At 37.4% G+C, this 72,089-nt stretch overlaps 2 pseudogenes; both read left to right on the forward strand.

Annotated features, from left to right (window-relative positions):
* The first annotated feature begins 19,508 nt into the window (after positions 1-19,508).
* On the forward strand, positions 19,509-20,735 carry LOC129053206 (actin, cytoplasmic 2-like; annotated as a pseudogene).
* On the forward strand, positions 22,791-37,875 carry LOC129053300 (PTPN13 like Y-linked pseudogene; annotated as a pseudogene).

Raw genomic sequence — 72,089 nt, forward strand, 5'->3', positions numbered from 1 at the left:
GATTAGTGATCCATATTTACCTTTTTACATTTTCCATGAATAGTGAATTATACGGAATCTTGTTTGCTTCTATTTGGATTTGATACGGAACTATACTGGATTCACTGAAAAGAAGAGTTTGAATTAGCAGCATGCTAAGAATGGACACCGTGTTTGAAGAGACTGATAAAGAAATTACAAGAGGAGTTTCATGTTTGGAAGAAAAAATGGTCCTTGGGCACACACACCATATGAGCTTTACTTTCAGTATTCTCTGCACAACTGTTCGGTGCTATGGTGAGGCACCTATGCATTGTATATATTTGAAATTAATTGAAAAGCCATTGACAGATTCTGATGTCATTTGCCATGAACTTTATTACTGTGTAAGTACTTTTGGATCAAATTACCCTAAAGTTTTTCAAAAAAGACTTTAGAAGAAATAAAGTTGCATTACTTTTTTTGGCACGTTCTTCCTTTAGGATCTACAGTGAGGTAAGGACACAAATCTCTCTCATTCTGTTTCCAACAAGTAAATAGAATACAAATAGTTCACTAACAAGATTAAGGATCAGGTAATCATTGTTCCTCTAAGTGAAATGCATCCCTGTTTAGTTTTATTTAGTTTTCACAATTTTGAAAGTTTTCCTATTCAATTTTTATCAGTCATAAGATAATGATAGTTTTTAAAAAATGAAGATGGGATTTAGTTAGTGGTTTTTTCTGCTCCCTTTAATATTATTCTCATTCAACCTAACGGGCATTCTAAATAGTAATGAGGGATATGAATATAACCTTAAATTAAGGAATGAGGGTAGAGTGAGAGAGAAGAGAGTATGGCTCAAAAATAATCTCACAAGTTTTATTTGTCAACTCCTGTGATTTAACATGTTAGTAGTAGATTTTCTACTCATCCTTAAATTCAGAGCTGTGACGTAGAATATAAAAATGTAGCTAAACAATTCATTTCCATATGACTTCTGTCTGCTACTATACTGATTTTCACGAGTTCTATAAATTTTGTAAGAACTAATTTCATTCAGATCTGCATTTAGGCTTCCAAGATAGTAAAATGTATAAAAAATATATACATTTTATAGAATTAGGATTCATTGGGGATAAGTATTACCTTTCTTTAAAAGGTAAGAGCAGAAGTTTATAAACACATGCAAAAATGTGCAATCTCACAATTTAATCTATTCAAATAAAAATTAGTAATAGCTAGACCATTAGTGACACTAGCAGGGCAATAAACCCTCCTGCAAAGCCAAAGCATTAATACCAGCGATAATACATTAAGTGGTTTTGGGCCATAATCTGGAGAAAATTTAAGTTTAATTGACTGAATCTCCTGAAAGAGAAGGACTTAGGCATAAACAAAAAAAAAATGAACAATACATTAGCCAGAAAACTCAACAAATAAATAAGACACCTGAAAATATTAGAACCAATAAATCTCCATGTAGTAAAAACACACCTAGTTTTGTTGCTGTAGTTGTCATTGTTTAGAGACAGTGTCTGTCACCCAGGCTGGGGGGCAATGGTGTGATCTCACCTCCCTGCAACCTCCAACTCCCAGGTTCAAGGGATTCTCCTGCCTGAGCCTCCCAAATAGCTGGGACTACAGGCACACACCACCAAGCCCAGCTCATTTTTTTGTTTTTAGTAGAGATGGCGTTTCACTATATTGGCCTGGATAGTCTCAAGCTCCTGACCTCGTGTTCCACCGAACTTGGCCTCCCAAAGTGTTGAGATTACAGGCATGTGCAATCATGCCTGGCAAGAGTTTTCTTTGTTACAATGTTTATTTAAGAAACTTTATACATTTCTTAAATTTCTTGCAATAGGCTGAATATGGTGGCTCACACCTCTAGTCCCAGCACATTTAAAGGCCAAGGCATACAGATCATCTGAGGGTGGCAGTTTGAGGCCAGCTTAGATGACATGGTGAAACCACCCCTACTACAAATACAAAAGTAGCTGGGAGTGGTGGTATGCCCCTGTAATCCCAGATAATTAGGAGGTTGAGGCAGTAGAATCACTTGAACCTGGAAGGTAGAGGTTGCAATTCTGTGATGATGAGAAATGTTGAAATATTTATATATATTATGTGTGTGTATATATGTATATACACACAGCCACAGAACACACACACACACTACACCTGTTAGCTGTGTATATGTATTCTTTGGTAAACAGAAGATACATATTTTTAATTGGGTTATTATTTTCTTGTTCTTTTGAATCTGTTTTTATTTCCTTGTACATTTTGATTAACCCCTCATCTAATGGACAGTTTGCAAATATTTGCTCTCATTATATTAGTCTGGTGATTTATTTTATTTTATTATTTTTTCTGTAAAGAATTTTTCTTGTATGATGTAACCTCACTTTTCTGTTTGTGCATTTTTTTTTGTTTGCGTTGTTGAAGTCTTATCCAAAAAATATTCTTGCCCAGACCAAGGTCATTAAATGTGTTTTGTGATTTATTCTACTAGTTTCACAGCTTGGTGTTGTCATTACATCTTTAATTTTAAATATTTTTAAATATATATTCTTATAGGTCAGGTCTCACTATATTACCTAGTGTAGAGCTCAGTGGCGTAAGTGTTTCATGCTATAGCTTTGAAGAGTTAGGCTCAGGTGATCCTCCCTGCTGGGACCCCTGAGTAGCTAAAATTATAGGGACACTCCACTGCACTATGCTTTTTAATCCATTTGAGTTAATTTTTGTATTTGGTGAGAGATAGGGTTCTAATTATGTTCTTCTGCATATAGCTGTCTTGTTTTCCCAGCACCACTTATTGAAGAGACTGACATTTCCTCATTTTCTTTTCTTGGCACCTCTGCAGAATATCAGTTGGCTATACATGTGTAGATTTATTTTTGCTCGGTGTGTTCTATTGTATTGGTTTATAACATTGTGACATCCCCAGTTCTGTGGATTCAATCCTCAACCCCATTGACATCTTCAGGATAGCTCTGGCTATTCACAATTTTTGTGGTTTCATATTTACTTAGGATTTGTTTTCAATTTCTGTGAAAAATGCCATTGGTGTTTTGATAGAGACTGCATTCAACTTGTGCACTTCTTTGCATCATATAAACATTTTAACCACATTATTTTGCCAATCAATGAACATAAATATCTTTCCATTTATGCATGTCATTTTAACATTTTATTAGTGTTTCATAGGTTTCAGAAAGCAGATTTTTTTTTATCTCTTTGGTTAAATTTACCCCCTTTTATCCCCCATACCTATTATGAATGACACTGTGTTCTTAAACTTTTGGGTTTTTTTTGTTGTTGTTGTTATTTTGCTGTTAGTGTATGGAAATGCTGTGCAATTTTATATGTTGATTTTGTAAACTGAAATTTTACTGACCTTCTCTATTAGTTCTGACTACTTTTTACTTGTGTTTTTAAGCATTTCCGTAGTATTTCATTAGTATATATGTACAATTTCACTCCTTTCTTTCTAATTTGGGTAGCTTTTCTTACTTTCTCTTGTCTAATTGTTCTGGCTAAGGACTTTTATTATTACATTAATAGAAGTAGTGAAAATGAACATCCTTGTCTTCCTTCAGATCTTCAGAGAAATGCTTTAAACTTTTAATTCCCTTTGAGTGTGATATTAGCTAAAGGTTTGTATACATGGCGTTATCTGGTTATTTGCATCTATGTCTTTTGTTGTGTTGAGTTACAGTTGTTCCACGCAAAATTTGTTAAGAAATTTTATTGTGAAAATGTTGAATTTTGTCAAAAAGTTTTTTAACTTATTGAAATGACCACACAGATCTCGTTCTTTATTTTGTTGATATGATGTATGACATTTAATGATTCCAGTATATTAAACCATTCCTTCATCCCTGTAATGTCACTTGATCATGGTGAATGATTTTCCAAATGGTCATTATAAGTCATTTTCCCAGTATTTTATTGAGGATTTTTACAGTATGTTTAACAGATATATTAGCCCATAGTTTTCTCTTTTTTCTTGTATCCTTGTCTGGTTTTGTAATCAGCATAATGCCATCCCAATGGAATGAGTTGGAACAGTTCCCATATCTTCCTTTTTGTTTTATGTTTTGACTAGGTTAAAAAAAAGTGGCAGTAGTTTCTTTTTTGTGGCAGATAGAATGCAGCAGTGAATACATCAGGTCCTGGGCTTTTCTTTAATAGGTGACCTTTTATTGCTGATTTGATTTCTTAGCATTAATTTGTTTCTGGGTATCAATGATGGTATCTGTTTTATGACCCTGATTTCCTTTATTAGGGGCTTTGTTGTCTTTTTTGTTTGTTTTTTGTTTTTTGTTTTTTTACTTTTGAGTTTAGATTTTTGTTTTTCTAACTCCTTCATTGAAACATCAAGTTGTGTATTTGATATCTTCTTGTAGTTGAAGGCATTTATTGCCATAACTTCCCTCTTAAAACTGCTTTGGTTGAACCTCATAGGTTTTGGTGTGTTGTGTTTCTATTTTAGCCTCAAGAAATATGGTGATTTCTCTTTAATGTCTTCACTGACTCATTGGTTATTCAGAAGCATGTTGTTTAATTTTGATGTAATTATGAATTAGTGATTTCAGAAGAGATACTTGATATGACTTTGATCTTTCCAAATTCATTAAGATGTGATTTTTTACCTAATGTATGACATATCCTGGAAGATGTCTCATGTATGCAGTGGAGAAGGATGTTGATTCTATTGCTTTTGGATGGATAGTTCAGTAACTGTTTTTAGCATTTTTCCTACACGGCATTTTCATCCAATGTTTACTTATTAATTCTGTCTGCATTATCTATTCATTGCTGAAAGTAAGGTGCTGAAGTTTTCTAGTATTATCTTGCATTTTTTTCTTCCTTTGGATCTATTAACATTTGTATTATATATATGCATATATTACTTGTACAGATATATTCCTGTTACAATATGTTTTTTTTCTGCTGGTTAATTCTGTATCCTCTCTTTGTCTTTGATGTTTGGTGGTTTGATTATATTAAGTCATAGGGATATTTTTATTGAAGTTGAATGTGATTGTAAGCCTTTGATATTCCTATAGCAGAATATTTATATTTTATTTAAGTTTGAAAAGGCTTCTGTTATTATTTCTCTAAATAAGCTTTCTACTCTTTTTTTATACATTTTTTTGAGATGGAGTTTGCTCTTTTCTCTCAGGTTGCAGTGCAATGGTGTGATTGTGGCTCACTGCAACACCCACTTTCTGGATTCCAGTGATTCTCCTGAGTTCCAGTGATTCTCCTGACTCAGCTTTCTGAGTGGCTGAGATTACAGATGTCCAACAATACACACGGCTTATTTTTGTATTATAATAGATAAACTGTTTCACCATATTGTCCAGGCTACTCTCAAGCTCCTGACAACATATGATCCACCTGCCTTGGCCTGCCAAAGTGCTAAGGATACAGTCATGAGCCATCACACTCAGCTCTACCACACTCTTAAATGCCAGTGTCTGATACATTTGCTCTTTGGATGTTATCCCATTAATCTCATGAATCTTATTTATGTTTTCTCCCCTGACTGTATATTTTGAATTGACTTGTCTTTGAGTTTTGCTGCTTGACCACTTCTATTGTCACTTCTGTCAATTGTATTTTTTATTTTGTTGTGTTTTTTCTTCAAGATTTCTGTTTGTTTTTTACTCCCATTTTTTAATCTCTTGTGTAAGTTCTCCGTGTAAATTCTCTGCGTAAAATCTCTTATGTAAATTCTCTGATAAATTTCAGAATTCTTTGTGTTTTGCTGGAGTTCACTGCATTGTCTTAAAACAACTATTTTGAATTCCTTGTCAGGCCATGTGTCCATGCCCATCTCTTTTGGGTCAGTCACCACCACCGCTTTATTTTAACCACTTGATGCCATCATGTTTCTCTCATCGATCCTAATGCTTGTGACTGCATCAATATCTGTGCAGTGATGTATGTGACTAATTCAGTGTTTGTAGTTTGTCTTTGTTTGGAAGCTTTCTTCCACAGTAAGACTGTCCAGAGATTCAGGGCAATGAGAAGAAGGAAATTAAGGTCTTTAAGCCTACTATAGCTTCAGCCCTGGTAGCATGAGGGGAAACATTAATGAGCAGACATTCATGGCAGGAGTAATTTGACCGACAATGTTGACTCAGTGCCAGGTTGCACCTGCATCACACAGTTAAGCACTGGGTGCACTCAAGGCCTGTAGCTTCCATGGTCTGCCCTCTGAACTTTATTCAGTGCCTGAGGTTACTCTAGTCAATCAGCAGGAATATTGACTGGAACTCAGCTCCATTCAGCTGAGGTCATAGTTTCTAATCTGTTGCCGGGGTTGGTCTACATGATTACCCCTGAGTTTCAACCTCCCAAAATGCTGGGGTAAGGGGACAGGCAAATAAAAGTACTATGCGTACTTCCTTTGCCCAAGCAAGCCTCCCACCTCCGCCTCCTGAATAGTTAACACTACAGGAATGTGCCACCATGCCTGGCTAAAATTTTGGTGTTTTGTGGTTGTTTTTGTTGGGCTCAAGTGATCTACTCACCTCAGTCTGCTAAAGTGCTAGGGTTACAGGTATGAGTCACTGCACCCAGCTAAAATTTACTTTCTGAAATTTAACTTTTAGGTCATTTCCTTTTACTCAGTCTTATTCCTCATAAATGCAGTTAAGAATGTTATTGCTTTAAAGTTTCTCTTTGGGTATTCCTGAAGGAATAAATGGACTCTATAGTAATTTTCTAAATGGTGTTAGAAAATGAATAATTACTTTAGTTGAGTAAAGTCTATTTGGCCTTTTTTTGTTTTCTCTCTTCATTTCATTGTGTATAAAGATTGTATTATTTTAACCCTCCTGTATATGTGAAATGAATTTTTACTCTTTCAACTGAATGTAGTAGAAGATTGTTTAAACTGATTATTCAACTACTATATAATTTTGGTTTTCTTCTTTGTGCATATTAGTCTAATTATTGGGATAACAATGTCAAAATTAAATTAATTTTCTTCTTAAAATTTTCTGATAAAATTACCTTAATACACGCAAACAAAAATGTGCCCACACATATCACTTAATTTCTAAAACTTTTAATTTTTCTGCTTCTCTAGTACCTTGTATTCCATCACTCAGCAAAATCTGGCAGCTCCACTTCCAGAATTTACTTGAACTGCACAGCTTATTTCTGATTTCCTGTTTTCACCATAGTCTAAAACACAGTTTATATTGCATTTGCCTCCTGTTTTACACTGTAATTTCCTACTTTACAGTCTAACTTTCTATAAAAAAGAAACTACTTTTTCAAGATCTAATTCAGGTAATTCTATTTGTTCTTAATTGAGACTTCTTTCTAGGTGCTGTCACACCTTATAGCATCAGACATGAATGTCTCCATCCAATTTCATGTGTTCCAGTTATTTTATTTTGAGGGAATGTGTATATACATTTATAAATTTGGGTATGTATGTGTTCACTTATTATTTGTTTTTCCCAGGTGTAATATATGTTTTGCATGCAGATATTTACTAAATCCCAGATAATGGAAAAATAACAAATCTTTTTTTTTTTCTTTCTTGTAAGTAAATTATTTTCTGAAGGAGGTGGGTTGGGAGAAATATATCTTAACATGGCAAGTTTAAAAGAGAAAGTGGCCATTGCTAATGAAAATTATTCTCTAACATTTTCATGTTTATCTTTAATAGCATTGCTGATGATTGCTGATGACATATTCCCTCTCCTCAGTTGTGTAGGTGTCATTCACTGCAATATACTGGCCATCCACACTGGCAACGACTTTGCTGCCATTAAGCTACAGGTGATAAAATTCATCTATGTCATGATATGGCATTCCTTGGTGATTATCTCACATGTAGTGACTCTGGCATTTTTCCCTGCATCTCTGAAACAGGGGAGCTTACACTTTCTATTAATCATATATTTTGTATTATTGTTGACACCATGGCTGGAGTTTTGGAAAAGTGGAGCTCATCTTCCTCCCAACACAGAAAATAATTCCAGTTTGGTGTGTAACTATGGATGCTTATCTTAATCATGCTAGTTATATGCTGCCATCAATTCTCCTGCTGGTTAGCGGTGAAACTGCAGCTGTCAAATGAGGAATTTATTGATAAGAGACAGAGGTGGGCCATAAAATGTACACTACAGCTTTCAGTTTTTAGAAAATGTGATAATAATATTGATATTTAGGTTCTTTGGAGGGAACATTTTACTGAAGTCTTGTTACTCAATAATTGCCGTGTAGCTCATCGTAACCTGCATATTGGCTTTATGCTCATCTTCTGTCAGTATTTGCAATCAAGGTGGTCAGGCAAAGTATTGCCAGGAGATGCTGAAAATCATCCAGAAGCACAGTGATATTGTGTAAGCATCTGGAGAAAATTCAATTAAAAGTTTAACAGTAAGCAGCTGAGGAATTACTATCACTCATGGAGAAGGGTTGGATATTTTCAATAAATGAGTATGCAATATCCATATATACTTTCACAGAACAAAGAGTAAAGAGGGTGAGTTTTACTTTATAAAGATACTCATAAAATATTATAAACAACAAAATCTTGGAAGTAGTTTCTAATAAAATTGATTTTTCTAATGTGACTATGCATTAGTAATTTTTATTTTCTTAAATATAATTCTACAACTTTTTAAACAAATCAAAAATTGATCTGACTCCAAAAACTAAGCAGAAAAAATAACCATAATACACTTTTCACCTAGTACATTTTTGTAACCTATACCTTTAATTTAGTAAGTGTTTGTAATATAGCATATACATTATCAGTGAACATTTTCTTTTCACCCGTTTCCCTCTGCAGTGCAGAAACATTTTAGTTTGATGTAATGTGATCCAATTGTTTTTTGTTGTGTTTTTATAGTCTGTGCTTTTGGGGTCATAGAATTGAGTTTTCAGAAACACAATTAAATTAAAAATAAGAATTACCACATAATCCAGCTACTTTACTTCCAAATATGTACACAAAGGATATAAAATTAGCATGCCAATGATATACCTGCACTTCTATATTCATCTCAGCGTTATTCATTACAGCCAAGATATGGTAACAACCCAAGTGCTCATCAACACATCAACAGATAAAGGGTGGCACATATACACAATGAGATATACTATAGAGCCTTAAAAAAAGGAGGATGATCTTTTATTTATTTGTGACCAAATGAATGGAATTGGAAGATATTATGCTCAATGTAATAAGAGAGGCACAGAAAGACAAGTATAGAATGATCACAATTATATGTAAAATCTAAAAAAGTTGAACTCATTCAAACTGTGAATATGTCAGATGTGGTGGTTCATGCCTGTCACTACAGCACTATGGAAGGATGAGGTGGTTGGATCACTTCAGGTCAGAAGTTTGAGGCCATAGTTGTGTCACTGTACTCCAGTCTAGGCAATGCAGCAAGGCCCTGACTCTCTACAAACACAAAAAATTAGTCAGAGATTGGAGTGTGGGGTGGTGATGGGAGTGGATTGAGAAAGAAGAGGTGTTCATCAAAGGGTAACAAATTTCAGTGAGACAGGAAGAATTTCTGGTTATCCTTTGCATCGAATGGTGATCACAGTTAATAAATATCAACTTCAAAATTGTTTAATAAATAAAAGGACAGGCATGATGGCTCATGTCTGAAATCCCAGCACTTTGGGTGGCCATGGAGGGAGGATCAGTAGAGGTCAGGAGTTCAAGACCAGCCTGGCCAACATGATGAAACATTGTCTCTACTGAAAATAAAAGAATTAGCCAGCTTTGGTGGCATGCTTATCTCACCCCAGCTACTCGAGTAGCTGAAGCAAGACAATAACTTGAACTTGGGAAGTGGCAGTTGAAATGAGCTGAGTTTGCACCAGTGCACTCAAGTCTGGGCAACAGAAGCAAAACTCTATCTCAAAAATACAGATTGTTTAAAACGTAGAGTTTATATAGTCTTACCACAAAGAAAGAAATGGTATGTATGTGAGGTAATGGATATGGTAACTATTACAATATGATTATTTTGCAATATATACATGCATTATAAAAGCACTTTTTGTCCCATAAATATTTATATTTGTTTATTTAAAATACAAATTTTAATAGAATGAATTACAGTTAAAATAAACTTGGCTTAATATACATAGACAGTAATATATGCTAAAGTTCTCTTCTATTTTGAATATTTGGCTTCTATTATTTCTTGAGGAAACAATCACGATGAGAATGGATGAAGAACACTAAAGCTTAACGTTGTATGATTTACATTATTTTGTTGTGGTTGGTCTTTCTCCTTTTTTTCTTTCTACCAAAGCAATGGTGACAACTTTCTTATTCACACTTTCTTCTGAGTTTCTTTCTCCTGAGAAATCACCAGCAAAAATAAAACTTGTGTAGATTTGTGTATATATTTTACTGCCGCTTGTTATGACTCTGTTTGCCTTTGCTTTGGATTTCCCAGCTTCTTAAAACACTGATTTGCTTATTATTTTTTGTCTCTTTGTACCATTACTTCTTCACTCTACCTGCAGGGTCATTTCTTTTTATTTTAGTTTAGTTTAATTTTTTTGAGAGAGAGTCTCTGGCACAATCTTGGTTCAGTGCAACCTTAGCCTCTTGGATTCAGGTGATTCTCCTGCCTCAGTCTCCTGAGTATCTGATATTATAGGCATGCACTACCACGCTTGGCTAGTTTTAGAATTTTTAATTGTAATGGGGTTTCACCGTGTTTCCAAGGCTGATATTGAACTGACCTCAAATGATCTGCCCCCACAGCCTCCCAAAGTGCTGCAATTACAGGTGTGAGATGCCACACCCGGTTTGATCATTTTCTTTATTAGATCTACATGCTGCTTCTCTTAGTCCTACATATGCCACTATCAACTCATTTATTTATTTTATGTGATAGGAAGACTCATGGAAAGAGTTGGTCCTGAAAAGGATTAATTTTATTTTTCTTAACTCTCCTTTCTTAAGGCATTTACCCTGTTTTTAGAATCATATTTTATACTTGTCACTAAATCCCATATATCACTTGTCTCTTGCATATTACACCAACAGTCATTTGTATCTGTAAAACTGATTCACACCAGTATTCTTGAAATACTATTTTGCTTTGGATTACACGACTCAACTTTCATCTGATTTCTCTATTTAATTGTCAGTGTGTTTTGCTTCATTTTATCTAATAGACGTCTGTTCCTTAGATCATTAATGGAACTACATAGAATACCTGTTTCTCCTTCCCTTTCTCCTTCCCCTTTTCCCTTCCCTTTTTCTTTCCTTTCCTTTTCTTTTATTAAGAAAGTGTTCTGTTACCCAATCTGGAGTGCAATAGTGAGAACTTGACTGACTACAGCCTCAAATTGCTGGGCTTAAGCAATTTTCCTCCATTGATCTCCTCAGTAGCTGAGACTACAGATGCACACCACCACCCCTGGCATTTTATTGATGTTGTTTTGAGACAAAAGCCTCTTAAGTTTTAAAGCTGTAGTTCTAAGGAATTCAATCAGTGATATGATCTCTGAATTTCTATACATTGTGCTTTTCTTTTTTTTTTTCTTATGAGTGCCCCAAAATTAAGACAGCTAAATTTAAAACTTCCCCTGAACTTCTTTACACTTTCTACATGCCTCTCTCCCATCATTTTTTGTCCAAAAGTACATCACCTATATAACATAAAAACTGGGGATATTCCAAATACAATTATTTTCCCTCATCTCATTCATATTTTATCTTTAACAACTTATTTCTTATCTACCACCTACAAATTTTTTTTCTGGTTGCTGTTTATGCATTAAAGGTGAGGTCATCATTTATTGTTCCCTAAATGATAGTATCAACATCTTAATTTACATCCTTCTTCTGTGTTACCCTGTTCAATTTATTTTTCATTGAGGGTCTAGAATTATTCTACTTTTCAACGAGTAAAATACATCTCTTTTCTTTTCCTTTCTGTTCTTGTTCCTTTCTGCTTTACTATTAACTGTTACTTTATGAAGTGAGGAGCCATTTCAGTGTTATTTACTATTATATCCACCATTTTAGGAGCGATTTCAGTGTTATTTGCTATTATATCCACCATTTTAAGCTAGAATTCTGAGCTATAATAATGTCTCTCTAAGTGTTTAATATTATAATAAATAATACAACTTTGTAATTTCAATATTAAATTTTTGAATACTGTCTATATAGTATTTATGAAACAATATTTTAGTTGACTTGCAGATAAGCTTATGCTATTTTTTCACTCACTCCTTCCATTTCTATCCTTCCTAGCTATAAGACATTTAGAGGTGTGAACTTGACATATTCTTCTCTATACTTGAGAGCCTGTTGAAGTGATGTGAATAAAGAAATGTACACTGACCATTTAATTCATGTTAATAAATATAAATGTTTAAAATTTAAAATTTATTTAAATGTTTTTATTACTGAAATGTATTATTACAGTTATTATATATATTTTTTTATTATTCAAAACTCACTATGGGAAACAAACATGGAAAAATCTCAAGTAATTCATTATTTATCATTCCTTTTATTATAGAGGTCACAAGCCTTCTCCTTACTGGTTAGGACCATATTTCCACAACAGTCGTAACATTTCACTTTTCATTTTCCAGGGAAATCTCAGGAGTGTCTTTTGAACTCTATATTGATATGCCTACAACTGCCCAGTGTAATTCTGTCTTCTTAGGAAGGTATGACTCTGCAAGATGAATATGATAATGTCTTAAAATATCACACTTACATTTAATTGTACAAAACACCACTAATGTAATAATAATATATGAGCTGCACATTATGTAGTCTATATAGAGAGTTAATTTTTACACTCAAATACTTTAGTTAGAGACTGTGAGATTAAACTGGCCCAAGATGGAACTGAATTATCTGTAACAACTACCATGCTGTGGTGAAATGAAGTAACTGAACTCTTAATAATTTGGAAAACAATAAAGTCATATCACTTAAAATTTGCTAACAGAAACATATATTTCTTAACTGTTTCTTATTACATGAAAGACAGAATGGCTTTCATGATAATGATGGAAGCAGTGTCAAATAAAATCTTACAAGACAGTCTGGACATGATGGCTCCATGACTGTAATCTCAGCACTATGGGAGGCTGAGGCAGGTGAATTACTTGAAGTCAAGTGTTTGAGATGAACGTGGCCAACATGGTGAAACCACCTCTCTACTAAAAATAAGAACATTATCTAGGCATGGGGGTGCATGCCTGTAATCCCAGCTACTCAGGAAGCTGAGAGAAGAGAATCCCTTGAACCTGGAAGGCAGAAGCTGCAGGGAGCTGAGATTGCACCACTGCCCTCTGGCCTGGGTGAGAGAGTGACTCCATCTCAAAAAAAGACCTCTCTGAACATTGAAAAGCAAGGTAGATTTCATGAAGTTTCTATTTTATGTTGTTATTAAAGTTAACTGGGTTTAAAGTGAAGAGATATAAGGAAGAGAAAACAACCTCAGACTTGATTTTTGGAGCTCTGGAATCTAATAACGTAACTCAGGGGTGCGTTTAATGAAGAAAGACAGGACCTCTAAGTTTGGGTAAGACAGTATGTGGCATTGTAACTGACCATCATCACCCATTCTATGGCTTCATGGCAACTGTGAGGAATATTAAATTCTAGATGCAGATTTTGATGCACGTGTGGAAATACGGAGCTTTTCTCAAATAATTGTGGTTGTGTGATTTAAAATGTCTGAGGCTCCCTTAGAGATTATTAGCTCGGAGGCTTTTCTTTAGCCCACCTCAGAGCTTTCTTGGGGACAGAAGTTGACTCCCAGGAGGCATTTGTGGAAAGGAAATATACTAGTTGGAGCCACTAGTAGGAAGGAGTAAGAGTCAGATCAAGCAGTACACAAACAAAATACCTGGAAAGAAGAGGCTGGTGAAGAAAATTGATGTGGAAAATCAGCTTTGAAAAACTCTCACAGTTTGCTGCTGTTTATTTTGGATTGGGTTTTAAATAGTCACAGAACTTGCCCTGTGGCCCACATTGGAGTCCTGTGGCATGATCATGGCCTACTGCAGCGGCAACCTCCTTGGGTTCAAATGATCTTGCCACCTCAGCCTCCTGAGCATCTCACCTCTCTGGAATCCACCAATCCTCCCCCCTCAGCATTTCACAGTACAGGCATGGGCCTCCAAAACTAGCTTATTTTTGTATTTTTTTATACAGAAGAGATCTTGTCATGTTGTCAAGACTGGTCTCATACTTCTGGCCTCAAGTGATTTGTTCTCCTAAGCCTTCCAAATTGGTGGGATTACAGATATAAACCACCATACCCAGACTCCTACTGGTATATTTAGAAGGATATAAGAATGTCCATTTTGGATGCATGCATGGAGAAGACCCCAAAACTTTTCACTTTTCGCTGACTTTGGAATAAACACTAGAGTTCCTGAAGGAGTCCATATGCAAATTCTGGACAATTTTTCCTTTCTTTCTTTTCCTCTTCTTCTTTTCCCTCCTTGGATTGTTTTTTTTGTTTTTTTTTTTAAGTGTGTCAAGGACAGCAGATGATGAAAAGGATGACAGAACACAGATTAAATGTTCATACATGACAAATAATACAGACTGCAAAACTAGCTTTAAAGAGTTGTGAAACAAGTACACAACCCACAAACTAAGCAATTGTGGAGGTCAAGAATTTGTTATCTGAATATGATGAATAATATTCAAAGTGTTCAACATTCAACAATAAAATAAAAGACATTCAAAGATAAACGCAAAAAAAGCACATTCGAAGAAAACATAATTAAAAGAAACTATTTCAGAAAGCCCAGGCATGGTACTAACTAGGGAAATCTTTCAATTCTCTTCAATTTAATGTTCTCAAAGACCTAAAGGAACCCAGTAGAACAGTGATTTAAAATTGACAATACCAATAAAGACATTTACATTATTTAAAAAAATGAAATCAATAATCTGTAACTAGAAAGATTGAGTAGCTTGTGAGGGCATGCAAAAAGTGTAATGAGGCAACTTGAAGATTGATTGTTTGATATTATTCAGTGTATGAAACAAAAAGAGAAACAAGAATAATGAAAAAAACTAAGGTTGCCATGGAATTCCATCAAGAATATGAACATATTCATAATGGGAGTTCCACTGAAAAAAGAGAAATATGGGGGGAAAAAATATTTGAATGAACCATAGCTGAAACTTCACAAATGTGTTGATAGATGGAAATCTACTGATTCAAGTATCTCCATAGAAAAAAAAAATACTCCAGGAAGAATAAACTCAAAGATATCCACAATGAAACACATGAACTGAAATTGACAGAAGACAAATAAATAGAGAACTTTAAAAGAAGCAAGACAGAAGTAACTGATCACATGCAAGTTATGATTCATGACATTAGCAGCCAATTTCTCATTATAAATTATGGAGGAAATAGGTCATGGTGATGAGATCTTCAAAGTGCTGAAATAAAAAAAATAAGTCAATCATAAACTCAATATCTGTCCAATCAAAATTTAAATTTTTGAGCAAGTAAGGCATTTCTAAGCAAACAGAATTAAAGAGAGTACATTCCTACTAGAACAGCCTTACAAAACATGATAAAAACATACAAGGCATGAAAGTAAAGTAGTATCTCATGTGAAAATAAAGAAATAAAGAACATCAATAAAGTAATTACACCAGGAAATAGAAAAGCCAATATTATTGTATACGGGGTTCTTGTGACTTTATTTTTCTACTGTATTTAAATGACAAGAGGAAAGTCACAGTATCTTACAACTGTAATCCCAACCAACGATGGGGATTTCTTGAGCCCAGGAGTTTGAGACCAGTCAGGGCAACAAAGTGTGACCCTGTCTCTACAGAAAATCAACAAAAATAGCCAGCTGTGGTGGCATACACTTCTGTCCCAGGTACATGAGGAGTCGAAGTGGAAGTATCCCTTGAGCCCAGGAGCTGGAGGCTGTAGTGAACCATGTTTATCCTATGTGACTGAAACCCTGTCTCAATGAAGTAAAATAAAATTCAATAATAACATAAAGAAATGACAGAGAATAAAACAATAATTACATATCTGTGTTGTTGGTAGAAAAATATGTAATATTTTTGTATAAAAATTTTTGTTATACAAAATTTGTATAACAAAAATCGTACAAAATTTGTATATGAAATTTTGTATAACAAACAATTTTTGACAAAAAATAGAAAGGTAGGGAGAGCAATATGAGAAAATGATTTTTGTGTAATGTCAATAGTCAGTTATTGTAATTCACACTATATTATTATAAATTTAAGATATTAATTATAATATCATTAATAGACCATAAGAAAATAACTGTTCAAATATACTGAAGAGAAATGAAGGAGTCAAAATGGTACCTTAGAAAAACAAATGCAAATATAAGCAGTTTTGGAGGAAAGAAATACAACAACACCAATAACAAAACTTTTAGAAAAAAAGGACAAAAATAGGAAAATAAATTCTTGTCAGAAATTAATTTCCATCCAAATAAACTCCAGTTAAACATCAAAGACTGGCAGAATAACTTTTTAAATATTCTAAAATTGAGGGAAAATATAAAGCAAACTGTAACCAAAATAGAGGTAGAATTACTAGACAAATATCAAAATTGTTTAATTGATCAAGAAGGTATAACACTTACATATATACCTATTAACAGATCCTCAGGATATATGAAACAATAATAAATTGATTTCAGGAGCTAGACAGTCCTTCAATAATAGTAATAGTGGGAGATTTCAACACCTCACTTTCAACAATGTATGAAATGACCAAATCCAAATTCAATAAGAAAACAAAGGTCTTGAAAAGCAGCATAAACCAAATAAGTCTATGTGACACATACAAAACACTCCACTCCACAAGCTGACTACACATTCTTCTAAAGTGCATGTTTGTTATTCTCTGTGCTATCCCCAGAATAGACTTTATGGTAGGCCACAAAGGAAGTCTATTATATTTAATATTACTGAAATCACATATAATGTTTTCTCCAACCACAATGTAATAAAACTAAAGACCATTTTCTTTTTTTTTCTTTTATTTCTTTTTTTCTTTCTTTCTTTAAAATAAATAAATAAATAAATAAATAAATAAGTTGGAGTCTCACTCTGTCACCCAGGCTGGAATTCAGTGGTGTGATCTCGACTCACCACAATCTTTCATGTTCAAGCAATTCTCCTGCCTCATACTCCTGAGTAGCTGGGACTATAGGCACACACCATCATGCTAGGCTAATTTTTGTAGTTTTAGTGGAGATGGAGTTTCACTGTATTGATGAGGCTAGCCTCAAACTCCTGACCTCAGGGGATCCACCCACTTCAGCCTCTCAAAGTGCTCAGATTATATGCATGACCACCATGCCTGACTGAGACTCATTTTCTAAAACCTGAAAAATATATATTATTTGGAAATTAATAAATACACTCTTCAACAACCTATGGTTAACTGAAGAATCTGCAAGGAATTGAATAATTTTCACAAATGAAAGAAAAATTAAAACATACTAAAGCTTCTGAAATGCAGCTAAATCAAAGTTGAGAAATATATATGTGTAAACATATAGATATATAAGAAGAAATGTAAAATTTATAACATAAATGTACACACAAGGAAGCAGAAAAAATGTAAACTAGAGGACAGTACTTTTGTAAAAAATATGGCATAGTAAAGGAAGCTGCCATCAATTGCCCCCAACCCTAACCCCTCAAGAACACCCACAGAAAAACCAAAACCAAGTATGCAGTGCCGAGATTATCACCATCAATAACGCAGAGCTCAAAACTGAGAATGAGGCTGTTTCTAGGGTGACAGAGAAGTGAAGAAACCAGGCAGAGGGCAAAAATTTGGCCTTTTATATTCATGACACTAGTCCTCTACTCTGCTGACAAATAAGTGTTAAAAAATAGAAAAAGAAAAACTCTTCTGACTCTTGGTTACTACATTGAATAAAATAAAGTTGAAGTGGATGGACAGCTTCCCCATCACTTTGGATTTCCTGGCAGCAAAACTATTCGTGCCTTAGCCCAAGGAAGCCTTGTGAGCACCTGAAAAGTGAAAAATAACCTGGGGACAACAAGGGATGAAGTAGCAAGACAGGACTACCATCTCCAGCCTGGATAGCTCAGTCACAGGAGATGCCAAACCTGAATGCCTCTACAGCATTACCATAAGGTATGAGGTATATCGTATAATTTACTTGATGACAAACCTGTAGAGAGCCTTCTCACAGGCTTAGGATATCCCCTTCAAAATCTCTCAGACAGGAGACTGTCAGTGTTTCAAAGTTTGTTAGAGCTGAGATAAACCTGAGCTTAAGGCACCATCTACTGCCAAACAGAGGAACTGACCTAGCCAAAATCAAGTAAACCATGTCCCACCATACTTTTGTCTTAAAGAAAACCCAAAGCAATTATATACAACAAAATGCAAAATAAGACAGAGAAAACAATAAACTAAATAACTAGTCCTTCAATAAAAAGATATATATGTATAACCACAAGAAATAATACCAAACAGGTAATTATAACATCCCTAAATGGACAAAGCATAAACCATTGACCAACGCTAATTAATAAGAATGGCTATCAGTGGTTATCGGATCAAGAATTCAAAATATCAGTTTCCAGGAAACTCAGATCTCTAAAACAACACAGAAAAGGAACTGATACAATTCTGAAAGAAACTTTTAAAAATGGACTGAAAGTATTTAAAAATAAAAAGAGTCCCAGAACTGAGAAATATACTGGTTGAAGTGGAAAATTCAGAAGGCTTTCAACAGCAGAAGAGAACAAACAGAATGAAGAATCAGTGAGCTCTAAAATGAGTTAGGACCAGGTGTGCAGGCTCAGGCCTGTAATCACAGCATTTTGGGAGGCTGAGACTGGTTGATCAGTTGAGGTTGGCAGTTCAAGACCAGTCAGGACACCATGGTGAAACCCTATCACTACTAAGAATACAAAAAATTCTCTGGGCATAGTGGTGCACACCTGTAATCCCAGCTATTCAGGAGGCTAAGAGAGGAGAATCACTCGAACCTGGGAGGCAGACATTGCAGTGAGTCAGTGTTGTGCCATTGAACTCCAGCCTGGGCAACAGAGAAAGACTTTGTCCACAAAAAAAAAAAAAAAAAAAGTAAAATAAAAAAGAAAAGAAATGAAAATTAACATAGGTTATTAAGAAATGAACAAAGAACAAAACAGAAAAACAATCAAAAAGAATGAACGACATTTACCAGATATACAAAATTCTCTTGAATAAGCAAATCTAATATTTAGCAATATTCATGAAAGAGTTCAGCAAATGGAAGGTATATACAGCATATTCAAATGAATAATAACAACTTTCAAAAATTTGAGAGATATAAATATATAGGTTCAGAAAGATCAGAGACTACAAAAAAGATTAATACACCATAAAACTACCCCACAACAAACAAGAATCAAGCACTCACTCTCAGTCACCACTGCAAGCTCACCCACCTTGTTCTTCTACCACTCTACTATCCCACTCCTCCGCCCATCGCAATAGAAAAAGATATAGCCATGCTGGTCATTGATAATGGCTCTGGTGTGTGCAAAGCTGGCTTTGCTGGGGACGACGCTCTCCGAGCCATGTTTCCCTCCATTGTGGGGCACCCCCAGCACCAGGGAGTGATGGTGGACATGGGCCAGAAGGACATCTATGTGGGCAATGAAGCCCACAGCAAGCACAGCATCCTGACCCTAGAGTACCCCATCGAAAATGGCATCATCACCAATTGGGACAACATGGAAAAGATCTGGCACCATTTCTACAATGAGCTGCATGGGGCCCCAGAGGAGCAGCCAGTGCTGCTGACCAAGGAACCCCTGAACCCCAAGGCCAACAGAGAGAACATGACTCAGATTATGTTTGAGACCTTCAACACCCCAGCCATGTACGTGGCCATCAGGGATGTGCTGTGCCTCTATGCCTTTGGGCACAGCACTGGCATTGCCATGGACACCGGAGACAGGGTCACCCACACGGTGACCATCTAGGAGAGCTACTCCCTTCCCCATGCCATCCTACTTCTGGAGCTGGCTGGTTGGGACTTGACTGAGTAACTCATGAAGATCCTCAAAGAGCAAGGCTACAGCTTCACCATCGCAGCCGAGCGGGAAATCATGTGCGACATCAAGGAGAAGCTGTGCTAGGTCTACCTGGACTTCAAGCAGGAGATGGCCACTGCCACATCCTCCACTTCTCTGGAGAAGAGCTACAAACTGCTCGCTGGCCAGATCATCACCATTGGCAATGAGCGGTTCTGGTGTCCAGAGGTGCTGTTACAACCTTCCTTCCTGGGTATGGAATCTTGCGGCAACCACTAGACCACCTTCAACTCCATCATGAAGTGTGACGTGGACATCCGCAAAGACCTGTACACCAACACGGTACTATCCGGCGGCACCAACATGTACCCAGGCATTGCTGACAAGGTGCAGATGGTGATCACTGCCCTGGCTCCTAGCATCATGAAGATTAAGATCATTGCACCCCTAGAGAGCAAGTACTCAGTGTGGATTGGCGGCTCCATCCTGGCCTCACTGTCCACCTTCCAGCAGATGAGTATTAGCAAGCAGGAGTATGATGATTCAGGCCCCTCCATCGTCCACCACAAATGCTTCTAAATGAACTGAGCAGATGTGTAGAATTTGCTGCATGGGTTAATACAGAAGTATAAATTTGCCCTTGGCAAATGCATACACCTCATGCTAGCCTCATGAAACTGGAATAAGTGTTTGAAAAGAAATTGTCCTTGAAGCTTTTATCTGGTATCAGCACTGGATTGTAGAACTTGTTGCCGGTTTTGACCTTGTATTCAAGTCAACTGTTCCCCTTGGTATTTGTTTAATACTGTGTACATATCTTTGAGTTCAAACTTTAGTGCATGTGGCTTGGTCACTTCATGACTGCTGAGGTAAGAACGTGCTTGTGGAAGACAAGTCTGTGGCTTGGTGAGTCTGCGTGGCCAGTAGTCTCTGATCTGTGCAGGGTATTAATGTGTCAGGACTGAGTGTTCTGGGATTTCTCTAGAGGCTGGCAAGGGCTCCTGAAACAGTTGCTTCCATCCTGCCTGTCTGTCAGGGTTGGAAAGTCCAAGTCATAGGACCCAGTTTCCTTTCTTAGCTGATGTTTTCTGCCAGAACACCGTGGGCTGTCACTTGCCTTGAGTTGGAAGCAGTTTGCATTTACACCTGTAAATGTATTCATCCTTTTAATTTATGTAAGGGTTTTTGTATGAAATTCTCAATTCTTTAAAGAGATGACAACAAATTTTTGTTTTCAACGGTTGTGTGAGAACATTAGGCCTCAGCAACACATCATTGTGTAAGGAAAAATAAAAGTGTTGCCAAAAAAAAAGAATCAAGCTCTCAAAGTCTGAGAAATAAAGAAAATTCTAAAAGCACTAAGGGAAAATAAACAAAAAAAAAATAGAGGAACTTGAAATCATTCGGCAAAAGACTTGTCAACAATAGGCTTTTAAGGAATACACAGCATTAAAAGATATAAATTGTGATGTCAAAAATGTAATTGGAAGAGAGGGTAAATGTCTAGAGTTTTTATGTGACAAATGTTTTCAGCTTAAGCTAGTTGATTATTAACTAAGATGTTTTCTCTGAGCCTTTGATGACCATCAAAAGCTATAGCAGCAACACTAACAATAAAAACAAAGCAGTCAAAGCTTATCACTACTGAAAATAATTAAATGTTAAATATTTAAAAGCAGACATGGGAGGAAGAAAGGAAAAAATGATGTATGACTCAATCAGAAACAACTAACAAGATAACAGTAGTAAGAACTTACCTATCAATGATTATCTTGAATGTAAATGAATTGAAACCAGGTATCTGAGGCTCAGGACAGGCCCAAGTAGTGTTGTGGCTGCCTGTCTGCATTTCAAGGTCACTGTATGGTAGGGTCAGTTCTTTGGCTAGAGAAAAGGCTTTTGTGTCACCAGAGGAGGGCTTATTGAGTTGATTTGAGAGACAATACAAGCACCAAGATTTGGAATGTCACAGGTTTGTGTTTGGGAAACCAGCCCAACACCCAGTGGGTACCCTGAGTCTGGAGGAGAAAAAGGAATTAGAAAGAGACACAATAAACATTTAAAATGTGTGTCCAGGAGACCAGCACATTGAAAGCTTGCTCAAGGCCCATTGCTCCTGGATTTCACCCAATTTATTGGTTTACAAGTTTTTGTTCTCAGGGCAGCTGGGAGGGGGAGGAAGGGATGAGGAAAAGGATTAATCAGTGAAGGAGAAATCCTGAGCCATTCAATAAGATGTTTGGCACTGGCAGTTTCTGTGCATTTCCTTAAGCAAAAGTGTGTGTCAAACTTACTTAAGATCTGTAACTTATCAGGACTGAAATGGGTGGGAGCTGGTTTCAGAAGGAGCCAAGATGTTTGGTTGTACTCCACTGCTTCAAGGGAGTGTTATCTCCCTGAGCAACATGTGGAATGCTGTTGAGCATTTATGCACTCGGGGCATAAATACGTGAGGGCAATAAGGAGACTTTTCTCCTCAGAGGCTGCCCATGGCTCCCCATGGGTTTCTTACACAGGGTAGACCAACTCAACTGGCACCCCAGAAACTCTCTTTTCCACAGTTAGTAATTATCAGTTTTTGTTTTGGACCAAAGACAGGACAAGAGATAAACAAATAATATTGGTTTCGCCCTGTGGTGACAGCATTTTCCAGCCAGCAGGCCTGTTTTACCTTCTGGAAAGAAGGCTGGGCCTCAGAGTCCCACAAAACTTCTTCTTCCATCTGTTCTCTTTTAGAGGGACATGAATAAAATGGGCCTCCACAGTCCAAAGACAGCACTCAATGACTTGGGCTTGGACTTTTCTGGAGACAACACAATTTGAATGCCACTGACTGCCAGGTACTCTCATCCCATGGGCCATGAGACCATTTCTCCTGTTCAGTTCCCCTCTACTCTTTATTGGGGACTAGGGCATGGAATGGCTGTAGGGATGACTAGCCCTGTCTCTGGGACAAGGACAGACCCCAGCGAAGGGGAAGCCACCAGCTAGGAGCCAAGGTCTGGGGCCAGGTTTGAGGAGAAGTTTCCTCTGACCCTACGCTTACTCCTGCAGCCTGACTCATCACCTGAATTTATGTCTATTTTGGAGAATGGAGAAAACATACTTAGGAAAAGACACTTGCAGGCTTGTCACCTAAAGACAAACCCAGTGTACTTCTGGTGTGTTTATTTTTAGCATTTTGTTTGTTTCTCTTTTATCATGTTTCTGCTACATATCAGTGCTTCTTTGAGCACACTCCCTGCACTCTGTGCTCTTCCTTTGATGAGGAGGATCCTTTAAGATAAGAAAAGTGCAGGCTGGCCAGCTGTCGATCTGGTCTACATTTGAGGCTGGCCTATGTCTTGTCTGGCCTTCAAACCATCTGCACTTTTTCTCCTCCTTTCCACATACCATTAGGATATTATCATGGCACCTCTTTTACCTGCTTATATTTAGATCCTCCACAGCCCAGGTTTGTGACCCTGGTCGGGTTCATGTGACTTCTCACTTCTAAAATAGGGATGGTGCCAGGACCTGCCATGGGGATTGTCGCAGAGATTAAGTGGGGGTGGTTATCAAAAGCCTAAGAGTACCATTGAGACACAGTGCACATTCATTAAATACTAAATCTTTATTATCAAGTGCTGCCTAACTGTTCTTTAGGATCAACCATCATTTATTTGCATAACTATCAAGCTCTTGTTAATCATTTTCCCATTTTCAACACTGGAGAACAATACTTCATTGAAGTCATTGTAAATAAAGTGTTAACATATTAACAGTTTCAAGTAATAGGCTTTAAGTGCCTCAAGAGTGCCAGGTCAATCAGAGCCTGACCCAAGTCTTTGCAGCCACAGAGAAAATGGAAAAGGCATTGCCATTTGTGATATCATGGGACCCACAGCCACAGGTGGCCAAATTGAAACAGGAAACCATATTCCTCAGCTTGGCTTCAGTTTCTTTCCAAGTCTTACTGCTCTGACCTGAGAGAGCCTCTTCCCACCAAAATATGGTGTTCTTTGTGTCTCCCAGGCCACTGCAACGTAGTGAGATATACCAGTAGGGGTCCAAACATGAGGTTGCCACCCTCCCTCTCATCTTTCTTGCTCCTTTCCTCTGCCCTCTGGCTGCTTACAGTAACATGCTGGACCACTCTATGGCTGTACCTGAGTGGTGGCTGATGCCACTAGCACTGGCATTCTCTAAGGAAATTTCCTTCCAGACTGTGAAGTTGGTCTACACTTAGGAGCTGGACTTCATGATGCACACTGCAGACACCTCTGTGGTTGTGTCTACTGATACCCTTGGTGATGCCTACATGTGGATCTGCTTTGGACAGATCTTGAGTTTTTGAGCTGCATCTGGTGATTACTTGGGTCTTGTTTCAGGGAGTGGAAGTGTGGGTAGAGACAGGATTTTCTGCTGGAATCTGTGGTGTTTAATTAGACTTGGAACCAGTACAGCTGGAACAGAGACTCTTCCTTGAGTCTCTGACACCACATATTATTTCTCATATATTTTATTTTGAAAATAAAAATATATGCACATGACTGAAAAATACAGAGGTGAGGCAAGAGTTACACAGAAGGAGCTGCTACCATGTACACCTCACCCTAGTCCCCTGAACAACCCGTTAACAACCAGGTACCACAGAGGAAGACTGAGTTTCTTAGACTCCCACCTTTTCTCCACCCTCAGCCAATGATAGGAATATCTTGATTTTAGTTTCTTTCTTACTTATCATTGAAGTTGCAAGTAACTGTAGAGTATAAATAGTTAGATATATATTTTGTTGATCAAATACAATAGAATCTTGTGACTTTCCTCTTGCAGGAAGTATATTAGCACTGTCAATTCACATATATGTCTTGGTATTCTATGGGTATATACAAATTTTTTCTTTAGCTTTCTATTTTCATAGAGTTTCTGTTGCCTTTTCTTTTCTCTTTCTATTTAAAATTAAATTGTCTCCTTTTATCACATCCTTAACATCTTCCCTCATTTCTAACCTCCCATCTGAAAAGTCACTGCTGGATGCCTTCCTTTTTCCTGTTCCCACCCAACCAACAGCTCTCTAGGCCTGGGATGGAGCTGTCATTCCAAGGGCTTTCATAACTGCCTCCCTCGGTTTTTACATGTCAAACGCTATTTCACTACTGCAACTCAGGGACTCATCTGCCAGAGAGCTAACCACATTTCTTATGTGTTTTTCTTTAATTGTCTATGGTTTTGAAATATTTTTTAAGTTCTGTCTTCCAATTTTGAGAGTTACACATTTTAAGAGAATTTCAAGCTGTCTTTCCTGGTCTCTGAATTTTCATATTAACTTCCTAAATTTTGTTACTTTCTATGGATGCAATATTTTATACTTCTTTGAGACTATAGGGAGCATTCATTCTGAACTTTCCTTGATCAGAGGTCATGGGGCCAGAAGGAAAAAGGAACTTAAAGACTCATTTCTCTCGAGGTGAGTTGTCTGTTTGATCATATTTGTCCTGTTTTTTTTTTTTTTTTCTTTTTTTGCATTTTTTAAAACTGTTGAACACTTATGTTTGCCTGTGCAATTAGTAATAAGGCTGAAATGGGGATGGTGACAGGCTCATTTCACATTGGGACAATAGGAACTGGGCTTCAAACCAGGGGTCTACACATGGGAAGGATGATTTCCTCTGGGAATCCCTAAGCTTCCTTGTTTCCTCTGCAGAAATGTTCACCTTCAGTTGTCCTGCTGCTGCCTTGGTACGGCGATGCTCTTCCTCCACTTGCAACCTGACTGCACAACTGTGGACATTGTGCTCATGGTTTTTCACTTTTCTTTGTCTTGAAAAGAGAGAAAGCAACCCATTTCTCTACTGTGATGGAACCAGAATGTTCGTATTAGAACTTGAACATTATTTGCTCTACATCAGAGGGCAGGCAAGCTTCTGCAGGAAAGAGGAAATACCAGAAAATAGACATGAGGACAGGAGGTCACTTTGACCTATAAAGGTCCTCAGGGACAGCTTGGTACTGTGTTAGATGGTCACTCTTCTGTGCAGAAGGAAGGACTGTGTGAGGCTTTCCCTCAGGCCTGTTCTGTGTCTGAGCTCAGGACCAACTTAATTCTCATTGTACAACCTCATAGATTAGGAAAAGAAAAGAATCTTGCCTTCTCAGGCCTCCTGCCCATCCATATTCTAAGCTGCAGATAGTGATTCCTTATTTAAAAACAGCTTCGTTGAAGTGTGATTGGCATATGGTAAACTGCACATGTGCAGACAGAAGAACCGATGATTTTCTCCATTTGAGTATTTCATTCACTGTAAGGCCAGAAGTGCGATGAAGGTGATGAAAACGTACCTTCCTCCCGGCGATAACGATCTCTCCTTGGCCTATCTAGGACCACAGATCTGCTTCTTTCACTAAAATTTCGCGGGTATTTTATAGAATTACATGTAAATACAGTATGTATTTGGGTCTTTGTGCGTCGTTCTGATCTGGCTTCTTTTATTCAGCGGAACCACTTTCAGAGTCACTCTGTTCTGATTGCATCAACAGTCCATTCCTTTTCATGCTGACCCACATGCCATGGTGTGGATGTGCCACAGCCTGTTCACCCTTATTCTGTGTGTGGGCATTTGGGGGGCCCCTGGTTTGGGAATATTGCATATAAGGATGTTGTGAATATTTATTTATGTATGTAGCCTGTAAACTTGCCTTCATTTCTCATCGTTCATTCCTAGGAGGGCAGTGGCCACATCATGTCATGGTAGATCTGCATCGACCTTGCTAAGGAACCACTGGCCCTTATGCTAAGTGTCTGGTCCATTCCCTACTTTCCGTCTTGCTCCATCTGATTTAGTCATACTAACCTCTTGTTTCTTTCACCCTCCAGGGCAATAACTTCTTAACATACCACACTTCCTTTACAATTGGAATCACCAGCTCCTTCTCCATGTGCTGGTTTTGATTCCCTCACTAAAGTTTGCCTTCTGTGACCCATGTGTAACACATTGCCCTCGAAACATCCTATGTATGAGAGGGTTTTGGGATAAGAGACTGTTCCTGATGAGTTTCAAGTACCTGCAGTGCCTCTGAATGGAAGAAAGATGACTGGCTGTGTCTTGTCACCCATTGTCCCTGGAGCTCACCTTGGTTGATAGAAAGAAGACTAGGTGTGGCCTGGACATATGTTCAAGTGACTCACAAACTTTTCTAAATGACAACGGGAGACCTGGCCAGGGGCTGGACCTGAAGTTACTTGGAAGCTGTGTGATTGAAAGTGAGTCACTCAATCACCTGATCCTGGCTTTTATCTCTACATGTGGGATGAACCATACCTGGCAGAGTTACTTTGAGTTCACTTGAGCAAGTCACCTGCATGTGGTGGTGCTCAGAAAATGTTAATTTCCCTTTATTTACGTGGAACAATGCATGGATATCATATGCTGAGGTCTGAATTATAATAGAGCAAAATGCAGAAGACCTTCTAAACCCTGAGGAGACATCACTGATCACTGGGTGTCTGGATAGGCAGCATAGAAAAAGTGACCTGGAGCTGGAAATGGCCAGTGGGTCTGCTACAGATATTTAAACAGGTATGAGTGGGACAGGAGAGGGATTACCACCTTATACCCACTAGAATTTCTTTTTTTTTTTTTTTTTTTTGAAAAAGGGAGAGTTGGAGAGTTTCTGCAGAAAATGGTACCCTTGTGCATTGATGGTGGGAATGTGAAATGGCGGTGATGGTTGAACAATAACATAAACATACTTAATGCCACTTACTTGTACATGTACAAATATTTAGATTGGTAAATTTTATGTCACATTTCTTTTAACGCATACAATAAAGGCTTCCTGAGACCTGGTCCTGAAATAGTTCCATGTGGAACAAAGGAAGACCCTTCTTTCCTAGAGTGAGTAGGAGCTTTTTATTTTTCTGAAACAGAGTCTTGCTCTGTGGCCCAGGCTGGAGTGCAGTGGTGTGGTATCTGCTCACTGCAGAGCTTTGACTGTGGCCCCAACCAGCTAGTGAGACTCACATTAATTCAGTAAAGACTAATTGACCAAGGCTCAAGTTGACACCACTAAAGGGTAATTGACAGTGTGGACTTCCCAATTAGAAAGCAATTTAGCACTGTACTAAGTCAAAGATTAAACTTGGGACCACATGAGTAAGCATGCTAGTTAGATAAACACCCACATTCGTTTGTTTCTACCCTAACTTACTTGACGAAAGGGAAAAGGCCATTTTCAGCCAAGTTAATTCCTGGAGCTTATGCCAACCCCCTAGCCTTGCAAGAAAGTTTGCATCTGCTAATTTTCCCCAACATCTTGACTGAATCCCCACAGATATCAAAGCAACAACAGGAGTTTCTAGAGTACAAATTTATTTCTGTCAAAATTGAAGAAATAATTGATTTCAATTTCTGTACATACTTTGCAATGCTTAATACTTGATACAGATTAGAAACCTGGAGGTTTACCTTCTTAAATCTGCTTTTTCAAAAGTGAACCAAAATGTGAAATCACATGTTTTTGGTTTCTTCATTTTCCTTCACCTTTTGCAACATGGCACTCCTTTTGATTGACATTGAAAGACAGAGATCAATTTATTAAATCATTTCTCACTGTTCTTTTCCCTTTTGCTTTGAGACATTACAAGTGAAACTTCTGGTAATTTCAACAGTGCACACTATAAATAAGGGGAAAAGCTTGTGGGCATCTGGCAATATGGTTGAAAAGTAACAACTCTGTTCTGCAGCTCCAAGTGAGATGAACACAAAAGACAGGTGATTTCTGCATTTCTACCTAAGTTACCTGGTTCCTCTCACTGGAAGTGGTTAGATATTGAGTTCCAGCCACAAAAGGCAAGCAGAAGTACGGTGAGTGTTACCTAACTCAGGAAGTGCAAGAAGCTGAAAACTTACTCCCTTAACAAAGGAAAGCCATCAGGGGCTGTGCTATCAAGACCATAACCTGCAGTTTTGAATGGTTTTAACAATGCACAGAACAGGAGATTCCCTAGTGTGCCTGCATAACCAGAGACCTGAGTTTTCAAGCACACAACTAGGTGACTGCTTTCACAAATGCTGAGCTAGCTGCAAAATAATTTTTATACCACAGTGGCACCTGGAACACCAGTGACACAGAACCATTCACCCCCCTGGAAAGCGGCTGAAGCCAGGGAGCTAAGTGGTCTCACTGAGCAGGCCCCACTCCCATGGACAACAGCAAGCTGAGATCCACTGACTTCAAGTTCTCACTACCCACATAGAAGCCTGAAGTCAACCTAGAAAGATCAAGCTTGGTTGGGAGAGGGTCGACCACCATTACTGAGACCTGAGCATAAGGATTTCCCCTCAGAATGTTAAGAAAACTGCCAGGAAGTTTGGACTGCAAGGAACTGACAGATGCGTGCAAAGCAGCTGTGGCCACATTCGCTCTCTAGATTCCTCCTAACTGGATAGGGCATCTCTGAAAGAAATGCAGCAGTCTGAGTCAGGGGCTTATATATAAAACTCCCATCTCCCTGGGACAGAACACGTGGAAAAAGGGATGGCTGTGAGTGCAACTTTAGCAGACTTAAATATTCTTGCCTTCTTGCTCTGAAGAGAGCAGTGTATCTCCCAGGACAGTGCTCAAGCTCTGCTGAGGGACAGGCTGGCTTTTCAAGTGTGTCCCTGACCAATGTGCTTCCTGACTAGGAGATCCCTTCCAGCAGGGGTCAACAGACACTTCATACAGAAGAGCTGTGGCTGGTACCAGCCAGGTATCACTCTGGGACAAATCTTCCAATCATTGCTGTTGTGCAACTTCATATGGTGATACCCAGGCAAACAGCATCTAAAGTAGACCAGCAAACTGCAGCAGACCTGCAGAAGAGAGGCCTGACTGTTAGAAGAAAAACTAACCAACAGGAAACAGTAACATCAACATCAACATTAACAAAAAGGACACTCACACAAAATCCCAATCCAAAGACATTCAGGATCAAGGACCATATGTAGATAAATCCATGAAAAATGAGGAATAGCCGGCACAAAAGAGCTGAAAATTCAAAAAACTAGAATGACTCTTCTCCTCCAAATGATTGCAACTCCTCTCCAGCAAGGGCACAAAAGTGGATGGAGAATGAGGTTGATGAGTTGGCAGAAGTAGGCTTCAGAAAATCAGTAATAATAAAATTCTCTGAGCTAAAGGAGTATGTTCTAAACCAATGCAAGGAAGGTAAGAACCTTGATAAAATGTTACAGGAGCTGCTAACTAAAATAACCAGTTAAGAGAAGAACATATGTGACCTCATAGTGCTGAAAAACACAGTGCAAGAAACATTGTGAAGCAAAAACAACTATTAATAGCTGAATCAATGAAGAGGAAAAAACAGTATCAGAGATTCAAGATCAACCCAATGAAATAAAGCATGAAGACAAGATTAGAGAAAAATGAAAGAAAAGCAACAAACAAAGGCTCCAAGAAATATGGGACTATGTCAAAAGACCAAACCTATAATTGATTGGTGTACCTGAAAGTGATGGGTAAAAATGGAACCAAGTTTGAAAACACACTTTAAGGCATTATCCAGGAGAACTTCCCAAATGGAACAAGACAGGCCAACATTCAAGTTCAGGAAACATGGATAACACCACTAACATAATCCTCAAGAACATCAATAGACAAATAACTTTCAGATTCTCCAAGGTTGAACAAAAGAAAAATGTTAAGGACAGCCATAGAGACAGGTCAGGTTACCTGCAAAGATAAATCCATCAGACTAACAGAGGATCTCTCTGCAGAAACCCTACAAGCCAAAAGAGAGTGGAGTACAATATAAAACAACCGTTTAAAAAAAGCAATTTCAACCTATAATTTTATATTGAGTGAAACTAAGCTTTATAAGAAAATAAAAATAAAATTGTTACAGACAGCAAAATGTATATGGTTTTGTCACCACCATGTCTGCCTTCGAAGAGCTCCTGAAGAAAGCACTAAATACTGAAAGAAAATACTGGTACTCACCTGGTGCAGTGGCTCACGCCTGTAATCCCAGCACTTTGGGAGGCAGAGGTGGGCGGATCATGAGGTCAGGAGATGGAGACCATCCTGGCTAACACAGTGAAACCCCATCACTACTAAAAATACAAAAAAAATTGCCGGCCATGTTGGTGGGTGCCTGTAGTCCCAGCTACTCAGACTCAGGAGGCTGAGGCAGAATGTTAGGAGCACAGGAGGTGGAGCTTGCACTGAGCCGAGAGCATGCCACTGCACTCCAGCCTGGCCAACAGAGTGAGACTCTGTCTCAAAAAACAAAAAACAAAAAAAAGAAAACTGGTACTCACCATTGAAAAAAATAGCAAAATATAAAGAACAACAAAACTATGAAGAAAGTGTATCAACTAATGTGTAAAACAACCAGATAAAATTGCCATGCCAGGGTCAAATTGACACATAAGAATATTAACTTTAAATGTAAATGAAATGAATTTGCCAATTAAAGTACCAAGACTGGCAAATTGGATAAAGAATCAAGACTCTTCGTTGTGCTATATTCAGGAGAACCATCTCATGGGTGAAGACACACATAGGCTCAAAATAAAGGGATGGAAGAATATTTACCAAGCAAATGGAAAGTTAAAAAAAAAAATGCAGGGGTTGAAATTGTAGTCTATCCTAAGACAAACTTCAAGCCAACATAGATCATAAAAGACAAAGAAGGGAATTGCATAATGGTAAAGGAATCAATGCAAAAAGCAGAGCTAATGATCCTAAATATATATGAACCTAATACAGGAGCAGTTAGATTAAAAAGCAAGTTCTTAGGGACTTACACAGACTTAGACTCACGCACAATTCTAACAGGAGACTTCAACACCCCACTATCAATATTACACAGATAAATGAGACAGAATTTTAACAAGAATACTCAGGAAGGGAACTCAGCCTTGACCAAGCAGAGCTAACAGACATCTACAGAAGTCCCCACTCCAAATCAACAGAATATACCTTCTTCTCATCACCACATAGCACTTATTGTAAAATTGACCACATAATTGGAGGTAAAACACTCCTCAGCAAATGCAAAAGAATGGAAATCAAAATAAACTGTCTCTCACACCAGAGTGGAATAAAATTAGAACTCAGATTAAGAAACTTTTTCAAAACTGCACAATTACACGGGAACTGTAAAACCTGCTCCTGCTTGACCACTGGGTAAATAACAAAATTAAGAAAGAAAGAAAGAAGTTGTTGAAATCAATGAGAACAAGACACAACCTACTACAATCTCTAGAACACAGTTAAAACAGCGTTAAGAGAGAAATTTATAGCACTAAATGCCCACATCAAAAGTGGGAAAGATCTAAAATCAACACCCTAAAATCACAATGAAAAAAACTAGAGGGACAGACATAGTGGTTCATGCCTGATATTTCAGCACATTGGGAAGTTGTGCCAGGCAGGTCACCTGAGCTCAAGAGTTCAAGACCAGCTTAGTCAACCAACGTTGTGAAACTCCATGTCCACAGAAAATACAAAAAAAAAAAAAAAAAAAATTAGCCCGGCTTGGGGGCACACACCTGTAATCTAGGATTCTCGGTAAGCTGAGTTGAGATAATTTCTTGAACCCAAAAGATAAAAGCCACAGTGAGCTGAGGTAGCACGACTCCACTCCAGTGTGTGTGGCAGAGCAAGACACCTTCTCAAAAAAAAAAAAAAAAAAAAAAAAGAAGAAAGAGAGAAAAAGAGCTGAAGAAGCAAAAACAAACAAATCCAAAAGATGAGACAAAAAAAGATATATCTGAGTTCAGAACATAACTGAAGGTGATAGAGACAGGAAAATCCTTCAAAAAATTCGTGAATCCAGGAGCATTTTTTGTTGTATTTTGTAGAAATTAACAAAACAGATACACTGCTAACCAGACTAATAAAGAAAAAAAGGAGAAGAATAAATTAGACATAGTAAAAAAGGATAATGGGGATGTAACCACTGATCCCGCATAAATGCAAACTACCATCAGAGAATACTGTAAACACCTCTATGTAAATAAAGCAAAAAATCTAGAAGAAATAAATAAACTCCTGGACACACACAATTCTACAAGACTAAACCAGGAAAAATTAGAATCCCTGAAGAGACCAACAGATACTAAAGTTGAGGCAGTACTTAATAGCCTACCAACCAAAAAATGTCCAGAGCAGACAGATTCACAGCCGACTTCTACCAGAAGTACAAAGAAAAGCTGGTGCCATGTCCTTCTGAAACTATTCCAAACAATATAAAAAGAGGGACTCTTCTTGAACTTATTTTATGAGGCCAGCATCATCTTAATACCAAAACCTGTCAGAGACAAAAAAAAAAAAATAAAGGCAAATATCCCCTATGAACATCAATGTGAATATTCACAATAAAATACTGGCAAACTGAATCCAGCAACACATCAAAAAACTTATCCATCACAATCAGATCAGCTCCAACCAGCAAGGCTGGTTTCAACATACACAAATTAAAAGTAATTTCTCACATAAAAAGAACCAATGACAAAAACCACATAATTTTCTCTATTGATGCAGAAAAGGCCTTTGTAAAATTCAATATCCCTTCCTACTAAAAACACTCAATATACTAGGTATTGATGGAATGTATCAGAAACTAAAGAGAACTATTTGTGACAAACCCATAGGCAATATTATACTGAATGGGCAAAAGCTGGAAATATTTCCTTTGAAAACACAAAACACAAGGCACAAGACAAGGATGGCTTCTCTCACCACTCCTATTCAACATCAGATTGAAAGTTCTGCCCAGGGCAGTTGGGAAGAGAAACAAATAAAGGATATTCAGATAAAAATAAAATAAGTCAAATTTACCCTGTTTTTAGAGGGCATAGTTGTATATTTAGAATACTCCATTATCTCACCTCTAAAACTCCTTAACAATAGACAAGGGACATGTCTTTTGTATGAGTTTGCTTAAGCTTATAAGCAACTTCAGCAATCTCAGGCTACAAAATCAATGTGCAAAAATCACAAGCATTTCTATAAATGAATAATTGACAAACAGAGACTCAAATCGTGAATGAATTCATATTCACAATTGCTCCAAAGAAAATAAAATAACTAAGAATAAAAATTACAAGGAACATGAAGGACTTCTTTATGGAGAACTACAAACCACTGTCCAAAGAAATAAGAGAGGACAACAAAATTTGGAAAAAAAAATATCATGTTCACGGATAAGAATAAATATCATGAAAATGACCATACTGCTTAAAGTAATTCACACATCTACAATGATCTGATCTTTGACAAGCCTGACAAAAACAAGCAACTGGGGAAGAATTCCCTGATATGCGAAAACTGGCTCAGCATATGCAGAAACCTGAAACTAGATCCCTTTCTCACACCACATAATTAACTCAAGATGAATTAACAGACTTAAACATAAAACCTAAAACCCTAAACACCCTAGAAGAAAATCAAGACAATACCATTCAGGATATAGGCATGGGCAAAGCCTTCATGACAAAAAGACCAAAAAAAAATTGCAACACAATCCAAAATTGACAAATGGGATGTAATTAATCTAAAGAGCTTCTTCACAGCAAAAGAAAATATCATCAGAGTGAACAGGTGACATACAAAATGTGAGAACATTTTTTCAACCTATCTATCTGAAACAGGTCTGCTATTCAAAACCTATAAGAAATTTTTAAAAATATACAACAAAATAAAAAAAAACCCATCAAAAAGTGGGCAAAGGATATGAAGAAACCATTCTGAAAAGAAGACATTTAATCAGCCAACAAACACGTATAAAAAAAGTTCAACATCACTGGTCATTAGAGAAATGCACATCAAAAGCACAATGAGATACCATCTCACACCAGTCAGAATGGTGACCATTAAAAAGTCAGGAAACAACAGATGCTGGTGAAGATGTAGAGAAAAAGGAATGCTCTATACTGCTGGGTGGGAGTGTAAATTAGTTCAATCATTGGGGAAGACAGTGTGGTAATTCTTCAATGATCTATAACCAGAAATACCATTTGACCCAGAAATCCCATTATGTGGTATACTGCCAGAGGATTTTAAATCATTCTACATAAGGAAACATGCACACGTATGTTTATTGCAGCACTATTCAGACCCAAAAAAGATATGGAACAAACCCAAATGCCCATCAATTATGGACTGGATAAAGAAAATGTGGAACATATATACCATGGGATACTGTGCAGTCATGAGTAAGTTCGTGTCCTTTTCAGGGACATGAATGAAGCTGGAAACAATCATTCTCAGCAAGCTAACACCGGAACAGAAAAGCAAACACAACCTGTCCTCACTCATAAATGGGAATGGAACAATGAGGACACAATGGGGCCTCTCAGGGAGTAGGGGGTAAGTGGAAGGAGATCATTAGGACAAATACCCAATGCATGCAGGACTTAAAACTTAGATGATGGGTTGATGGGTGCAGCAAACCACCGTGTCACATGTACACCAATGTAACAAATCTGCCTGATCTGCACATGTATCCTAGAAGTTAAACTGTAATAAAAAAGAAAGTCAGGTTAAATGATGGACTAAATAGAATCCATGAATTTATGATTACTCCCTATTTGGTTTTTACTTAATAATTTTTCTCTGCTTTGTGTCTCCAGGAAAGCAAAATAAAAATATATTGTACCAAACATTTTAAAAGAATTTACTAAAAAGCAGTTGGAGCCAATTGTTTTATCTCTTTATGAAGACAAGTGTAGATTAAAAACCAACTCTCCTAATGCTTGTCAGTGCTTCAAGGTGCTTATGATGAAAATGAAACTTCCAACCTAAGGATACTTAGCAGCCTCCAGAGCTTTCAGGAAAGTGGAGAAACAAAATATCCAACTTCAGGCTCTTTCTGGGAGAGCATGCCCCTTTCCTTGGGGACTCTTGGACCCTGGAGGAAGGGCAGAAGTGGGGTAGGTGGGAGCGGCCTTTGGAGCCACTGCTGCTCCCCATGGATAACTTGGAGTCTCAGCCTTCAGCAGAAATAGCAGGCTTTCCGCAAGCAGTGTTTGGTTTGCCTGCCTGTTTTCCATCTCTGTATCTTCCTTAGTGAGGTATCTACTCAGGTTTTTACCTTGGAATTGGGTTGCTTATCTTTTTGACTTTTAGAGTTTCCTCATATATTGTACATTCAAGTCACTTTTCAGATGAGTTTGCTAAATTTTTCTATCTGTGGCTAGCTTTTTGGTTCTCTTTACCGCATTTTTTTTTTTAAGTGGCGTCGCATTTTGTCACCAAGGCTGTAGTGCAATGACCCGATCTAGCCTCACTGCAATACCCACTTCCTAAGTTCAAAGGATTCTCCTTGCTCATACTCCTGAGCAGCTAGGATTACCGGCGCACACCAGAAATCCCAGTTAAATTTTTGTATTTTTAGTGCAGACGTGATTTCACCATGTATATGATGCTGATCTGGAACTCCTGTCCTCAGGTGATCTGTCCGCTTTGACCTTCGAAAGTGCTGAGATTACAGGCTTGAACTGCCATGCCCAATGGTAACAGAGTGTTTTACAGAGTAGACATTTCAACTTCCAATAAAGTTCATATTATCCATTCTTTTTCTTTCATGGACTTGCTAATAACTCATTACCAAACCCACACCCATGAAGATATTTTCTAATTACAACTTTGTGTTGAAAAAATTCAATGTATGGGTACTTTTGACTAATTTTTTAACTGTAAAATTTTTGTCTATGTTCATTTGTTTCCATATAGTTTCCAGCAGTTTTCTTGCCACTTGTGAAATAGCTTTATCTCTTCCAAAGAATATGCTTTGCGTTTTTGACAAAATCAGTTGACTTGGGACGGTTTTGGGGCTATTTATTCTCTTCCACTTATCTGCTTGTCTATTAAATTATGAATGCCAGATTCTTCTTTATTACGTTAGCTTTAGTGTAAGTATTCCTATCCAGATGTGTAAGTCCTTTAGCTTTGTTTTTCTTCAGTCTTATTTCATCTATTCTACATCTACGAAGAGTTTTTTGATATATTTACCTGGAATTTGATTGGGATAGGGCTGCCATAATCATAAATGTACTTCTCCAGAACGAGAAACATCTGTTTATTGATTGATTGATTGATTGAAAAAGAGTTGTGTCACCCATGTTGGAGTGCAGTGCTGCTATTTCAACTCACTGAGATTCTCCCGCTTCAATGACTCAAGTAGCTGGGACTACAGGCGTTGTATTTTTGGTAGAGATGGATTTCACCCTGTTCCCCAGGCTGGTCTCCAACTCTTAGGCTCAAGTGATCTGCCTGTGGCAGCCTCCCAAAGTGCTGGGATTACAGGCATCTGCCAACATGCCAGGCCTCTCTGCATTTACTAATATTTCTTTTGATTTCTCTCAAAGACTGCTCATGGTTTACTGAATGAATTTTGCATATTTAGTTACATTTGTACTTAATGGATTCAATTTTATGGGTAGTATTTTAAGTGGTGTTTTAATATTTCAAATTCCAATGATTTCTATTCATTATTGCTGATATACAAAAAATCAATTGAGTTTTATCTATTGACCCTCTTCTTTGCTTCTTTTTATCTCCATTCAGTTACGGGAAGGTTGGCTCTATTTCACTTTCCCTTCCTGAGATTACCGCCTGGATTAACCCACCACGAATTTCAGAGATTTTCCCGGGCTACCACCAGAGGGTGGACAGAGCCTACGCACTGAGCCCGCAGAGCCCCCAAACGAACTTTCTGAGGAGCAGGGGGTCCTCACAGTGCCTCGGACAGCGCTTCCTTCTCCTCAGGACACACCAGAGACAGGCCGTGGTTGCAGGGTACCTGGGGACACCGGTGGAACTTTCATGGTGAAGACTAAGCCTACTTCATCTCAGGACCCGCCCGAGTGGTCGCGACTTTGGCACACCCGGGGTCACGTCCACCATGAAGATGAAGCCTCTTTCTCTTCTGGACATGTCCAGGAGTGGCCGTTGCTACAAGACTTCTGGTGCTATGACCAGGTGACAACACAGACGTCTCCTCAGGACCTTCCCGGCAGAGGACATAGCATTCATACATCCGGGGGCCAGGTGAGGAAAACACACCTTGTCTGCAGCACACAGAACTAAGGAGGGGCACTGCCCTGAGCCTTAATTCCCAGTCCTAGCCTCCAATTCTGACTATACGAAGGTGTCCCTTGAGTGAGTCAGTGACCACACATTGTCACAGCTACCAAATTGTGGTTTGCAGATCATCTGAGCTTGTTTCTGGGGGAGATTCTGGTACAGAGAAAGGAGAGGTGCTGAGTGGAACCACTATGACTGGCTGAGGACAGGGGAGAAATCACAACCTCCAACAACACTTTTTTTCATGCTTTAATGACTCATTTTTCTTAGAGAACTAAAGTAGTTCAAACAATATAGAAAAATTTTAAAGTAGGTATATGAGAACTTGAAGTATTATTTAAGTTTAAATATGTGATATATGAATGGTTAGCAACATTTTTTCTTTTCCTGAGACAGTCATAGTTTAGTTGAGAGTGGATTTCTAATGTTGATGAAAATGTCCACTTTATGAAGATTGAAATCCTACAGTAGGTGAGATGTACTAACAATATCAAATTTTGATACTATACCATAAATTAATTGAAGAATTCTGAGCCAAATATGAGTGACAAATGGTTCATGACACAACCCTACTCAGGAAATCCTGAGAACACGTGCCCCAGGTGATGTGTACACAGCCTATATTTATGCATTTTAGGGAGACAGGAGACATCAATCAAACATATGTAAGAAGTACGTTGGTTTGGTCAAGAAAGGATGGGACACTTCGAAATAGCGATGGTGTGGGGCTGCACTTTCAAGTTACAGGTAGATTTCAATGTGTTTTCATTGGCAGTTGTCTGAAAGAGTTAAGTTATTACCTAAAATACTAAAATCAACAGATGGGAATGATTGGGTTACAATGAATAGTAAGTGCTGTAGAGACCAAAGTTCCAAAGTTCTATCATGATGATGAAGACTCCATGTAGCAGGCTTGGGAGAATAAAGTAAATATTCCTTATCAGACTTAAGGTATGTGTTGCTGTTAATGATGGTCAACTTTTTCTAAAGTTCAAAAGGGAGGAGTGTGGAATGAATCATGTGTGTCCCTCTTTCTTGTCGGGAACTGAACCACTTTCAGAATGCCCTTGGTCAAAAGGAGGGGTCCATTCAGATGACTGTGGTGGGTGGGGGGAAGTGAGAGTTATTTTTTTTTTACAAGTCTTTCACTTCTATTTACAAAAGTGTAACCTATTAAATTGTTATATATTATAATTAGTCTAACAGAAAAAAGAGATTTCTTAAATTAAAAAAAAAAATCAAACACTAAAAAACCTAAGCCACCACACCTTGCCAGATTTTTTATTCATTCTGTTTTTAAAGTTGTCAGGGATGATTTCCTTGTAAGTCATATACTTGACTCGTTGACCATCTGGGTATACTTCTGTTGCTTCCTCAAATATTGTACCTAGTAACCTCCCAAAATTGTTTTTAAGTAAATTTCTTAAATTGTAGCAGTAAACAAAATGAAAAGACAATCCCAAAATTGTTTTTAAGTAAAGTTCTTAAATTGTAGCAGTAAACAAAATGAAAAGACAATGTTAAACAATACTGAGTTTATCACAGGACATAAAATTTTCAACTTATTCCTTTTCTTCTTTTTTTTTTTTTTTTTTTTTTTTTGAGACATGGTCTCATTCTTTTTCTCAGCCTGGAGTACAGAATTGCCATCATGGCTCCCTGCAGCTCCTAACTGCCAAGATCAACTGATCCTCCACCTTAGACTCAGCTATCACCTCTGGCTAACTTTCTGTATTTTTTGGTAGAGACAAAGTTTGCCATGTTGCCTGGACATGTCTCAAATGTCTGGACTCAAGTGATCTGCAGGCCTTGGCCTCAAAAAATGCTGAGATTATAGGCATTAATAAAATGTTTATGTTAGAGTTAGATAAAAATCAATCTTTAGGCTAAGTTATGAACATGTATATAATGCAATTTTTATTTATGCCTAATTTTCATCATTTTCTGTGTCAACATAAGTCATTTTAAAGTCACATTCAAGGGATGAGGCAAAATCACCTATGAATTGGCATGTTTGTTTATTTCTCTGTTTGTGAAAATGTCTTTAGATTTTTCACAATGCAAAAGAATTTCAACTCTGTTATGCAAAACACAGAAGAGAATCTTCCTTGCAATTAATTTTATAGTTACCTTGCATACAGGGAATGTGCTATCTATAAAAAATACTAACTGAACTACAGATCTTAAACACTAAAAAAAATTAAGTTTATTATAAATTATGTTATCCTATCAATCAATTGTATTTATATACAATCTTGAAAGTTTACAGCCATCAACTGTTCTATGGCAGTTTCAGGTGAAATGGGAATTTAGAAATTTCTGTGCAGCTGTAGGTGTAGTGAAACAATTAGGTAAAATATGTCCATGCTTTTGGCAGCACTTGTGAATGGATAACTCCAAATTAACCTCAGTGCTTTTCTTCTCAGCAAAATGACCTGAGCCACTCAACATGACTTTCATTGTTGCTGATGTTCACTCATGTTCTCTTTACCATAAATTTATGACTCTGTAGATATCCATTTGACACTGTGGCATTAGGGCTTTCAAAACCACTGTAGATTTTCTACTCTTCATCCATTATGTACTTAAGTGATTCTGCTTCGATTCCCCCAGAATTTGAGTTAGTCCCCCAGACAGTGCAGTACAGGTCCCAATATAGCAGTAGAGACTCCACTCCAAGGTCGTCCTTCACAATTAGCTGCATGATCCTGTGCATTCCAGGGAAGCTGGATGACGCAGAGCTTGTTGCTTTTACAAATAAAATTATTGTGTTAAGTTCAGTTTCATATGGTTTATTTCTAGTGTACAGAAATAGATTTTAGTGTATTGATATTTTATACTGTATGTTTGCTTAATTTGTTTACTAGATTTTATTACTTCTTGTTTTCTTATGATTTTCTGTATATGAGATCATGAGATCCATGAGCAGATAATTTTACTTTTATTTTTCCACATATGAATAACTTCATATATATTTTTCTTTTCCAATTATTTTGGATGGAACATCTACTACTGTATCAAATACAATGATGAAAGTGAGCATGAGTGCTGTGCTCCTCACCTTAAAGATTTTGTTCCCAACAATTCAGATGCTGATTGTTACAGGTTTTGCATAAAGACATTTTATCATGTGAAAGAAATTTGAAGCACGGTATATTGGATGTTGTTATTATTAAATATGTTGACTAACTTTAGGTATTTTCTGTAACAATTGAGATAAACATGTAGTGTTTTCCCATCATTTAGTTTACATGGTATATTGAAAAGGGATGGCTTCAGAATGTTAAAAAACAAACAAACAAACACATAAACAAAACCCGTAATTATTTTTCTTTTTTTATTTTGTTATTATTATACTTTAAGTTTTAGGGTACGTGTGCACAATTTGCAGGTTAGTTACATATGTATACATGTGCCGTGCTGGTGTGTTGTACCCATTAACTCATCATTTAGCATTAGGTACATCTCCTAATGCTATCCCTCCCCCCTACCCCCACCCCACAATAGTCCCCAGTGTGTGATGTTCCCCTTCCTGTGTCCATGTGTTCTCATTGTTCAATTCCCACCTATGAGTGAGAATATGTGGTGTTTGGTTTTTTGTCCTTGCGATAGTTTACTGAGAATGATGATTTCCAATTTCATCCATGTCCCTACAAAGGACAGGAAATCATCATTTTTTATGGCTGCATAGTATTCCGTGGTGTATATATGCCACATTTTCTTAATCCAGTCTAATGTTATTGGGGATTTGTGTTGGTTCTAAGTCTTTGCTAGTGTGAATAGTGCCACAATAAACATATGTGTGCATGTGTCTTTATAGTAGCTTGATTTATAATCCTTTGGGTTTATAACCAGTAATGGGACGGCTAGATCAAATGGTATTTCTAGTTCTAGATTCCTGAGGAATCACCACACTGACTTCCACAATGGTTGAAGTAGTTTACAGTCCCTCCAACAGGGTAAAAGTCTTCCTATTTCTCCTCATCCTTTCCAGCACCTGTTGTTTCCTGACTTTTTAATGATTGTCATTCTAACTGGTGTGAGATGGTATCTCATTGTGGTTTTGATTTGCATTTCTTTGATGGGCAGTGATGATGGGCATTTTTTCATGTGTTTTTTGGTGGCATAAATGTCTTCTTTTGAGAAGTGTCTGTTCATGTCCTTCACCCACTTTTTGATGTGGTTATTTGTTTTTTTCTTGTAAATTTGTTTGAGTTCATTGTAGATTCTGGATATTAGCCCTTTGTCAGATGAGTAGGTTGTGAAAATTTTCTCCCATTTTGTAGGTTGCCTGTTCACTTTGATGGTATTTTCTTTTGCTGTGCAGAAGCTCCTTAGTTTAATTAGATCCCATTTGTCAATTATAGCTTTTATTGCCACTGCTTTTGGTGTTTTAGACATGAAGTCCTTGCTCATGCCTATGTTCTGACTGGTAATGCCTAGGATTTCTTTGGGGGGTTTTTATGGTTTTAGGTATAACACTTAAGTCTTTAATCCATCTTGAATTAATTTTTGTATAAGGTGTATGGAAGGGATCCAGTTTCAGCTTTCTACACAGGGCTAGCCAGTTTTCCCAGCACTATTTATTAAATAGGGAATCCTTTCCTCATTGCTTGTTTTTCTCAGGTTTGTCAAAGATCTGATAGTTGTAGATATGCGGCATTATTTCTGAGGGCTCTCTTCTGTTCCATTGATCTATATCGTTTTGGTACCAGTACCATGCTGTTTTGGTTACTGTAGCCTTGTAGTATAGTTTGAAGTCAGGTAGCATGAAGCCTCCAGCTTTGTTGTTTTGGCTTAGGATTGACTTGGTGATGCAGGCTCTTTTTTGGTTCCATATGAATTTAAACTAATTTTTTCCAATTCTCTGAAGAAAGTCATTGGTAGCTTGATGGGGATGGCATCGAATCTATAAATTACCCTGGACTGTATGACAATTTTCACAATATTGATTCTTCCTACCCGTGAGCATAGAATGTTCTTCCATTTGTTTTTATGCTCTTTTATTTCATTGAGCAGTGGTTTGTAGTTCTCCTTGAAGAGGTCCTTCACATCTCTTGTAAGTTGGGTTCCTAGGTATTTTATTCTCTTTGAAGCAATTATGAATGGGAGTTCACTCATGATTTGGCTGTGTGTTTCTCTGTTTTTGGTGTATAAGAATGCTTGTGATTTTTGTATGTTGATTTTGTATCCTGAGACATTGCTGAAGTTGCTTATCAGCTTACGGATATTTTAGGCTGAGACAATGGGGTTTTCTAGATATAGTATCATGTCATCTGCAAACAGGGACAATTTGACTTCCTGTTTTCCTAATTGAATAACATTTATGTCCTTCTCCTGCCTAATTGCCCTGGCCAGAACTTCCAATGCTATTTGGTATTGGAGTGGTGAGAGAGGGCATCCCTGTCTTGTGCCAGTTTTCAAAGGGAATGCTTCCACTTTTTGCCCATTCAGTATGATATTGGCTGTGGGTTTGTCATAGATAGCTCTTATTATTTTGAGATATGTCCTATCAATACCTAATTTATTGAGAGTTTTTAGCATGAAGGGTTGTTGAATTTTGTCAAAGGCCTTTTCTGCATCTATTGAGATAATCATGTGGTTTTTGTCTTTGGTTCTGTTTATATGCTGGATTATATTTATTGATTTGCATATATAGAACCAGCCTTGCATCCCAGGGATGAAGCCCACTTGATCATGGAGGATAAGCTTTCTGATGTGCTGCTGGATTCGGTTTGCCAGTATTTTATTGAGGATTTATGCATCAATGTTCATCAAGGATTTTGAGCTAAAATTCTCTCTTTTGGTTGTGGCTCTGCCCTGCTTTGATATCAGGATGATGCTGGCCTCATAAAATGAGTTAGGCAGGATTCCCTCTTTTTCTATTGATTGGAATATTTTCAGAAGGAATAGTATCAGTTCCTCGTTGTACCTCTGGTAGAAATCGGCTGTGAATCCGTCTGGTTCTGGCTTTTTTTGGTTGGTAAGGTATTGATTATTGCCACAATTTCAGAGCCTGTTATTGGTGTATTCCGAGATTCACCTTCTTCCTGGTTTAGTCTTGGGATGGTGTATGTGTTGAGGAATTTATCCATTTCTTCTAGATTTTCAGTTTATTTATGTAGAGGTGTTTGTAGTATTCTCTGATAGTAGTTTGTATTTCTCTGGGATCAGTGGTAACGTCCCCTTTATCATTTTTTATTGTATCCATTTGATTCTTCTCTCTTTCCTTCTTTATTAGTCTTCCTAGCAGTCTATCAATTTTGTTAGTGGTCTATATTTTCAAAAAGCCAGCTCCTGGATTCATTGGTTTTTTGAAGTGTTTTTTTGTGTCTCTATTTCCTTCAGTTATGTTCTGATTTTAGTTATTTCTTGCCTTCTTCTAGCTTTTGAATATGTTTGCTCTTGCTTTTCTAGTTCTTTCAATTGTGATGTTATGGGGTCAATTTTGGATCTTTCCTGCTTTCTTTTGTGGGCATTTAGTGCTATAAATTTCCCTCTATACACAGCTTTGAATGTGTCCCAGAGATTTTGGTATGTTGTGTCTTTTTTCTCATTGGTTTCAAAGAACATCTTTATTTCTACCTTCATTTCGTTATGTAACCAATAGTCATTTAGGAGCATGTTGTTCAGTTTCCATGTACTGGAGCAGTTTTGAGTGAGTTTCTTAATACTGAGTTCTAGTTTGATTTCACTGTGGTCTGAGAGACAGTTTGTTATCATTTCTGTTCTTTTACATTTGCTGAGGAGAGCTTTATTTCCAACTATGTGGTCAATTTCAGAATAGGTGTGTGGTGGTGCTGATAAAAATGTATATTCTGTTGATTTGTGGTCGACAGTTCTGTAGACATCCTTTAGGTCAGCTTGGTGCAGAGCTGAGTTTATTTCCAGGGTATCCTTGTTAACTTTCTGTCTCATTGATCTGTCTAATGTTGATGATGGGGTGTTAAAGTCTCCCTTTATTATTGTGTGGGAGTCTAAGTCTCTTTGTAGGTCACTCAGGACTTGCTTTATGAATCTGGATGCTCCTGTATTCAGTGCATATATATTTAGGATAGTTACCTCTTCTTGTTGAATTGATAATTTTACCATTATGTAATGGCCTTCTTTGTCTTTTTTGATCTATGTTTGTCTAAAGTCTGTTTTATTGGAAACTAGGATTGCAACCGTTGCCTTTTTTTTTGTTTTCCATTTGCTTGGTAGATCTTCCTCCATCCTTTTTTTTTGAACCTATGTGTTTCTTTGCACATGAGATGGGTTTCCTGAATACAGCCCACTGATGGGTCTTGAGTCTTTATCCAATTTGCCAGACTGTGTCTTTTAATTGGAGCATTTAGTCCATTTACATTTAAAGTAAATATTGTTATGTTTGAATTTGATCCTGTCATTGTGATATTAGCTGGTTATTTTGCTCATTAGTTGATGCAGTTTCTTCCTAACCTTGATGGTCTTTACAATTTGGCATGATTTTGCAGTGGCTGGTACTGGCTGTTCCTTTCCATGTTTAGTCCTTCCTTCAGGAGCTCTTTTAGGGCAGGCCTTCCCTAAAATGCTGATGAAATCTCTCAGCATTTGCTTGTCTGTAAAGCATTTTATTTCTCCTTCACTTATGAAGCCTAATTTGACTGGATATGAAATTCTTCATTGAAAATTCTTTTCTTTAAGAATGTTGAATATTGGCCCCCACTCTCTTCTGGCTTGTAGAGTTTCCACCAAGAGATCCACTGTTTGTCTGATGGGCTTCCTTTTGTGGGTAACCTGACCTTTCTCTCTGGCTGTGCTTAACATTTTTTCCTTCATTTCAACTTTGGTGAATCTGACAATTATTTGTCTTGGAGTTGCTCTTCTTGAGGAGTATCTTTGAGGAGTATCTTGAGGAGCATTCTCTGTATTTCCTGAATCTGAATGTTGGCCTGCCTTGCTAGATTGGGGAAGTTCTCCTGGATAATATCCTGCAGAATGTTTTCCAACTTGGTTCCATTCTCCCTATCACGTTCAGGTTCACCAATCAGACATAGATTTGGTCTATTCACATAGTCCCATATTTCTTGGAGGCTTTGTTGTTTCTTTTCATTCTTTTTGCTCTAAAATTTCCTTCTCACTTTATTTCATTCATTTCATCTTCCATCACTGATACCCTTTCTTCCAGTTGATTGCATCGGCTCCTGAGGCTTCTGCATTCTTCACATAGTTTTTGAGCCTTGGCTTTCAGCTCCATCAGCTCCTTTAAGCACTTCTCTGTATTGGTTATTCCAGTTATACATTCGTCTAAATTTTTTTCAAAGTTTTTAGCTTCTTTGCCTTTGGTTTGAATTTCCTCCTGTAGCTCAGATTAGTTTGATCATCTGAAGCCTTCCTCTCTCAACTCATCAAAGTCATTCTACATCAGCTTTGTTCCATTGCTGGTGAGGAACTGCATTCCTTTCAAAGAGGAGAGCCACTCTGCTTTTTAGAGTTTCTAGTTTTTCTGCTCTCTTTTTTCCCCATCTTTTTGGTTTTATCTAGTTTTGGTCTTTGATGATGGTTATGTACATATGGGTTTTTGATGTGGATGTCCTTTCTGTTTGTTAGTTTTCTTTCCAGCTGACAGAACCCTCAGCTGTAGGTCTGTTGGAGTTGCTGGAGATCCACTCCAAACCCTGTTTGCCTGGGTACCAGCAGCAGTGGCTGCAGAACAGCAGATTGTCGTGGACCATGAATGCTGCTGTTTGATCATTCTTCTGGAAGTTTTTTCTCAGAGGAGTACCTGGCCGTGTGTGGTGTCATTCTTCCCCTACTGGGGAGTGCCTCCCAGTTAGGCTGCTTGTGGGTCAGGGGTCAGGGACCCACTTGAGGGAGCAGTCTGCCCATTCTCAGATCTCCAGCTGCATGCTGGGAGAACCACTGTTCTCTTCAAAGCTGTCAGACAGGGACATTTAAGTCTGCAGATGTTACTGCTGTCTTTTTGTTTGTCTGTGTCCTGCCCCCAGAGGTGAAGCCTTCAGAGGCAGACAGGCCCCCTTGAACTGTAGTAGGTTACACCCAGTTGCAGCTTCCCAGCCACTTTGTTTATCTAAGCAAGCCTGGGAAATGGCAGGCACCACTCCCCCAGCCTCGTTCCTGCCTTGCAGTTGGATATCAGACGGCTGTGATACCAATCAGCAAGCCTCTGTGGGTGTAGGACTCTCTGAGCCAGGTGTGGGATAGAGTCTCTTGATGTACTGTTTTTTAAGCCCATCAGAGTAGTGCTGTATTAGGGTTGGAGTGACCCAATTTTCCAGGTGCCGTCTGTCACCAGTTTCTTTGACTAGGAAAGGGAACTCCCTGACCCTTTGCATTTCCTGTGTTAGGCAATGCCTTGCCCTGCTTTGGCTCACTCATGGTGCACTGCACCCACTCTCCTGTGCCCACTCTCTGGCACTCCCTAGTGAGATGAACCCGGTACCTCAGATGGAAATGCAGAAATCACTTGTCTTCTGCATCACTCACACTGGGAGCTGTAGATTGGAGCTGTTCCTATTTGGCCATCTTGGCTGCCAGTCAGCATTCTTAAAGAAAAGAATTTTCAACCCAGAATTTCATATCCAGTCAAACTAAGCTTCACAAGTGAAGGAGAAATACAATCCTTTACAGACAAGCAAATGCTGAGAGATTGTGTTACCACCAGGCTTGCCTTAAAAGAGCTCCTGAAGAAAGCACTAAACATGGAAAGGAACAATCAGTAAGAGCCACTGCAAAAACATGCCAAACTGTGAAGACCATCAATGCTATGAAAAGACTGCATCAACTAACGTGAAAAATAGCCAGCTAACATTTTAATGACAGCATCAAATTCGCACTTAACAGTATTACCTTCAATATAAATGGGCTAAATGTCCCAATTAAAAGACAGACTGGCAAATTTGATAAAGTGTCAAGGCCCATCAGGGTTCTGTATTGAGGAGACCCATCTCACATGCAAAGACACAGATTGGCTCAAAATAAAGGGATGGAGGAAGACCTACCAAGCAAATGAAAAACAAACAACAACAAAAAAAGCAGGGTTTGCAATCCTAGTCTCTGATAAAACAGACCTTAATCTACAAAGATTAAATGATACAAAGAAGGCCATTCCATAATGGTAAAAAGATCAATTCAACAAGAAGAGCTAACTATCCTAAATATATATGCACCCAATACAGAAGCACTGATATTTGTAAGGCAAGTTCTTAGAGACCTAAGAAGAGACTTAGAATCCAACACAATAATAATGGGAGACTTTAAGACTCCACTGTCACCATTACACAGATCAACTAGACTGAACGTTAACAAGTATTACCAGTACTTGAACTCAGCTATGGACCAAGTGGACCTAATCGACATCTGCAGAACTCTCCACCCCAAATCAACATAATATACATTCTTTTCAGCACCACATCACACTTTTTCCAAAATTGACTACATACTTGGAAGTAAAGCATTCCTCAGCAAATGTAAAAGAACAGAAATTATAACAAACTGTCTCTCAGACAACAATGCAATCAAATTAGAACTCAGGATTAAGAAACTCACTCAAAACCACAAAACTACATGGAAAATGAAAAACCTGCTCCTGAGTGACTACTGGGTAAGTAATGAAACGAAGGCAGAGAGAAAGATGTTCTTTGAAACCAATGAGAACAAAGACAAAACATACCTGAATCTCTGGAACACATTTAAAGCAGGGTGTAGAGGGAAATTTATAGAACCAAATGCCCACAAAAGAAAGCAGGAAAGATCGAAAATTGACAGCCTAACATCACAATTAAAAGAACTAGAGAATCAAGAACAAACACATTCAAGAGCTAGCAGAAGATGAGAAATAACTGAGAACAGAGCATAAATGAAGGAGATAGAGACATAAAGAAAAAAACCCGTCAAAAAATAAATGAATCCAGTAGCTGGTATTTTGGAAAGATCAACAAAATTGATAGACCGCTAACAAGGCTAATAAAGAAGAAAAGAGAGAAGAAGCAAATAGATGCAATAGATTTTCCCAAGGCTAAACCAGGGAGATGTTAAATCCTTGAATAGATCAATAACAGGATCTAAAATAGAGGCAATAATTAGTAGCCTACCAACCAAAAAAAGTCCAGGACCAGGCGGATTCACAGCTGAATTCTACCAGAGTTACAAAGAGGAGCTGACACCATTCCTTCTGAAACTATTCCAATCATTAGAAAAGGAGGGAATCCTCCATAACTCATTTTATGAGGCCAGTATCATCATGATACCAAAACCTGGCAGAGACACAACAAAAAAAGAGAATTTTAGACCAATATCCCTGATGAACATTGAAGCAATAATCTTCAATAAAATACTGGCAACCTGAATCCAGCAGCACATCAAAAAGCTTATCCTTTATAATCCAGTTGGCTTCATCCCTGGGATGCAAGGCTCGTTCAACATATGCAAAACAATAAACGTAATCCATCATATAATCAGAACCAAGACAAAAACCACATGATTGTCTCAATATATGCAGAGCAGATCTTTGACAAATTTCACAGCATTTCATGCTAAAAACTCTCAATAAACTAGGTATTGATGGGACGTATCTCAAAATAATAAGAGCCATTTATGACAAACCCACAGCTAATATCATATTGAATGGGCAAAAACTGGAGTGTTCACTTTGAAAACTGGCACAAGACAGGGATGCCCTCTTACCACTCCTATTCAGCATAGTGTTGGAAGTTCTGGCCAGGGCAATCAGGCAGGAGAAACAAATAAAAGGTATTCAATTAGGAAAAGAGGAAGCCAAATTGTCCCTGTTTGCAGATCACATGATTGTGTACTTAGAAAACTCCATTGTTTCATCCCAAAATCTCCTTAAGCTCATAAGAAACTTCAGCAAAATCTCAGGATACAAAATCAATGTGCAAAAATCACAAGCATTCCTATACACCTGTAACAGACAAACAGGCAAATCATGAGTGAACTCCCATTCACAATTGCTTCAAAGAGGACAAAATACTTAGGAATCCAACTTATAAAGGATGTGAAGGGCCTCCTCATAGAGAACAACAAAGCACTGCTCAACGAAATGAAAGAGGACACAAACAAATGGAAGAACATTTCATGCTCATGGTTCAGCAAGTTGGAAACAATCTCCTTGGAGAATCTGCAAAGGGATTTTTGTAAGCCCGTTGAGGCCTTTTGGGAAAAAATGAATATCCCTAGACAAAAACAAGAAAGAAGCTACCTGTGTAACTACTTTGTGATGTGTGTATTCAACCCACAAAGTTAAAACTTTATGAGGATTCAGCTGGTTGGAAATGCTCTTTGTGGAGAATCTGCAAATGGACATTTGTCAGTCCATTGAGGCCTAAGGGGAAAATCAGAATATCTCCAGAAAAACTAGAAAGAAGCTCTATGTGAAACTGCTGTGTGATGTTTGAATTAATCTCACAGGGTTAAAATTTTCTTTTGATTCAGCAGTTTGGAAACACGCATTTTGAGGAATCTGCTAAGGGACATTTGAGATCCTGTTCAGGCCTATGGGGAAAAGTCAAATATCCCGAAATAAAAACGGGAAAGAATCTCTATATGAAACTGCTTTGTGATGTGTGAATTTATCTCACAGAGGTAAACGTTTCTTTTGTTTCAGCAAGTTGGAAACACTCTTTTTGAAGAAACTGCAAAGGGGCATTTGGAAGCCCACCATGTCTCATGGGTAGAAACTCAATATCCCGAGACAAAAACTAGAGGGAAGCTATCCTTGAAACTGCTATGTGATGTGTGGATGCATCTTGCAGAGTTAAACCTTTTTTTCTCATTCAGCAGGTTGGAAACACTCTTTCTGGAAAATTTGCAAAGGGACATTTGGGAGCCACTGAAGCCTAAGGGGAAAAACAGAATATCTCCAGACAAAAATTAGAAATAAGCTATCTTGAAACTGCATTGTGATGTGTGGATTCATCTCACACAGTTAAAACTTTCTTATGATTGAGTAGGATGGAAACACTCTTTTTGGAAAATCTGATATTTGGGTGCCCATTAGGGCCTACAAAGAAAACAGACTATCCCCTTATAAAAACTAGAAAGAAGCTATTGTGATGAAATTGCTTTGTGATGTGAGGATTCACCTCACAGAGTTAAAATTTCTATTGATTCAGCAGGTTGGAAACACTTTTTTTGGAGACTCTGCAATGGGACATTTGTGAGCCCATTGTAGCCTATAGGGAAAAACTGAACATTCCCAAATAAAAATTAGAAAGAAGCTATTGGTGAAACTGCTTTGTAATGTGAAGATTCACCTCTTAGATTTAAACCTTTTTATTCATTTAGAATGGTGGAAACACTCTTTTTGGAGAATCTACAAAGCGACATTTGGAAGCCCAGTGAGGCTAATTGTACTAAACAGTATATTCTCAGATAAAAACGAGAAAGAAGGGATCTGTGAAACTGCTTTGTGATGTGTGGATTCAGCTCACAGGGATCTACCATTCTTTTAATTCAGCAGTTTTGAAATGCTCCTTTTGTAGAATCTGTGAAGGGACATTTTGGACCGCATTAAGACCTATGTTGAAAAACCAAATATCCCGCAATAAAAACTTGTAAGAAGCTGTCTGTGATACTGCTTTGTGATGTATGATTTCAGTGCAGAGTGTAAACCTTTATTTTCTTTCCACAGATCAGAAACACTCCTATTTTAGAATCTACCAAGGGTCATTTAGAATATACAAAGGGTCATTTTGGAGTGCAGTAAGGCCTATGGTGAAAAACAAAATATGCCTAGAAACAAACACATTTTCTGTGAAACTGCTTTGTCTCCATTCAGCTCACAGAGTTAAACTTTTCTTTTGATTCAGCAGATTGGAAACACTCTTAATGTACAATCTGTAAAGGGACACTTTGAAGGACCTTGAGACCTACAGTGAAAAACTGAATATCCTGCGATAAAAAGTATAAAGAAGCTATCTGTGGCACTGCTTTGTCATATGTGGATACAATTCACAGAGTTAAACCACTGTTTTGATTCAGCAGGTTGGAGACACTCTTTTTGTAGACTCTGGAAAGGGACAATTTGGAGCCCATTATGCCTATAGAGAAAAACAGAATATCTCATGATAAAATTTCAAAATAATCTATCTGTGAAATTGCTTTGCAATGCATGGTTTCAGCACACAGAGTTAAAATTTTATTTTTATTCAGCAGGTGCGAACACTCTTTGTGGAATATGAGAAGGGACATTTCAGAGCACAGTAATGTGTACAGTAAAAAAACAAATACCCCATGATGAAAACTAAAAAGAAACTGTGAAACTACTTTGTGATGTGTTGATTCAGCTCACAGAGTTAAACCTTTCTTTTGATGCAGCAGGTTGGAAACACTCTTTTTGTACAATCTGCTAAGGAACATTTTGGAGCACAGTAAGACATCTAGAGAAAAATCAAATATCTCACGATAAAATCTTCAAAGAAGCTACATGAGGAACTACTTTGTGATATGTGGATTCAGCTCACAAAGTTAAACCATTCTTTTCATTCAGTAGTTTGGAATCACTGTTTTGTAGAATCTGTGAAGGGACAGTTCAGAAGGCAGTAAGGTCTATAGTAGAAAATCAGATATCCCATTATAAACATTAGAAAGAAGTTATTTGTGAAACTGCTTGATAATGTGTGGATTCAGCTCACAGAATTAAACCTCTCTTTCCTTCCAGCGTGTTGGAGACATTCTTTTTGTAAAATCTGCCAGGAAAGACTTCAGAGCACAGTAAGGCCTATACTGAAAAATGAATATTCCATGAGAATAACTAAAAAGAAACTACATGTGAAACTGTTTTGTTAGGTCTGCATTCAGCTCAGAAGTTTAACCTTTCTTTGCATTCAGTAGTTTGGAAAATCTTTTTTTGTAGGATATATGAAGGGACATTTCAGAGTCTACCAGGCATATTGCAGAAACTGAATGGAACATGATAAAATTTGAAAGAGGCTATCTGTGAAACTGCTCTGTGATATACGAACTCAGCTCACAGAGTTAAACCTTTCTTTGGATTCAGCAGTATGGAAACACTTTTTTTGTAGAATTTGCTAATGAACAATTTGGAATGCACTAAGACCTATAGTGAAAAAGCTAACATATCACATTAAAAGCTAGAAAGAAGCTATCTGTGAAACTGCTTTGTTTTGTGTGGATTCAGCTCACAGAGTTAAACCTCTCCTTTGATTCAGCAGTTTGGAAACACTTTTTTTATAGATTTTGTGAAGGTATATTTTGGAGTGGAGTAAGGCCAATAGTAAAAAAACTGAATATCCCACGATAAAAACTAGAAAGAAGTTATGTGTGAAACTGCTCTGTCATGTGTGCATTCAGCTCAAATGGTTAAAACATACTTTTGAATCAACAGTTTGGAAACACTCTTTTTGTGGAATCTGTGAAGGGACATTGAGGCCTGTAGTGGAAAACCGAATGCCCTGTGATAAAAACCTGAAGAAAGCTATCTGTGAATTGGCTTTATGCTCTGTGGATTCAGCTCCCAGAGTTAAAACTTTCCTTTGGTTCAGCAGGTTGGAAACACTCTTTAAGTAAAACCTGCAAAGGGACATTTCAGAGTGCAGCGAGTCCTACATTGAAAACTGAATATCCCACTAAAAAACTAAAAGAATCTGTCTGTGAAGCTGCTTTGTGATGTGTGGATACAGCTCACACATTTAAATCTTTATTTTCATTCAGCAGTTTGGAAACACTTTTGTTGGAGAATCTGCAAAAGAACATTTTGAATCCGATTTTGCTTATAGAGAAAAACAGAATATCCCACAATAAAATCTAGAAAGAAGGTATCTGTGAAACTGCCTTGTGACATGTGGATACAGCTCACAGAGTTAAAACTTTGTTTTGATTCAGCAGTTTGGAAACAGTAGATTTTGTAGAATCTGCAAAGGGACATTTCAGAACACAGTAAGGCCTATAGTGAAAAACCGAATATCCAATAATAAAAACTAAAAAGAAACTATCTGTAAAACTACTCTGTGATGTGTGGATTCAGCTCACAAAGTTAAACCATTTTTTAATTTAGTGGTTTGGAAACAGTCTTTTTGTAGAATCGGTGAGGGGACATTTCAGAGCACAGTAAGTCCTATAGTCAAAAATTGAATATCCCATGATAAAAACTAGAAAGAAGCTATCTGCAAAAATGCTTATCAAGTTTCTATTCAGCTCACAAGGTTAAACCATTCTTTTGATTCAGCAGTTTGCAAACAATTTTTGTGTAGAATCTGTGAAGGCACATTTCGAGACCACTAGTCCTACAGTGAAAAAGTGAACATCTCACAATGAAATCCAGAAAGAACCTATGTGAGAAACTATTTTGCTATTTGAGGATTCAGTTCAAACAGTTAAACTGTTTTTTTGATTCTGCAGCTTGGAAACACTGTTTTTGTAGAATCTGTGAAGGTATACTTCAGGGTGCCAAGTCTACAATGAGAAACAGACTATTCCTAGATAAAAACTAGAATGAAGTTATCTGTGAAACTACTTCCTGATGTGTGCATTCCACTCATAGATTTAAACCTTATTTTGATTCATCAGTTAGAAAACACTCTTTTTGTAGAATCTCCAAAGAGACATTTTGGAGTGCAGTCAGCCCCATAATGATAAAGTGAATATCCCATGATAAAATCTAGAAAAAAACTGTCTTTGAAACTGCTTTGTGAATGTGCATTCAGTTCACAGAATTAAACTGTTCTTTTGATTCAGCAGTTTGGAAACACTGTTTTTGTAGGATATGTGGAGACATTTCTGAGTGTAGTAAGGTCTATAGTGAGAAACCAATTATCCCACGATAAAAATTAGAAGGAAAATAGTTTTGAGTCTGCTTTGTGATGTGTGCACTCAGTTCACAAAGTTAAACCTCTCTTTCCATTCAGAGGTTTCATTCAAACAGAGTTTGGAAAAACTCTTTTTGTATAATCTGCGAATGGACACTTTTGAGGACATTGAGGCCTATAGTGAAAATGTGAATAGCCCATGATAAAAATCAGTAAGAAGCTGTCTGTGAAACTGCTTTGTGATGTGTGGATTCAGCTCACAGACTTTAGCCTCTGTTTTGATTCAGTAGGTTAGTAACACTCTTCTTGTACAATATATGAAGGGACATTTCAGAGAAAAGTAAAACCTATAGTGAAAAACAAAAAGTCTCATGATAGAAACTGAAAAGAGCCTATCTGCAAAAATGCTTTGTGATGTGTGCATTCAGTTCACAAAGTTAAACTTACTTTTGATTCAGCAGTTTGGAAACACTCTTCTTGTAGCATCTGCTAAGGGACATTTCACAGTGCAGTAAGAAAAAACCTGAATATTCCATGTGAAAAAGAAAGAAGCTTTCTCTGAAACTGCTTTCTGAAGTCTCCATTCAGCTCACAGTGTTAAAATTTTTTTCTGATTCAGTGTTTGGAAACACTCTTTTGTAGAATCTGCAAAGAGACATTTTGGAACCCAGTAAGCCTACAGTGAAATGTACAATATCCCATGATATCCGGAAATAATCTGTTAACCTGTTTTGTGAAATGTGGATTCAGCTCACAAAGTTAAATCACTCAAATGATTTAGAAGTTTTAAATACTCTTTTTGTAGAACCAGAGAAGGGATATTTTGGAGTACAATAAGGCCTACAATGAAAAATGAAGTATCCCTAGGCAAAAACAAGAAAAAGTTATCAGTGAACTTGCTTTCTGGTGTGTACTGTCAGCTCACACAGTGAAATCTTTCTTTTCATTTTGATTTTGTATAATTTGGAATGTATTGAGTCCTGTAATAAAAAATTGAATATCACATGATAAAAACTAAAAGAAGTTACCTCTGAAACTGCTTTGGATGTCTGGATTCAGCTCACAGAAGTAAACCTTTCTTTTCATTCAGCAGTTTGGAAACACTTTTTTTAGAACCTGCAAAGGGGCATTCTGGTGGACATTGAGGCCTACAGTAAAAAACCTAGTAATCAACAATAAAAACTAGTAAAAAGCTATCTGTGAAAATGCTTTGTGATGTGTGTATTCAGCTCACAAATTTAAGTCTTTCATTTGATTTGGAACGACGGAAACTTTTTTTCTAGAATATGCGAAGGGACACTTCAGAGCACAAGAAGGCCAACAGTAAAAAACAGAAGATCGTGTGATAAAAACAAAATGAAGCTATCAGCACAACTGCTTGGTGATGTGTGCATTTAGCTGAGAGAGTTAAACCTTTCTGTTGATTTAGCAGTTTGGAAACACATTTTTTGAAAAAATCTGCAAAGGAGCATTTCAGAGACAACCAGGCTGAGAGTATCTCACCATAAAATAATAAAATCATAATAAAATAGAATATCGAACAATAAAATCTTAAAGAACCTATATGTGAATCTTCTTTTGGAATGTCTCAATTCAGCTCACAGAGTTAAATCTTTCCTTTGATTCAGATATGGAAGCATGCCTTTTGTGAAGTCTGCTAAAAGATATTTCAGGGTACAGTGAAACATTCAGTGAAAAACAGAATATCCCATGACAGAAACTAAAAAGATGTTGTCTGTGAAACTGCTTTGTGATATCTGCATTCAACTCACAGAATTAAACTTTTCTTTTGATTCAGCAGTTTGGGAACAATCTTTTTGTAAACTCTGCAAAGAAATATTTCAGAGACAACTTGGCCTGTAGTGAAAAACATAATATCTCACAATAAAATCTATAAAGAAGGTATCTGTGAAACTGCTTTGTGATGTGTGGATTCAGCTAACAGATGTAAATTTTTCTTCTGATTCAGCAGGCTTGAAACCCTCCTTTGGAGAATCTGAGAAGAGACATTTCAGACAAGATGAAGGCCTTTTGTGAAAAACTAAATATTGCTGATAAAAACTAAAAAAAAAAAAAAACAAAAAAAAAAACAAAAACAAAAACAAAAAAGCTATCTTTGAAACTGCTTGAGGTATCTGCATTCAGCTCACAGAGTTAAATCTTGCTTTTTATTCCACAGTAGGGAAACACTCTTTTTTTAGAATCTATAAGAAACATTTCAGAGCCCACCATGCGAATAAGAAAATATTGAATATGTTGTGATAAAATCTACAAAGTAGCTGTCTGTGAAACTGAATTATGAAGTGTGGATTCAGCTCATAGAATTAAACTGTTTTTTTGATTCAGCTGTTTTGAAACACTCTTTTTGTAGAATCCATGAAGGGATATTTCAGTGTACGTAAGGCCTACAGTGAAAAGCCAAATATTCTGTGATAAAAACTAGAAAGAAGAAATCTGTGTAATTGTTTTGTGATGTGTGCATTCAATGCACAGAGTTAAATCTATCTTTTGATTCAGCAGGTGGAAACACTATTTTTATAGAATCTGTGAGGGATATTTCAGAGAACAGCAAGGCCCATACTGAAAAATCAAATATCCCTAGATAAAAACTAGAAAGAAGATATCTGTAAAACTGCTTTGTGATGTATGCATTCAGCTCTGAGTTAAACTTTTCCTTTGATTCAGCTGTTTGGAAACATTCTGTAGAATCTGCAAAGGTACATTTCATCCAAAAGACACGTGAAAAATTGCTCATCATCACTGTCCATCAGAGAAATGCAAATCAAAACCACAATGAGATACCATCTCACACCAGTTAGAATGGCAATCATTAAAAAGTCAGGAAACAACAGGTGCTGGAGAGGATGTGGAGAAATAGGAACAATTTTACACTGTTGGTTGGACAGTAAACTAGTTCAACCATTGTGGAAGTCAGTGTCGTGATTCCTCAGGGATCTACAACTAGAAATGCCATTTGACCCAGCCATCCCATTACTGGGTCTATACCCAAAGGACTATAAATCATGCTGCTATAAAGACACATGCACACGTATGTTTATTGCAGCATAATTCACAATAGCAAAGACTTGGAACCAACCCAAATGTCCAACAATGATAGACTGGATTAAGAAAGTGTGGCACATATACACCATGGAATACTGTGCAGCCATAAAAAATGACGAGTTCACGTCCTTTGTAGGGACATGGATGAAATTGGAAATCAACATTCTCAGTAAACTATTGCAAGGACAAAAAAACGAACACTGCATGTTCTCACTCATGGATGGGATTTGAACAATGAGAACACATGGACAAAGGAAGGAGAACATTACACTCTGGGGACTGATGTGGGGTGGAGGGAGGGTGGAGGAATAGCATTAGGAGATAAACCAAATGCTAAATGACGAGTTAATGGGTGCAGCACACCAGCATGGCACATGTATACATATGTAACTAACCTGCACATTGTGCACATGTACCCTAAAACTTAAAGTATAATAATAATTAAAAAAAGGTACATTTCAAAGTGCATTAAGGCCTGTAGTGAAAAACGAATATCCCTAAACAAAAAGTAGAAAGAAGTTATCACAGAACTTCTTTCTGATGTGTGCATTCAACTCACAGTGTTAAACCTTACGGTTGATTCAGCAGCTTGAAAACACTCCTTTTGTAGATTCAGCAAAGGTACATTTGGGAGGGCATTGAAGCCTATAGTGAAACATTGAATATTCCTTGATAGAAAATTGAAAGAAACTCTGTAAATCTGCTTTGTCAGGTATGGATTCAGTTTACAGATTTAAACCTTTGTTTTCATTCAACAGTTTGGAAACACTCTTTTTGTAGAATCTGTGGGAGACATTTCAGAGTGCAGTAAAGTGTATAGTGAAAAAATGATTATTCCACAATAAAAACTATAAAGAATTTATCTCTGAATCTGATTTGTGATGTGTGCATTCAGCTCACAGAGCTAAACCATTGTTTTCATTCAGCAGTTTGGAAACACTGTTTTTTTAGACTCTACCAAGAGACATTTCGGAGTATATTGAGATCTTCAGTGAAAAACTGAAAAGCCTGGGATAAAAACTAATAAGAAGCTATCTGTGAAACTGCTTTGTGATGTGTGCATTCAGCTCACAGAATTAAGCCTTTGTTTCTATTCAACACATTGGAAACAGTCTTTTTGTAGAATCTATGAAGTGATATTTTGGGGCCCAGTAAGGCCTACAGTGAAAAACAGAATATCTCAAAATAAAAACAAGTAAGAAGCTGTTTGTGAAACTGCTTTGTGATGTGTGCATCCAGCTCACAGAGTTAAACTTACCTTTTGATTCAACAGTTTGGGAACACAACAGTTTCTAGAATCTGCGAAGGGATATTTCAAAGGGCATTGAGGTCTATACTGAAAAAATGAATATGCCACTATTAAAACTAGAAAAAAATAGGCCAGGCATGGTGGCTTATGCCTGTAGTCCTAGCCTTCTGGGATGCCTCTGTAGGTGGATCATGAGGTCAGGAGTTCAAGACTAGCCTGGCCAAGATGGTGAAACCCCATCGCTAGAAAAAAAAACAAAAATTATCCAGGCACAGTGACAGGTGCCTAAATCTCAGCTACTTGGTAGGTTGAGGCCAGAGAATCACTTGAACCAGGGTGGGAAAAGTTGCAATGTGCCAAGAACAAGCCTCTGCACCCCAGCCTAGGTGACAGAGTGAGACTTCATCTCAGAAAAAAAATAATCTAGGAAGAATCTATCTGTGAAACTGCTTTGTGATGAGTTTATTCAGCTCACAGAGTGAAACCTTTATTTTGATTCAGCAGATTGGAAACACTCTTTTTACTCTACCTATAAAGTACATTTTGGGGCATAGTAAGGCCTACAGTGAAAAACAGAATACAGAATATCCCAAAATAACTAGTAAGAAGCTATTTGTGAAACTGCTTTGTGATGTATACATTCAGCTCAGAGAGTGAAACCTTACTTCTGATTCAGCAGTTTGGAAACACTCTTTTGGTAGAATCTGCGAAGTGACATTTAGAAGCCCACTGAGGCAAATAGTGAAAAACTGAATATCCCAAAATAAAAACTTGAAAGAAACTATCTGTGAAACTGCTTTGTGTTGTGTGTTTTCAATTCGTGGTGTACAGCATTACATTTGATTCAGCAATTTGAAAACACATTTTTTGTAGTTTCTTCGAAAGGATATTTCAAGGCCCAGAAGGCCTGTACTGAAAAACACTATATCTCATGATAAAAACTAGAAAGAAGCTGTCAATGAAACTGCTTTGTGATGTGTGCATTAGACTCATAGAGGGAAACCTTTCTTTTTTTTTTAATTCAGCAGTTTGGAAACACTCTTTTTGTAGAATCTGAGAAGGTATATTTATGAGGGTTTTGAGACCTATAGTGAAAAACCAAAAATCTTCTGATAAAAACTAGAAATATGCCATCTGTGAAACTGTTTTGTGATGTGTGGATTCAGCTCATAGAGTTAAACCTTTCTTTTAATTCAGCAGTTTGGAAACCCTCATTGTGTAGAATCTGCAAAAGGACATTTGGGAATGCATTGAGGCATATAGTGAAAAACTGAATATCCCAAGACAAAAATTACAAAAAATCTATCTGTGAAACTACTTTGTGATGTGTGAATTCAACTCACAGAGGGAAACTTGTCCTTTGATTCAGCAAGTTGGAAACACTCTTTTTGTAGTATTTGCAAAGGGACATTTTGGAGGGCATTGAAGCCTGAAAAACTGAATATACCATGATAAAAACCTAGAAGAAACTATCTTTGAATCTGCTTTGTGATGCATGCATTCAGCTCATAGAGTGAAACCTTTTGTTTGATTCAGCAGTTTGAAAACACATTTTTTGTAAAATCTGCAAAGAGTGTTTTGGAGCTCTTTGAGGCATATAGTGAAAACGTGAATATCTCTAGATAAAATCTAGAAAGAAGATATTTGTGAAACTGCTTTCAATATATGTGTTCAGTTCACAAAGTTGAATCTTAGTTTTGAATCAGATTTTTTAAACGTTTCTTTATAGAGTCTTTGAAGAGACAATTTAGAGACCAGAGCCCTATAGTGAAAAACAAAATATCCTGAAATAATAACAAGAAAGAAGATATCTGTGAACCTGTTTTGTGACATGTGCATTCAGTTCACAGAGTTAAACCTTACTTTTGATTCAGTAATTTTGAAACACTCTTTTGGTAGAATCTGCAAAGGGATATTTCTGAGCCCACTGAGAACGAAAGTGGAAAACTGAATATCATGAAATAAAATATCCTAGAAAGAATCTACCTGCCAAACTGCTTTGTGATGTGTGCATTCAGTTCACAGAGTGAAAACTTTCTTTTGATTCAGCAGCTTGGAAACACTTTTTCTAGAATCTACAAAGGGACATTTTGGGGTAAAGTAAGGCCTACAGTGAAAAACAGATCACAAAATAAAAACTAGCAGGAAGCTATTTATGAGACTGCTTTGTGATGTGTACATTAATGTCAGATTTCAACCTTACTTTTGATTCAGTAGTTTGGAAACACTCCTTTTGTAGAATCTGCAAAGTGACATTGCAGACCCTACTGAGGCCTACAATGAAAAACTGAATATCCTGAAATAAAATCTAGAAAGAAGCTATCTGTGAAACTGCTTTGTGACATATACAGTCAGTTCTCATTATTCAATGTAACATTTGATTCAACAGTTTGAAAATATTCCTCTTACAGTATCTGCAAAGAAACATTTTGGTGCCCACTGAGGCCTATAGTGAAAAAATAGGTATCCTAAAATAAAAATGAGGGTCTGTCTGTGAGACTGCTTTCTCATGTGCGGATTCAGCTTTCAGGGTTGAATATTTCTTTTGATTAAGCAGTTTGGAAACACCCTTTTTGTGGAATCAGCCAGGGGACATTTCAGTCCACTGAGACCTATAGTGAAAAACAGAATATCCCATGATAAAACTAGAAAGATATCTGTGAAACTGCTTTGTGATGTGTACATTTAGCTCACAGATTTAAGCCTTACTTTTGATACGGCAGATTGGAACGGCTCTTTTTGTAGAATATGCAAATGGAAATTTTGGAGGGCTTTCAGGCTTACAGTAAGCAACCGAATATCCCACAACAAAAACTAGAAAGAAGCTATCCATGAAACTGCTTTGTGATGCATGGATTCAGCTCACAGAATGAAACCTTTCTTTTGATTCTTTACTTTGGAAATATCGCACGATAAAAACTAGAAAGAAGGTATTTTTGAAACTGCTTTGTGATGTCTGCATTTGGCTTATAGAGTTAATCCTTTCTTTTGATTCAGCAGCTTAAAAACACTCTTTTTGCAGAATCTCCAAAGGGAGAATTTAAAGCCCACAGAGGGCTTAAATGAAAAACAAAATATCCTGAAATAAAAACAAGAAAGGAGCTATTTGTGAACCTGTTTTGTGACGTGTGCATGCACTTTACCGAGTTAAACCTTACTTTGGATTCAGCCATCTGGAAACACTCTTTTTGTAGAATCTGTGAAGGGATGTTTCTGAGCCCACTGAAGCCTGTAGTGAAAAACTGAATATCTTGAAATAAAAACTAGAAAGAAGGTGTTTGTGAAACTGTTTTGTGGTGTGTGCATTCAGCTTACAGATTTAAGCCTTAATTTTAATTCAGCAGTTTGGAAACATTCTTTTTGTAGATTCTACGCTGGAACATTTCAAAGGGCATTGAGTCCTATAGTGAAAAACTGAATATGCTTTGATAAAGACTAGAAAGAAGCTATCTAGGAAACTGCTTTGTGATGTGTGGATTCAGCTCACAGAGTGAAACCTTTCTTTGATTAGGCATGTTGGAAACACTATTTTTGTAGAATCTGCTAAGGAAATTTTCTCAGCCCACTGAGGCCTATAGTGAAACACAGAATATCAAGCCATAAAACTGGGAAAGATGCTGTCTGTGAATCCACTTTTTGAGGTGTGAATTCAGCTGACAAAGTTAAACCTATTTTTGATTCATCAGGTTAGAAACAGTTTTTTGTGGAATCAACAAACGGACATTTCTCAGTCCAGTGAGACCTATAGTAAAATCTCAAATATCTCACAATACAATTTAGAAAGAAGCTATCTGTGAAACTGCTTTTTGATTTGTGGTTTCACCTCACACAGTTAAAGTTTTTTATTTCATTCATTAGTTTTGAAACATTGTTTATGTAGAATCTGTGAAGAAACATTTCAGAAAGGCCTGAGGCCTTTATTGAATAACTTAATATCCTGTGATAAAAACTAGAAAAAGCTATACGGGAAACTGCTTTACGATGTGTACATTCAGCTCACAGAATTAAACTTTTCTTTTGATTAAGCAATTTGGAAACACTATTTTGTACAATCAGCAAAGGGTGATATTGCAATGCAGTGAGGCCTATGGTGAAAAAAAATGCACATCCCATGATAAAAAGTAACTGGGAGGCACCCCCCAGCAGGGGCAGACTGACACCACACACGGCTGGCCAGGTACCACAACAGAACTGCAGCTGAGGGTCCTGTCTGTTAGAAGGAAAACTAATAGAAAGGACATCCACACCAAAAACCCATCTGTACATCACCATCATCAAAGACCAAAAGTAGATAAAACCACAAAGATGGGGAAAAAACAGAGCAGAAAAACTGGAAACTCTAAAAAGCGGAGTACCTCACCTCCTCGAAAGGAAAGCAGTTCCTCACCAGCAACGGAACAGAGCTGGGCGGAGAATGACTTTGACAAGCCGAGAGAAGAAGGCTTCAGATGATCAAATTACTCCGAGCTACAGGAGGATATACAAAACAAAGGCAAAGAAGTTGAAAACTTTGAAAAAAATTTAGAAGAATGTATAATTAGAATAACCAATACAGAGAAGTGCTTAAAGGAGCTGATGGAGCTGAAAACCAAGGCTCAAGAACTATGTGAAGAATGCAGAAGCCTCAGGAGCTGATGAGAACAAATGGAAGAAAGGGTATCAGCCCTGGAAGATGAAATGAATGAAATGAACTGACAAGGGAAGTTTAGAGAAAAAAGAAAAAAAAAGAAATGAACAAAGCCTCCAAGAAAAGTGGGACTGTGTGAAAAGAGCAAATCTGCATCTGATTGGTGTACCTGAAAGTGACGGGGAGAGTGGAATCAAGTTGGAAAACACTCTGTAGGATATTATCCAGGAGAACTTCCCCAATCTAGCAAGGCAAGCCAACATTCAGATTCAGGAAATACAGAAAACGCCACAAAGATACTCCTCGAGAAGGGCAACTCCAAGACACATAATTGTCAGATTCACTAAAGTTGAAATGAAGGAAAAAATATTAACGGCAGCCACAGAGAAAGGTCGGGCTACCATCAAAGGGAAGCCCATCAGACTAACAGCGGATCTCTCGGCAGAAACCCTACAAGCCAGAAGAGAGTGGGGACCAATATTCAACATTCTTAAAGAAAAGAATTTTTAACTCAGAATTTCATATCCAGCCAAACTAAGCTTCATAAGTGAAGGAGAAATAAAATACTTTACAGACAAGCAAATGCTGAGAGATTTTGTCAACACCAGGCCTGCCTAAAAGAGCTCCTGAAGGAAGCACTAAACATGGAAAGGCACAACCTGTAGCAGCCACTGCAAAATCATGCCAAAATGTAAAGACCATCGAGACTAGGAAGAGACTGCATCAACTAACGAGCAAAATAACCAGCTAACATCATAATGACAGGATCATATTCACACATAAAAATATTAACTTTACATGTAAATGGACTAAATGCTCCAATTAAAAGACAAAGATTGGCAAATTGGATAAAGACTCAAGACCCTTCAGTGTGTTGTATTCAGGAAACCCATCTCACGAGCAGAGACACACATAGGCTCAAAATAAAAGGATGGAGGAAGATCTACCAAGCAAATGGAAAACAAAAAAAGGCAGGGGTTGCAATCCTAGTCCCTGATAAAACAGACTTTAAACCAACAAAGATCAAAAGAGACAAGACCATTACATAATGGTAAAGAGATCAGTTCAACAAGAAGAGCTAACTATCCTAAATATATATGCACCCAATACTGGAGAACCCAGATTCATAAAGCAAGTCCTGAGTGAACTAAAAAGAGACTTAGACTCCCACACATTAATAATGGGAGACTTTAACACCCCACTGTCAACATTAGACAGATCAAGGAGACAGAAAATCAGCAAGGATACCCAGGAATTGAACTCAGCTCTGAACAAAGTGGACCCTAATAGACATCTACAGAACTCTCCACCCCAAATCAACAGAATGTACATATTTTTCAGCACCACACCACACCTATTCCAAAATCGACCACATAGTTGGAAGTAAAGATCTCCTCAATGAATGTAAAAGAACAGAAATTATAACAAACTATCTCTCAGATCACAGTGCAATCAAGCTAGAACTCAGGATTAAGAATTTCACTCAAAACCGCTCAACTACGTGGAAACTGAACAACCGGCTCCTGAATGACTACCAGGTACATAAGGAAATGAAGGCAGAAATAAAGATGTTCTTTGAAACCAAGGAGAACCAAGACACAACATACCAGAATCTCTGGGATGCATTCAAAGCAGTGTGTAGAGGGAAATTTATAGCACTAAATGACCACAAGAGAAAGCAGGAAAGATCCAAAATTGACACCCTAACATCACAATTAAAAGAACTAGAAAAGCAAGAGCAAACACATTCAACAGCTAACAGAAGGCAAAAAATAACTAAAATCAGAGCAGAACTCAAGGAAATAGAGACACAAAAAACCCTTCAAAAAATAAATGAATCCAGGAGCTGGTTTTCTGAAAGGATCAACAAAATTGATAGACTGCTAGCAAGATTAATAAAGAAAAAAATAAGAATCAAATAGATGCAATAAAAAATGATAAGGGGATATCACCACCAATCCCACAGAAATACAAACTACCATCAGAGATTATTGCAAACACCTCTATGCAAATAAACTAGAAAATCTACAAGAAATGGATAAATTCCTCAACACATACACCCTCTGAAGACTAAACCAGGAAGAAGTTGAATCTCTGAATAGACCAATAACAGGAGCTGAAATTTTGTCAATAATCAATAGCTTACCAACCAAAAAAAGTCCAGGACCAGATGGGTTCACAGCCGAATTCTACCAGAGGTACAAGGAGGAGCTGGTACTATTACTACTGAAACTATTCCAATCAATAGAAAAAGAGGGAATCCTCCCTAACTCATTTTATGAGGCCTGCATCATCCTGATACCAAAGCCTGGCAGAGACACAACAAAAAAACAGAATTTTAGACCAATATCCTTGATGAACATTGATGCAAAAATCCTCAATAAAATACTGGCAAACAGAATCCAGCAGCACATCAAAAAGCTTATCCACCATGATCAAGTGGGCTTCATCCCTGGGATGCAAAGCTGGTTCAATATACGCAAATCAATAAATGTAATCCAGCATATAAACAGAACCGAAGACAAAAACCACATGATTATCTCAATAGATGAAGCAAAGGCATTTGAGAAAATTCAACAACGCTTCATGTTAAAAACTCTCAATAAATTAGGTATTCATGGGATGTATCTCAAAATCATAAGAGCTATCTATGACAAACCCACAGCCAATATCATACTGAACGGGCAAAAACTGGAAACATTCCCTTTGAAAACTGGCACAAGACAGGGATGCCCTCTCTCACCACTTCTATTTAACATAGTGTTGGAAGTTCTGACCAGGGAAATTAGACAGGAGAAGGAAATAAAGGGTATACAATTAGGAAAAGAGGAAGTCAAATGTCTCTGTTTGCAGATGACATGATAGTATATCTAGAAAACCCCATTGTCTCAGCCCAAAATCCCCTTAAGCTGATAAGCAACTTCAGCAAATTCTCAGGATACAGAATCAATGTACAAAAATCACAAGCATTCTTATACACCAATAACAGACAAACAGAGATCCAAATCATGAGTGAACTCCCATTCACAATTGCTTCAATGAGAATAAAATACCTAGGAATCCAACTTACAAGGGATGTGAAGGACCTCTTCAAGGAGAACTACAAACCACTGCTCAAGGAAATAAACGAAGATACAAACAAATGGAAGAACGTTCCATGCTCATGGGTAGGAAGAATCAATATCATGAAAATGGCCATCCTTCCCAAGGTAATTTACAGACTCATTGCCATCCCCATCAAGCTACCAATGACTTTCTTCACAGAATTGGAAAAAACTACTTTAAAGTTCATATGGAACCAAAAAAGAGCCTGCATCGCCAAGTCAATCCTAAGCCAAAAGAACAAAGCTGGAGGCATCACACTACCTGACTTCAAACTATACTACAAGGCTACAGTAACCAAAACAGCACGGTACTGGTACCAAAACAGAGACATAGATCAGTGGAAAAGAACAGAGCCGTCAGAAATAATGCCACATATCTACAACTATCTGATCTTTGACAAACCTGAGAAAAACAAACAATAGGGAAAGGATTCCCTATTTAATAAATGGTGCTGGGAAAACTGGCTAGCCATATGTAGAAAGCTGAAACTGGATCCCTTCCTTATACCTTATACAAAAATCAATTCAAGATGGATTAAAGACTTAAACATTAGACCTAAAACCATCAAAACCCTAGAAGAAAACCTAGGCATTACCATTAAGGACATAGGCATGGGCAAGGACTTCATGTCTAAAGCACCAAAAGCAATGGCAACAAAAGCCAAAATTGACAAATGGGATCTCATTAAACTAAAGAGCTTCTGCAGAGCAAAGGAAACTACCATCAGAGTGAACAGGCAACCTACAAAATGGGAGAAAATTTTCACAACCTACTCATCTGACAAAGGGTTAATATCCAGAATCTACAATGAACACAAACAAATTTACAAGGAAAAAAAAAACAACCCTATCATAAGTGGGCGAAGGACATGAACAGACACTTCTCAAAAGAAGACATTTATGCAACCAAAAAATGCATGAAAAAATGCTCACCATCACTGGCCATCAGAGAAATGCGAATCAAATCCTCAATGAGATGCCATCTCACACCAGTTAGAATGGCAATCATCAAAAAATTAGGAAACAACAGGTGCTGGAGAGGATGTGGAGAAATAGGAACACTTTTACACTGTTGGTGGGAATGTAAACTAGTTCAACCCTTGTGGAAGTCAGTGTGGCGATTCCTCAGGGATCTAGAACTAGAAATTCCATTTGACCCAGCCATCCCATTACTGGGTGTATACCCAAAGGACTATAAATCATGCTGCTATAAAGACACATGCACACGTATGTTTATTGCGGCATTATTCACAATAGCAAAGACTTGGAACCAACCCAAATGTCCAACAATGATAGACTGGATTAAGAAAATGTGGCACATATACACCATGGAATACTATGCAGCCATAAAAAGTGATGAGTTCATGTCATTTATAGGGACATGGATGAAATTGGAAATCATCATTCTCTGTAAACTATCGCAAGAACAAAAAACCAAACACCGCATATTCTCACTCATAGGTGGGAATTGAACAATGAGAACACATGGACACAGGAAGGGGAACATCACACTTTGGGGACTGTTGTGGGGTGGGGGGAGGGAGGAGGGATAGCATTGGGAGATATATCTAATGCTAGATGACGAGTTAGTGGGTGCAGCACACCAGCGTGGCACATGTATACATATGTAACTTACCTGCACCTTGTGCACATGTACCATAAAACCTAAAGTATAATAATAATAATGATAATAATAATTAAAAATATATTTAAAAAAACTAGGAAGAGGTATCTGTGAAATTGTTGTGTGATATGTGGATTCAGCTCCCAAAATTAAACCTTTCCTTTGATTCAGCAGTTTGGAAACACTAGTTTTGTAGAAACTGCAAAGGGACATTTCTCAACACACTGAGACTTATAGTAAAATCCGGAATGTCCAGCCATAATAACGGGAAAGATACCATCGTGAATCTGCTTTGTGAGGCGTGGATTCAGCTGACAAAATTAAACTTATCTTTTGATTCAGCACCTTAGAAACACTTTTTTTGTAGAATCTGTGAAGGGACATTTCACACCTCGCTGCGGCCTACAGTAAAAAATCGAATATCCCACCATAAAACCTAGAAAGAACCTATCTATGATAATGTTTTATGACGTGTGTATTCTGCTCACAGAATTAAACCTTATTTTTGATTCGACAGTTTTGGTACGCTTGTTTTGTAGAATCTGCAAAGTAACATTTTGGAGGGTCTTGAGACTTATAGTGAAAAACCAAATATCATGTGATAAAAACTAGAAAAAAAAAAAACTATCTGTGAAACATCTTCGTAATGTGTCATTTCAGCTCAGGGAGTTAAACCTTTCTTTTGAATCAGCAATTTGTAAACACTCTTTTCGTAGAATCTGCCAAGAGATATTTCAAGGTACAGTAAGGTCTATAATGGAAAACAAAATATTCCACAATAGAAACTATAAAGAAGCTATCTGTGAAACTGCTTTGCAATGTGTGCATTCATCTCCAAGAGTGAAATCCTGCTTTTGTTTCAGCAGCTCTGTAACACTCTTTTTGTAGAGTCTATGAGAGCCATTTTGCAGGCCACTGAGGCCTATATTAAAGAACTGAATATGCCACAATGAAAACTAGAAAGTTGTCATCCGATAAACCACTTTGGAAAGCATGGCTTTAAAAAGTTAAACTTTTTTTTTTTGATTCAGCAGGTTGAAAAAACTCTTTTTCTAGAATCTGCTAAGGAACATTTCAGAGCCCACTGATGCCTATATTGAAATATTGAATATCCCATGATAAAAACTAGAAAGAAGCTCTCCACTTTGTGATGTGTGAATTCATCTTAAATAGCTAAAACTTTCCTTTGATTCAGCATATTGGAAACCCTCTTTTTGAAGAATCTACAAAGGGACATTTTCGATCCCATTGGGTCCTATAGAGAAAAATGGAATAGCCTTCAAAAAAACTAGAAAGAATCCAACTGTAAAACCGCTTTGTGATGTGCAGATTCATTTCACAGAGATACACATTTCTTTTGTTTCAGCAGGTTGAAAGCACTGTATGTATAGAATTTATGAACAGATATTTCAGAGTTTTATGAGGCCTATAGTGAAATATTGAATATCTTGTGATAAAAACTACAAAGAAGCCATTTGTGAAACTTCTTTGTGTGTGTGGATTTATCTCAAAAAGTTGAACTTTCTTCTGATTCAGCTGGGGGGAAACAATCTTTTTGTGGAATCTGTGAAAGAAAATATTGGAGCCCATATTGCCTACAGTGAAAAACTGAATATCTCACAATAAAAACTAGAAAGAAGCTATCTGTGAAATCACTTTGTGGTGTGTGGATTCAGCTCACAGAGTTAAGCCTTTCTTTTGATTCAGCTGGTTGGAAACCTTCATTGTGTAGAATTTGAAAGGAGGCATTTCAATTCCCAGTGAGGTCTATAGTGAAAAACCAAATATTCTGTGACAAAAACAAGAAACAAACTTTCTGTTGAATTGTTTTATGATGTATGCTACTATTGCACAGAGTTAAAACTTACTTTTTATTCAACATGTTGGAAACATTCTCTTTCTAGAATCAACAATGGGATATTTTGGAGTCCATTGAGGCATATAGTGAGAAACTGAATATCTCATGATAAAAACTAGAAACAAGATATCTCTGAAACTGCTTTGATATGTGTGGACTGATCCTACGGAGTTAAAAATTTATTTTGATTCTGCAAACACTCCTGTTGCTGAATGTACAGAGACATTTCTGAGCCCATCAAGGACTATAGTGAAAAACAGAATATCATGTGATAAAAAGTAGAAAAAACTTATCTAGGAAACCACTTGGCACTGTGTGAGTTGGTCTAACAATGGTAAGCCTTTCTTTGATTCAGCAGGTTGGAAACCATCTTTTTTTAGAATCTATTAAGGGGTTGCCAGACATGGTGGCTCTTGTCTGTAATTCTAGGACTTTGGGATGCTAAGGAGAGTGGATCACAAGGTCAGGAGCTCAAGACCATCCTGGCTAACATGGTGAAACCCCATCTGTAATTAAAAAAAAAAAAATAGCCAAGTATGGTGGTAGGCATTTGTAGTCCTAGCTACTTGGGAGGCTGAAGCAGGAGAATGGTGTGAACCTGGGAGGTGGAGTGTGCAGTGAGCTGAGATGATGCCACTGCACTCCAACCTGAGTGACAGAGTGAGACTCCATCTCAAAAAAAAAAGAAAAAGAAAAAAATGAATCTTCTAAGAGACATTTTGGAGCCCATTGAACCCTACAGTGAAAAACTGAATATCCCACAATAGAGACTAGTAACCAGATATCTGTGAAACCACTTTATGATGTATGGCATCTCACAGAGTTAAGACTTTCTTTTGATTCAGCCAGTTCAAAACACTCTTTTTGTAGAATCTGCAAAGGGACATTTCAAAGCCAATTGAGACCTATAGTGAAAAACTGAGTATCCTACTATGAAAACTAGAACAAACTATCTGTGAAACATCTATGTCATGTTTGGATTGATATCCAAATATGAGTTAAACTTCTCTTTTGATTCAGCAGGTTAGAAATACTCTTTAAGTAGAATCTCTGAAGCGACATATCAAAACCCATTGAGGCCTATTTTGAAAAACTGCATAACTCACAATAAAAACTAGAAGCAAGGGCAGGCACTGTGGCTAAAACATGTAATCCCAGCACTTTATGAGGGTAACTCACCTGAGGTCGGGAGTTTGAGACCATTCTGACCCACATGAAGAAACCTTGTCTCTACTAACAATAGTAATTGCTCTGGGGATTATGATGCACATTTATAATCCCAGCTATTCTGTAGGCTGAGGCAGGAGAATTGCTTAAACCCAGGAGGTGGAGGTTTCAGTGAGCAGAGATCACAACGTTACACTTTAACCTAGTCAATAAGAGCAAAACTCTGTCTCAGAAAAAAAAAATAATAATAATCTAGAAAAAAGCTATCTGTGAAACCTTTGTGTGACGTGTGGATTTATCTCACAGAGATGAACCTTTCTTTTGATTCAGCAGGTTGGAAACTTATTTTAGTAGAGCCTAAGAAGGGACATTTTAGAACCCATGAAGTCTATTAAAAAAATGAATATCCCACGATAAAAACAAGAAACAAACTACCTGTGAAGCCTCATTGTGATATGTGGATTCATCTCACAGAGATAAAACTTTCTTTAGATTTAGC

This window comes from Pongo abelii, chromosome Y, assembly GCF_028885655.2.
Source record: "Pongo abelii isolate AG06213 chromosome Y, NHGRI_mPonAbe1-v2.0_pri, whole genome shotgun sequence".
Classification (NCBI taxonomy): domain Eukaryota; kingdom Metazoa; phylum Chordata; class Mammalia; order Primates; family Hominidae; genus Pongo; species Pongo abelii.